The following is a 70,375-nucleotide window of genomic DNA, read 5'->3' on the forward strand; positions in this document are numbered from 1 at the left end:
TAAAAAGAGAGAAAAAGAATATTTTCATGAGCCTCTGTGCTGGCAGAAAAATGGCCCTTCAGAGATGTTCATGTCCTATACCTGTGCCTGTGTTAGATTACATGGCAGACCCGGCATAGTGGCTCACGCCTGTAATCCCAGCACTTTGGGAGGCCGAGGCAGGCAGATCATTTGAGGTCAGGAGTTTGAGACCAGCCTGACCAACATGGTGAAACCCCGTCTCTACTAAAAATACAAAAAAAAATTAGCCGGGCGTGGTGGTGTGTGTCTGCAGTCCCAGCTACTCGGGAGGCTGAGGCAGGAGAATCGCTTGAACCAGGGAGGCAGAGGTTGCAGTGAGTCGAGGTCGTGCCACTGAAGTACAGCCTGGGTGACAGGGTGAGACTCCGTGTCAAAAAAAAAAAAAAAATGACGGGGCAAAGGGGAATTAAGGTTGCTAATCAAGTGATTTAGAGAGATGATCCTGGATTATCTGGGTGGGCCCAGTGGCATCAGGAGGGTCTTTAGAAGTAGCAGAAGGAAGCAGAGGGAACCAGAGGTGGCAGTGTGAGAAAGCCTCAACTGGCCATTGCTGGCTTCGAGGCTGGAGGAAGGGACCACGAGCCAAGTTATATGGGGACCCTTAGGAGCTGGAAAAGGCAGGGGAACAGTTTCTCCCCTAGAATCCTCAGAAAGGAACGCATTCTGGCGATCCCTGGATCTTCGCCCACTGAGACTAAGTGGACTTCTGACCTCCAGAACGGAAAGATAACAAAAGCCTCAACGTTTGTGGAAACAACTCATAATGAGCCCGGGACTGTGCCTCCTTCCCCGACGGATGAGCCTGCCTGGGCAGTCTGGGTTTGCATCCCTGCTCTGTCACGTACCAGCTGTTAACGGCACAAGTTGCTTAATTTCTGGGCGCTGTGACCTAGGGATTGCTTTCCCCATCCAGCCGCCCACCCAAAGCTGCAGAAGAGAAGCAAGAGGCTGGTGACTGGGGCGGCTCCGGAGCCCAGGTGGAGCCGCAGTTCGCCTACCACTAAAGGGCTGCAGTCACGGTCCGCGTAGCCGCCAGGGGGCAGCAGAGGTCCGGCCCCGCCAGCCTGGAGGCCCGACTGCGCCTGCGCGGCGCCCGCGGCGGCCAGGGACGGGAAGTGGGCGGGGCCGACCGGCAGCAGCTTGCGGGACGCGGAGCCGCGAGGAGACAGCTGAGGCCCGCGGAGATCTGGGGTGAGGAGGCCGGGGGGGACGGGATTAGAGGGCTGACGGGGCTGGGACGAGAGTCAGGCGCGCGCCCGAGGCGCACAGGGGTGAAATGGGACCGAGGAACCGGAGGGGTGGAACCAGAGGGCTGGGGAGGCAAGGAGGCCGAGACGAGGCTCACATGGGTGCACCCAAAGGGTGCGGGGGTGCAGTGCGGGGGGCCGAGGAGCAAGAGGGGCCGCTGCAGACCTGAGGAACCCGAGGCTGGGAGTTGGGGGGCTGGGGAGCCAAGGGGGCAGAACTAGGGGGCCGGCGGGGGTGTGGCCGAGCCGAGGGCCTGGTAGGGACCGAGGGCTATGAGGCAGAATGGGGTACTGAGGGGGACGCACCCCATTTTTCGAGATTTGGCCTCTCCCCACCCCCCCAGGAGCCTCTGGGCCGGCACGTTGCCCCATATCCCCCCAGTCAGTGCACCTTCAGGGGCCCAGTCTGCCTGATGGCCCCCGGCTCAGCGGCCTCCCTAGCGTCTGTGAAGCGAGCGTCAGCTGCACAAGTGCTCGGGCTGCAGCTGCTTCAGCCACAGGTCTGTGAGCCAGAGCCTCAGGCGCTGAGGCCGGGCACACTGCCGCCGGGTTCGGTCAGGCAAGCCCCTGAACCTGTCTGTGCAACAGGAAGAACTGGCTCCGGCTGCAGGGATTTCAGCACAGGGCTTGACACACAGTGAGGCCCACTGCATGGTGGCGGCCTCCTTCGAAGCCTTCCACCCTGCGGGACCGAGTCACACATGTCGTGGTGGCATTTCCTGGGACAAGTTTCTTGGGCCCAGCTGAGCTCTCACCACGGGGGATAGAAAGTGGGGCCGGCCAGCACTCTGAGGCCATCTCCAGTCTCTTCTGTTGTCAAATTTCGCTCTTTTCCTCCTACACGCAAGGTGGAAGTACCACAGGCACGGGCATCCAGAGACCTCGATTGAGTTCGCTTTGCCCTTTCCACCTGTGTGAGACCTTAAATGGGTGCTTGCCCTCCTAGAACCTATTTCTTCATCTGCAGTGTAGCCTGACAGTATGTACTTCTCAGCGTAGTTGTGAGAGGTAAACAAAACGAATGCATTTCTGAAAGCCATGAACCTCTACACAAGTTCATTTGTGGAATTCCTTTAAGATACTGCCTGAAGGCCGGGCGCGGTGGCTCATACCTGTAATCCCAGCACTTTGGGAGGCCGAGGTAGGCATATCACCTAAGGTCAAGAGTTCCAGACCAGCATGGCAAAACCCCGTCTCTACTAAAAATACAAAAATTAGCCGCGCATGGTGGCAGGTGCCTGTAATCCTAGCTACTCAGGAGGCTGAGGCAGGAGAGTTGCTCGAACCTGGGAGGTGAAGGTTGCAGTGAGCTGAGATCCCACTATTGCACTCCAGCCTGGGCAACAAGAGCGAAACTCCCTCTCAGAAAAAAAAAAAAAAAAGGATACCACCTGAAGCCAACCGAGTCTTTTAAGACCTGGCGCTGCTGCCCACTGCACCCTTCAGAGTGGTGTAGCTTCCTCAGCCCACACCACCCGCCAGTCACTCTTCCGTCTGCCATCACACTTACCACCTGCTGTACACAAAGGGCCATTGTGGGCTCCCTGACTACAGGGAGCTTACAGTCTATCAAGAAAGTCAGGCCTGTAGAAAGAAGTGGTCGTTGCACAGCAGTGTGACTGTGCTTAATGCCATGGAACTGTACACTTAGAAATGGTTAAAAGGATACATAGTGTGTATATTTTACAACAAAAAAAAATTTATATATGTAGGAAAAAAATCTAGGATTTACATCTAACTATTATCAGTAGTTATGAATAAAGAAATAAGAATCTCCTTTGGTAGAAAAAAAAGGTTGGCCAGGCATGGTGTCTCATACCTGTAATCACAGCACTTTGGGAGGCTGAGGCGGGCAGATCACCTGAGGTCAGGAGTTCGAGACCAGCCTGGCCAACATGGTGAAACCCCATCTCTACTAAAAATACAAAAAAATTAGCCAGGCGTGGTTGTGGGTGCCTGTAATCCCAGCTACTAGGGAGGCTTAGGCAGGAGAATCACTTGAACCTGAGAGGCGGAGGTTGCAGTGAGCCGAGATTGCGCCACTGCACTCCAGCCTGGGTGACAGAGCAAGACTCTGTCTCAAAAAACAACAACAACAAAAAAAAGTTAACATGAATGATGCTTTTGTTACACTATAGTGGTGCAGTTTCCTTTTCTAAGGATTGCTGGGTTTTTTTCATTACCCTGATTCTGCAGTTAAGCAAGACTCAACAAGTATTTTTTCTATGTCCCCTAAAAAAGTGCGGTTGTTAAACCCTGCATTCATTAAGCTTAGGAGTCAAAACTAATGCACTAGAGGAAAATAAATATTTTAAATTTTTAAAAAAGAAAACTTTTTACAAGTCAGATGTGAGCAAAAGTTCCATAGAGACATGAAAGACAGCATGCTGGATCCAAAGATGGGGGGATTTCAGCAAAGCCTGGAAGGATCCGCGAGATCTCGGGAGGCAAAATGGAAGGAGGACACCACAAAACAAGGAGGAGAGGGGCTGCCCTAGGGTGGGGGGTACACAGAAATGGAAGGAGGAGCCATGAGAGAGCCAAAGCCCAGAGTTAGTGGCCAATGAGGGACATGTCAGGGATAGAAGGAGTCAGAATGACTTCCCAGGTGTCATCACAGTTAGGGCCCAGGTTCACCAGCATGAACCCCACCCTGGGACTTTGGGCAAGTTCCTTAGCTCTTCTGCTACAGCCTGCCGTGTGAAGTGGCGATAACCACAAGAGGTTGTTGGGAGGCTAAAAGCCATCCCAGGAAGAGTGCTCAGAGCAGGGGCGGATGGCAGCTGGCAGCACCGTCAGCCACACCCCTGCAGCTGCCCCCCCCCCCGATGAGTTCGCTTTGCCATTTCCCACCTATGTGGGACCTTAAATAGGTTCTAAGAGGGTGAGCACCCATTTGGTGTGCAGAGGGGCCGTGATCCAGGAGGAACCAGCTGCCAGTCACATTTGGCCAGACTGGTCCAGGCAGGCGGTGCTGGGATGCAGGAGTCCAATGTCCCTCCCATGCCCACCCCAGGTTCTTGGTGATTTGCACAGGCTCATGCACACGTCCCTCTTATTCGGGGTTTTTCACTGGTGTGCCCTGCTCAGGAAAGCCCAGCACCAGGCTGCGCCGCCTCTGGTGCTCTCCCAGCCCTGCCTCCTCCCTGCGGCTTGCCGCTGGCCTCCATGCCATTCCTGATGCTGTCTCCTCCAGTTGATCCCTCAAAGAACCACAGCACTGTCCCCTGCCCCTGCAGGTACTCCCAGGGCTGCCTCTGGTTTCCCTTGGTGAGGAATTTCTCCTTCCTGCCGGGTGTACCATGGTGTACGTCAGATTCAGGAGCTTATTGGGAAAAGGAAGGAAATGATTCCTGTCACTTTTGACTTCTGGGCTCCAGGGAGGGAAAGCTGTGTCCTGGTTTCTCTCCTCACCCCTTGCCTTAGGTTGTTGATGCAGAAACAAGGGTGCTTGGTCCCCAGCAAGTAAGATGGCCCTGGGCACCCTGCCTTTCTAACAAGGGCAGGCAGTTGGCACAGGCCCTGAGAGTAAGCCAGCCTGTCCCCTCTACAGATGCAGACAGAGCTTCGCACACAGACATCACAGCCCCCAGACCTCACTTAGTACACTTGACACAGACACCATTGAAGCCTGTGCAGGTAGTGGGCACAAGACACAGAGCAGGCAGGTGGCCACAGTGAATCAGGGTCTGCAGTGCAGACAGGAGGAGCCACCCTCCCTGAGGGAACAGGCCGATTGTAGGGAGGGGCTCCCGGCACAGGAGAAAGTACCCCAAGGTCAGGAGGCACCTGCATCCCAAAATGTCCAGCAGACGTCACCAGCAAGTGGGGTGGAAGTGAAGGGTCTTGAATTCTGCCCTTGACAGTGGGGCTTTACACTGTGGGCAGGGGTTTCTCCAGGGGGGCCCTCTGTGTGCTCTAGGGGGGAGCATGCTATCCTCTCACTTGGATCCTAATCATAAATTCACATGAGCACATTTTGTGGTGAGACGGTAGAGCCTTCAGATCACTTGGAATTGCAAGGGAGTGGGCGGAGGCCCCAGGCACTGGCAGTTGCTGGGGGCAGCTCTGCATTGTTCACATTCTCCCAGAAGCTCCAGGGGGCCAGGGCAGTCCCAGGCAGAAGAGGGGCCCTTGGCCGCTTTCACTGCTTGAGGGCAGCCAAGCTTGCTGGGAAATTCACACCATCTTCGAATGCCTTACAGCTCTGCTGGGGCATGGCTGGCAGGCCCTGCCGCCTCCTCATTGACCTACTAGGGCTCCCAGCCTCTGCTCATTTCTCCAGCTCACAGTCTTTCCTTTGTGGTTTGAATGTCAGTGTCCCTCCTGCTCTCAGAGTGATTTTTCCTTATTTGTTTTATGTTCTTTTTTTTTCTTTTTTGGTAGAGATGGGGGGTGGGGGGTGGCAGTCTCACTGCCCAGGCTGGTCTTGAACTCCCGGCCTCAAGCACTCCTCCTGTCTCACCCTCCCAAAGCCCTGAGATATAGACCTGAGCCACAGCGCCTTGCCAGTTGTTTTATGTTCTTTATCCTTTTACCTGCTTGCCTTCTGTAACCTGGGCTGCATTAAATTTACTCCTACTTGTGAGTAAATGTGAACCATAGCAATGAATTTAGTCTATCCCCAGAACCTTCAGTAGCAAGCACCCCTATTCCTACATTATTTGTACGTGTCTACTTAAAATAAATTACCTTTCGATTCTGCCTCTAAAAGAAGAGAAGGGTTTTGTGTTTTGTTAATTTACCACCCTTCACCCCTTGCATTCCAAATCCCTCATTGATCAGACATTTAACTTGGTGCTGGGACCTTTCCCTCTGCCCACCCCATTCTCTTTTGTGTTTTTTTATCTTTAGGCTTCCAGAAGGCTTGTTCCAAGTTAGCAGTTCCTAATAAGGACAGCCCTTTTGTGGGCTGTGAGCTCCCTGCATCTCTTACTTCCCACTCTCTTCATCCTGCACCTCAGGCCCCTGCCGCAGCCACCCTTTTAGCAAAGTTTGTAGGCAGAGTCTGTGGCTATTCTAAGACTGATGATTCTAGAAGATTCTCCTTGCCTTCTTCATTCAGTTTTCAGAACCTGGAAGTCCTCATGAAGGTGATGGGCTGTGAAACTGTTCCCCAAATTCTCCACCCTAGAACTTGGGGTGTTCCTCAGAGTGTCATGTCCGTTTGTCACCATAGAAGAACGCAGTTTTTCTCCCCGGCTTAGTAACTGCGTAGGATTTCTTTTTTATTTTTTTCTGGATCCAATCTCATCCACTACTGCGTAGGACTCGCTGAAGAAAGTTTCCCAGCCTGAGTGTTAGACAAAGCCCAAGGTGGAGTCCCCTCTGTGGGAGGGTTTGGAGGGGTCAGGCACCGGAGAGGAAGGGGGCAGGAGAGAGAAGGGTCCATGCTGAGCGGGTGCTGGCAGGGAAGCCCAGGTGTGGGGCCTGGAGGTGAATCCCCGGGGCGATGCAAAGAACATGGAAAGGGGGGCACTGGAGAGCTGTTTGGGAATAGGCAAGGCAGGCAGGCTGGGGAGGCGACTGTGGAGATTCTGAGTTAGGAGAGAAGAGGAGCCAGAGCCACCCTGAGAGGAGGCTGTGAGGCACCATGTGCCTCTTTCCAGTGAGAGAGAAGCAGGTGAGGGAGTGAAGGCACAGGCTTTGCGATCCCTCTTCGGCCCTGTCTTCCTTCCTGACACCTCAGGCGAGGGACTAACCCTCTCCAAACCTTGGGATTCTCATCTGTGAAATGGGGGCTTGTCCTGGCTCCTGGGGTTTTAGGGGCAACTCCCAGGGCTGGTCAGCTCTGGGCATTCCTAAGGACTTAGGGAGGAAGAGCCCACATGCCCCACAGTGGGGTCAGCACCTGGAACTGTCCACAGTGCCCCTCTTCCAGCCAGGGCTTAGCAGGCCTGAGCTGTTCTAGGCTCACAATTCCCTCCTCCTATTAGAGAGCATTGAATAGGCTCAATGATGTCCCAGGGCACCTCCTGTCTGTCCCAGATTAACCCTCCACTTCTCTCCTGGCCACCCCTTGGGTGGCCCCGGCAGCCTCTGGGGATCCCTTCCTGCTCCCACTCTGGCCTATCTCCAAAACAGCCCTGGGCCAGCCTTCTGCATCTTGGCCCTTCTCTTTCTTCCCCTGAACACCACTAGAGCCCCAACAGGTGTCCCTCCTGCCATCTGGTCACCACGTCCAGGCTCACAGACCTGGTGACTTCACTCCCTCACCTCAGAGCCCTCCTGGCTGCTCGGGACCCATGATCAGGTTGAACCCCCTCACCTGCCTCAGTGCCTGGCCTCAGCATCCCTGTCCTGCTTTTCTCTGGCCACGCTGGCCACCCTCTGCCAGGAACAGTCTTCCTCCTCTGTCACTTCTTGACGATGTCCACCCAGCTGCTGCTCCTGGCACCATCTCCTGAGACTGGGTCTCTGGATGCCCACAAGTCCCCACCTGGACTCATTTCAGGACAGTGGCCAGGGTTGTCCCTCCACTTACTAGTGGCCCTGAACCGTGAGGCCATGCATCTGCCACATGGTGCTAGGTGGGCACCTGCATTGCTGGTGCCGTGGCCCCCCTGATTCTGCTGACTCTGACATTTCTCCCCAGGGTGAAGCCTGGAGACCCTCTTGCCCTGGCCCAGCAGCAGGCCCCCGGGATGCTCTGGGCATGTCCTCTGGAGCCCCACAGAAGAGCAGCCAAATGGCCAGTGGAGCTGAGGAGACCCCAGGCTTCCTGGACATGCTCCTGCAAGACTTCCCAGCCCCGCTGAACCCAGAGGACCCTCTGCCATGGAAGGCCCCGGGGACGGTGCTCAGCCAGGAGGAGGTGGAGGGCGAGCTGGCTGAGCTGGCCATGGGCTTTCTGGGCAGCAGGTAGGCCTGTGCACCCCCAAAGGGGATGGGGAGTAAGGGCAGGGCACCAGGGCCGACCAGGGATGTGGCTGCTGCTCCCCCACACGTCCAGCCCCACACAGGGATCTGCAGCCCCAGATCCCTATGCAACACCATGTGGAACTCCCCTGGCTGCTGTGGCAAAGCACCACACGCTGCGCACTCAACACAGCCGAAGCTCATTCTTTCACAGGGCTGGAGGCCAGGGTCCAAGATCAAGGTGGTGGCTGCGCCATGCTCTCTCAAAGGCTGCAGGGAAGAGTCTGCTCCAGGCCTTTCTGTTAGTGCCTGGCCTTGACTTCCTGGAGGTCCTTGGCTTGTGGACTCATTCCTCCTAGCTGGCCTTGTTGCACGCAGCATCTCCCTGTGTGTGTCTGTGCCTTCACACCTCCCCACCCTGCCTGCTGTGTGTCTGTGGCTCCTTCTCTTGTAAGGACATGGGCATTTTGGACCAGGGGCTGCCCTCCTACAGTGTGACCTCATCTTTATTTATTTTTCTTTTCGTGGAGAATGGGGTCTCGCTATGTTGCCCAGGCTGGTCTCGAATTTCTGGGCTCCATGGATCCTCACGTTTTTGCCTCCCTAAATGCCAGGATTACAGGCATGAGCCACTCCAGCCAATGTGACCTCATATGAACATAACTAATTAGATTTGCAAAGACTTTAACTCCAAATAAGATCATATTCTGAGCCACAGGGGGCTGGGACTTCAACATACCTTTTAGGGAACACAATTTAATGCATAGCAGCTGATAAGCAGTACGTCCTGTTTCCGATCCGTGTGATGGATGAGGAGGCAGAGGTGGGTAGATGAAGAGGCTGGCCTGAGGCCTTACAGTCAAGGAGGGGCAGGGCCACATGGCACCCCGGCCACCACGATCTGAGAGGTAGCTGGCACTGTCCCCCTTCCACAGATGAGGAAGCTGAGGCACAGAGAGGTAGCACAATTAGCTTAGCAGATTTTGGGGAAATCTGGTGGGTGTCCACCAGCAGACAGTGTGTAGCTGTCTCCTAGGCTGACCTCAGAGGTCCCTTCCTTGGAAGACCCTTGCCCTCCCCTTCATTTATTCATTCATTCTGGAAGTATTTGTCCCATGAAAGATGGTGAAGGACAAGGTCTCTTCTCGAACCCTCTCTGCTCAGACAGGGTCTTGGAGTCAGGCTATCTGGCACAGGGGACACCTCATGGAGGTGAGCGGGCTGGTGGGCCACGTGCTGTTTCTGTGAACCTAGTCCCTGGCTGAGGGGATGTGCCCATGGTCCCCAGTGCCAGCATCACCCAAATCCAGCATCACCCAAATCACCTGAAATATCACCTGAAGCCATGACAGGCCCGCAGCCATAGCTCCCTCTGACAGAGCCTCCATCCTCGGTGGCTGCCTCAGTATCCCCCAAGTGTGCACTTCCTTTGCCCCTTGCAGCAAATCAACTCTGTTCTTGACACCCACCAAGGGCCTATTTTCCTTGACCCCAGGCCCCAGCAGAGTCAGTGACTTGTGCTCTCCCTGGGCGGCATGGGCACAGACGTTGCTAAGTGTCAGCCCCATGCAAGGGCCATGCCACCCAGCATCCCCCGCAGCTGCCTAGAACTCAGGAGGAAATGCCCAGTGACCACGCTCCATGAGGTCGTGGCATGCGCAAAGGGTGTTATTGGCTTGTTTTGAGGAAATATTCTAGAGATGTGGCACAAAGTGAATCAGGCCCCAGTGGTGGAGCAGAGTGGGCCCAGCAGGGGTGCCGCGCACGGGAGATGAGGGAAGGCCTCACGTTCTGCCTTCTTGAGAGGAGCAGGTGGCACTCTGCAGGGAGCAGGGGAGTCCAGACCAGGGAGTTCTGCAGCCACTGGGTCTTCGTGGAGGTGGCATGGGGCCATCGCTGCCTTGAGGCAAAAAGCCAGGCCCAGGACAGAAGGGTTGGTGCACTTTGGCCCAAGCATGAGGTGACCGGGCAAAGCCAAGCGGTGCCAGCCCCAAGCTGGGGATCAGATGGAAAAGCCATCCCGGGGAACGACAGAGCCCAGGGGTTTGCTGGGCCTGCGTGGGGCACAAGTGCCGAAGACGGACAGGCCACAGCACCGGGGTGACGACATCAGCCTTCAGTTCCTGGGCAGGGGGAGAAGGGCACAGAGCAGGGCCCCAGGGAAGGATCCAAGGTGGGAGGGCCTGGAGGGCTGAGGAGTGAGTAGGCAGTGCAGGTGACCTGCCCAGGAGGGCCCCGAACCAAAGCTGGGGTCAGTGCTGGCGGCACAGGGGAGGGCAGTGGGTTTTGGTTTTGATGCGAGAGCAGCCAGACTTGTTGAGCGGCTGCTGTGTGAGCCACCTAGTGATGGGTGCGAGCAGGAGGGGCGCAGAGCTCCTGAGCCTCCTCAGCCCCCAGGAATCCACCTTACATGGTGAACTAAAATGGAGTACTTGAAGGTGTTATATGTTCCAGCCATCTTATTGGATTTATTTTGTAAGTTAGTTTTGTTCTTTTCTAGCATCTTCTTTCACACGCAGGTGTAGATGTGCATAGGTGTAGTTAGCACTTGGGGTCTGAGCCTCACACGTTGTCTACACTAAGCCCAGCTGTCTACACACACACACTCACATGTGCCCATACACAGTCACGAGTTCCACCTCCGAGCTCTGCTTCCCATGTCCCAGCCTGAGGAGGGGCTCTTGGGCATGAAGGGCTTTGAGCATCTTGGTCCCTGAGCTCTTTCACAGACCGTAAAAGGCATCCTTCTGGAGGCCATCCAGGAGTCAGAACATCCGGTCCACAGGGGGCTATTTACGCCTTGTCTCCCCTCTTGTTTGTAGCCTCCTGTCACATATTTGAGTCCCTGAGCAGTGCATACCGTACACTAATGATTTGAGTGTGGTTTTAGTCTCTGCCACTAGACTATAAACCCCTTGTAACAGCCCGTGCCCCAAGGTCGGTGAGACGTGTTTCTCAGGCGCCTGGGCCTTGCACATACCTTGGCTTGTCCCTGGAGCATCTTCTTGCCTTGTGTAGGAGCCTGCTCTGCAGGGACCAGAATCAGGGTGGATCTGCATGGTGCAGTGACTCAGGGCTGAGGGCCTCTAGGGCGTGTCCCAGGCCAGACCCTGGGATGAGGCGTGAGCTGTGTCCAGGAAGAGGACGATGGTGGCCCTTGGCCAGGCATTGTCTGGGTCCCCACAGCCGGAAACTGCCGCCCTGCCCCAGCAGCAGTGGCGGGTGGGCAGGAAGCTGAGGCCTGGCCTCACCGGGACCAAGGGAAACAGGCGTCCTTCCTCCCTGCTGTGCAAAAGGAAAACCCAGCAGTTGGCAGGAAACCCCCAAATGGCAGAGGAACTAATTTCTCATGTCTTGGCTGGTTGTTTTTCAAAGGCAGTTCCAGAGGCTTCTCCCATGAGTCACCCTTTCATTTTAAAAATCAGGAATCCACTGAGCATGGTGGCCATGCCTGTAGTCCCAGCTACTCGGGAGGCTGAGGCAGGAGAATCACTTGAACCCGAGAGGTGGAGGTTGTGGTGAGCTGAGATCATGCCATTGCACTCCAGCCTGGGCAACTAGAGCAAAACTCCGTCTCAGGAAAAAAAAAAAAAAATCTAGAATCCATCCCAGTAGATTCCTCAGACCATCAGTAGATACCTTGGGTGCCCAGCCCCCATGGAACAAGACCTGTCAGCCTGTGCTATTGGAAGGTCCTCGCCTTCCAGTTAAAGCCGGGAGTGTTGGCCCAGTGCAGAATCACCTCGCCACCCCAGGCATGCTCCCCGACCCCCACTCTCAGGGACAGGCACACGGGTGAATGTGTGTCGCCCAGCTTCCAGGGCCCCTGCTGGGTGAGAAGGCAGATTCCAGAGGTCAAAATGCATGTTAGAGGCCGTAGGGCCACTGAGGGAGCGACCCCTTCTGCCCAGAAGAGCCAGGGATGGCTCAGAATTTTAGACACTCCTCCCCACTGCCTTCCTTCTCAGCCACAGATGGCTTCAGTGTTTCTTTCCCTAATCTGCCCCATGGCTCTCTTCTGCCCTGCCTACCTGCTAAAAGACGCTAACCCTCCTGTCGGTTTGCTTTCAGCCTGCTGCAACCTCCCTTTCTACCCACTACGCCTCCTCGACTGCTCAGCTCTGTTCTGTGACGTTCAAAGCAGTGACCCAGTCTCACTTCTTAAAACGTTTCCTTCGTGGCACCCAGAAGGCCACCCCTGGAGTCATCCCCACTTTGCTAGCCATGCTCTGGCCCTGTGGGACTCAGCCCCCTATCCTCATTCATTCCGCAGCTCCATCTCCTGCCCAGACCATGTTCTTGCAGGCCCTCAGGCCTCTTGACCTCCATGGAACACAAGTCGCTGTGGAAACAGAGCCCATTGCCCATCCCCTGCCTGACCCTGTTCTATCCCCATCAGGGTAATTAACTGTACCATGAGCCTTCTAGTTGCTCAGAAGTGGCTTCTAGAAACTTCAACACTGTCCTGGCCCCTCCATTTATACTGTCCGACTCTGTCCGCTCCTGTTTGTCACCATGGCCCTGCCCAGCCCAGGTCTTGGACTCTGTCCTCTAGACAGTTGTCCCCTCCTTGCCAGCCCACCCTCCACACCAGGGTCAGAGAGGCCTAAAAGCCCCATCTGATCATGCCATGTCTCTCTTCAGACAGACTAAAGGCGGCCAGGTGCGGTGGCTCACACCATTATCCCAGGGCTTTGGGAGGCTGAGATGGGAGGATCACTTGAGGGCAGGAGTTCAAGACCAGCCTGGACAACATAGCGAAACCCCACCTGTACAAAAAATGTACAAATTAGCTGGACATGGTGATGTCTGTAGCCCTAACTACTGCCTGTAGCCCTAACTACTCTGGAGTCTGAGGTGAGAGGATCTCTTGAGCCCAGGGGTTTGAGGCTGCAGCAAGCCATGATTGCACAGCTGCACTCCAGCCTGGGAGACAGAGCAAGACCCTGTCTCTAAAAATAAATAAATAAAACACAGACCAATGGCAGTGCTTCCCTGTTAGCATAAAGTTTGGCCTGCCCTGTTCCCACCGCCCCTCACCCTGGCAGCTCCTATGGCCCCATCCTCCCAGGGACCTCGTGGACCACGCACAGCCACTTCCTCTACTGAGTGTGCCCATGGGTCCCACACCCCAGGATCAGCTTCCTGGAGCTGCTGTACAAATGACCACAGACCCAGCAGCTTAAACAACGGAAGTGTGCCTCATGGTGCTGGAGGCTGTCATCTGAGATCAGGATGTTGACAGAACTGGCTCCTTCTGGTGGTTTGTGGGCAACCCTTGGCATTCCCTGGCTTGTAGGCTCATCCCCCAGGTCTCTGCCTCATGTTCCCATGGCATTCTCCCTGTGTGTATGTCTGTGTCCAAATTCCTCCCCTAACGTTTTTGGGTTTTTTTTGTTTTTTTTTTTTTTTGAGACAGCATCTCGCTCTGTCACCCAGGCTGGAGTGCAGTGGCACAATCTTGGCTTACTGCAACCTCCACCTCCCAGGTTCAAGCAATTCTGCCTCAGCCTCCTGAGTAGCTGGAACTACAGGCATGCACCACCACACCCGGCTAATTTTTGTATTTTTAGTAGAGATGAGGTTTTACCATGTTGGCCAGGCTGGTCTCAAACTCCTGACTTCGTGATCTACCCGCCTCAGCCTCCCAAAGTACTGGGATTACAGATGTGAGCCACCGCACCCGGCCCAAATTCCCCCTTTTTTATAGAGACATCAGTCATTGGAGTAGGGCCCCAGCCTGCTCCAGCATTACATCATCTTAACTAATTCCATCTGCAATGACTCCGTTTCCAAATGAGCTCCATTCTGAGGTACTGGGGGTTAGGGCCTCAGTGTATGAATTTGGGGGGACACAATTCAACCCAGAACACTCCCCACCCCCCACGGTCCCCAGCAGGCATGGGCGATTCCTCTGCCTTCCTGTGGCCAGGAGCCGTCATCAGCATGGATGTCAGGCAGTTTACTTGCCCATCAACAGCCCCCTCCCCACTAGCCCCAGGCCCAAGTATTATGGTCCAGCTCCCCACCAGATGGTTGTGCGTCTGCCTCTGCTGTCGTGTGACCTTCCTGTCCCAGCTCCCTGAGGACAGGGGCCGCCCTGCTGGCCGTGACCCCTCAGCATGTGGGCTGACGGTTGGGGAAGGGGTGCTAGGTGTGGTCTCCTGCTGGGGGCTGCCCCTCATTTCCCCCTCCTCATCCCTAGGAAGGCCCCGCCACCACTTGCCGCTGCTCTGGCCCACGAAGCAGTTTCACAGCTACTACAGACAGACCTTTCCGAATTCAGGAAGTTGCCCAGGGAGGAGGAAGAAGAGGAGGAGGAGGAGGATGACGAGGAGGAAAAGGCCCCTGTGACCTGTGAGTTCTGTTTCTTCTGAGGTGGCCCCAGGGCTGCTTAGCAGGCAACAAAGGGTGAGGACATTGTGGGAAGCCCATTGATTGGGGTCCCTAAGGATGCTGGGGCCCTCGCTCACAACAGCAGCAGAATCAAGGAGCAGAGAAGGCTTGGGGCCCCAGCGAGGTGGAGGGTGGCGGTCACAGCCCTCCACAGGTCACACGGTTCCCAGTCAGCCCACGAGGCAGGGGTGGGTGGTGCAGACACCCTCCTGTGTCCTGTCTGACTGAAGTTCCAGAACAGCCCAGGAAATTAAAGATGCTTATCCCGTTTCACAGAGGATCTCACAGGTGATCGATCTCTGGTCATGCAGCCAGGTTCAAGTGCCCTCAGTGTTGTAACTCAGCTAACATGCGCCCAGGCAGGCGAAGTCAGGGTCAGCCAGGTGGCATGCCAGCAGGTCTCGGGGCAGCAGCGTGGTCCCCTCAATGCTCAGGCCCCCTGCCTCAGCTGCCCCAAGTCAGGATTCTGTTGGGTGGAGACGCTCTACGGTGTCCATGAGCCCTATGGTTAGATGCTGGTGGAAGCTTGTCTGTCAGCCTGCTCCTGGGACAGCCATAAGCATGGTGTGGCCAGGGGAACCCAGAAATGGAGAGGGCTGCAGAGCTATTTCACAGAGGATATAATCATTAAAAAGCAGGGCTTTTATTTCATGTGACTTTCTTTCATTCTCCTAGTAATTTCATTTTATTATATTTCGCCAAAGTGTTGGTTGATGTTGGACCAGAAATACAGGGAGTAAGAATCGCAGGCTGCGGCAGGGGTGCCACAAGGGGGTAGCAACGTCCCACCCAGCTGAAAACTTGTCCCTGGACAGGCCAGCAGGCAGCAGAGTCGCAGTGGATTTTCCCTTCCTTGCCATTTCCTGTCTGCCATTTCCTTTCCCTTCCTTTACCATTTCCTTTCCTTTCCCTGTTGTTCTAAATTCGGCATTACTAGTGCATGTGTGCATCCGGGGAAAAGCAACAAGGTGGGAGAAGAGCGAGAAAGCGAATACCCGAGGCCTCCAGCATCAGTGGGTGCCCGCGCTCTCCTCCTCGCTCTCGTCCCCTGCCCTCCGCCCTGGCTCCCTGCCCGCATTCCCTGGGAGCGCAGCCTTGCCTTAGCCTGGGAGACAGCTGTCCACAGTGACAGGCGGCCATTGTTCTCGGCCGAGCCAGCAGGCTTCCGGCCGGTGGCAGCTGCTGCGCCTCCGCTCTGCGGCCCCACCAAGGGGGCGCCACCACCGCCCAGCCCCGCCCCGCCTGATGGGTCTCTGTCCGTCCACGCGGGAGACAGCGCCACCTGCCGGTGAGAAGGAGCGTCGCCGCGCCGGCACCAGCCCAGTCCTACGCCCGGGCTCCTGCAGGCCTGGGAAGGAAGGAGGGCGCAGCCAGAAGGAAGTCTCGCCTGCCCTTGCTTCCCTGTCTGTCACAGCGCCTCGCATGCAGGCCTGCCTAGCGGCCTTGATCATGCTCTCCCTGTCACGGACGTAGAATGTAGTCAAGTTTTTGGACTCCAAGCCATTCTTACAAAATTGCGTCAGAGTGGGGATTGTATTATAAGAATTGCCACTGAAGAGCAGCGGGTGGCTGAAACCTCTGTGTGGCTGCCAGTCAGCCCCTCCCCGGTGACTGGATCAGCGAAGAATCCAGAAGTGATTCCCGAGGTTGCGGGGCTTCAGCCCTTGGCATGGGGAGTCTGTGGGCCGGGCAGCACTGCCTCAGCCGCTGGCCTTTCCTGAGCAGAGTCTAGGCTAAGCGGCTGTTGGAAATAGCGGTAGCACCCGGGGCGAGACCGTGAGCCACAGCGGCAGCCGGAGTCTCCCCTCAGCCCAAGCTCAGGCCTGGTAAGCACCAGGAGCCCACAGTTTCCAGAGGGAGTGAGGAAGAGTCCATGGCATTTAGGGGCAGTTTTCTGGGCACAGTGGCCCTCAGACGAGAGGAAAAGGAGGCAGCACTACAAAGACTGGCAGGACGAGGGGGGTTTCCTGCTGGTTTGCAGGGGATCCACCGGCCAAACTTGTGTGGAGCTGCCTTCCCTGAGCTGGGCCTGCCCGAATGAGTTCTCAGGCCCCTCCTTCACCCCACAGCCTTGCCAGTCCCCAGTTCTTGCCAAATGCTTGAATAGGCCCCTGTGTTGGCTATGGCAGCAGCAGCTGGCTCTGGATGCCCCCAACCCTGCCTTGATGCATGGATTCCCAAGGACCTGTCTTTCTGTGACCTCCTGCGTGCATAAGCGCTCATGTTCATGGTTCTTTCTCGGTGGCCCCCTCTGGCCTCAGCCCTTCTCCTTTTCTTCCATAGCCTCCGCCTTTAGGCAGGAGCTCTTTCCTTCTCTCAGTTCCCCATGTCCTTTGGGTGTGGCCTGTGATGCTCAACTCCTGCCCTCGGCTGACTGGCCCTGATTCACCATGCTTGCCACATGCACCTGGGCTGGCAGGAGTTCCAGGAGAGTTTGTGCATTGAGGTGACATGAGTCCCTGAAGCCAGAGCCCCCATGGTTTCCTTTGGGCCTGTTACTGGTTGATCTTTTCTTGAGAAGCCACGCTTAGGTAGGATTTGGGCATTTTTTCTTTTCAAATGAGTATTGTGGCTTATATTATTTGTTGCTACATAACAAATCGCCCCAAATGTAGTGGCTTAAAACAACAGACATTTATTCTCCCAGTTTCTGTGGGTCTGGAATCTGGGAGCAGCTTAGCTGGTTCTGGTCCAGGGTCTCTCACTGGGTTGTGGTCACATGTTTGCTGGCTGGGCTGGAGGGCCTGCTTTCGAGGTGGTTTCAACACTCGACCACTGACAGGAGGCCCTGGTCCCGTCCCATGTGGGCTCTCCATGGTGCTGCTTGAGCATCCTCACAGCTCAGATTGAGCGATGAGAGGGAGGGAGGAAGAGAGTGAAAACACACAAGGCGGGAGGTGCAGGGCCTCTTTGTTTCGTAGCACCTGAAGCACACACAGTCACTGCCACTCTCTTCATCAGAAGCAGCCAAGTCCCACACTCAGCGGTGGGAAGTGAGCTCCACCTCACGAAAGGGGAAGTCAAAGAATTTGTGGACATGCTTTAAAGCCACTGTCACGCGAGACGAACACTTGTAATGAAAAATTGGGGCAGTATTAAGAAAGTGTACTTCAGGAAAAAGCTGTCCATGGAACTGCCACGTGCAGGTCCACTCTGACACCTTGGTTGTGTGCTGTTCCTGCCTTTTTTTTTTCTGGCCCTGGTGGTTTTTCATGGACTTGTAGTTAAACTGCATATGTAATTTTCCTTCATTTTTCACTTAGTATCATGACATTTTACGTGCTTATAAACTCTATAAAAATCCATTTTTTAGTTTTCTGTTTTAAGAGACCAGGTCTCCCTCTGTCACCCAGACTGGAATGCAATGGTGTAATCGGAGATCGCCGTAACCTCGACCTCCTTGGCTCAAGGGATCCTCCTGCTCCAGCCTCCCAAATAGCTGGGATTACATATACCACCACATGCAGATAATTTTTTTTGGTTTGGTGGTGTTTGTTTGCGACTGAGTTTCGCTCTGTTGTCCAGGCTGGAGTGTAGTGGCGCAATCTTGGCTCACTGCAACCTCTGCCTCCCGGATTCAAGCGATTTTCCTGCCTCAGCCTCCCAAGTAGCTGGGACTACATGTGCATCCCAACATGCCCAGCTAATTTTTGTATTTTTAGTAGAGACGGGATTTCACTTTGTTGGTCAGAGTGGTCTTGAACGCCGACCTCAAGTGATCTGCCTGCCTTTACCTCCCAAAGTGCTGGGACTACAGGCATGAGCCATGGCGCCCAGCCTGTTTTTAAGAGACAGGGTCTCTTTATGTTATCCAGGCTGGTCTTGAACTCCTGACCTCAAGCAGTCCTCCCACCTCAGCCTCTCAAAGTGCTGGGATTACAGGCATGAGCCACTATGCCTGGGCTAGTTTTTTTAATTAAACTTTTTGTTTTGAGATAATCATAGCTGCACATGCAGTTGTAATAAATAATACAAAGAGATTCCATGTACACTTTACCCAGTTTCCTCCAATGGTAACATTTTGCAAAACTATAATAAAATATCACCATCAGGATCCTAACATGGTCAAAATACAGAGCAGTTCCATCACCAGGATCCCTCCTGTCACCCTTTTAAGGCCACCCTTACACCCCCATCCCTACGGACCCCATCCCTAACCACTGGCAACTACTAATCTTCTCGGCTTCTACCATTTTATTATTTCAAGAACACATATAAATGGAAGCATATGATGTGTAACTTTAGGGGACTGGTTTAATTCTCTGGAGATTAGCCCAGGTTGTTTGATGCATCAGGAGTTCATTCTTTGCCATTCTTGAGTGGTATTCAAAGGTATGGGTCGACCATGGTTTGTTTAACCATTTCCACATTGAAGGACATCTAGGCTGACTCCAGATTTTGGCTGTTCCAGATAAAGCTGCTATGAACATTTGTGTTCATGTGTTCAAGCTTTTATGTGAACAGTCTTCATTGTTCTGGGATAAGTCCGCAGGAGTGCCACGGTGGGGTCGTATGGGAGTTGCATATTTCGTTATGAAAATCATATTTAATAGCAGCTTAATTCTTCATCAAGAGACTAGATCTTTTTTTTTTTTTTTTTTTTTTTTTTTTGAGACAGAGTCTTGCTCTGTCGCCCAGGCTGGAGCACAATGGCACGATCTCGGCTCACTGCAACCTCCGCCTCCCGGGTTCAAGCAATTCTCCTGCCTCAGCCTCCCGAGTAGCTGGGATTACAGGCACCCGCCACCATGCCCGGCTAATTTGTGTATTTTTAGTAGAGACGGGGTTTCACCATGTTGGCTAGGCTGGTCTCGAACTCCTGACCTTGGGTGATCCGCCCACCTCGGCCTCCCAAAGTGCTGGGATTACAGGTGTGAGCCACCACGCCTGGCCAAGACTAGATCATAATTTAAGTATTATTCCTTTGTCATTGGATATATAGTATTTCTAATTAATGGGCAATTATAAGTGATTCTGTACTTTGTCTTTAAAATTATTTTTGTGTTTCTGATTATTTCTTTAGGATGGGTTCCCATGAGTAGAGTTGCTCCATGGTGGGATGGGAGACTTCAAGGGGCAAGTTGCCAAACTAGACATTTCTAATTCTGGTAACAGGCTGCCATGTGTGCGTTATTGAGTTGATGTGCTCACAATGCCCTGGGCGGTGATGGGGGCTTTGCAGGCCCACGTGGGAGCTGTCAGGGAGCCAGCGAGGCCTCAGCTGGCTTGGTTGGCACTTCCCTGACAATCCTTCCATTGTGCCCATCAGTGCTGGATGCCCAAAGCCTGGCACGGAGTTTCTTTAACCGCCTTTGGGAAGTTGCCGGCCAGTGGCAGAAGCAGGTGCCATTGGCTGCCCGGGCCTCACAGCGGCAGTGGCTGGTCTCCATCCACGCTATCCGGAACACTCGCCGCAAGATGGAGGACCGGCACGTGTCCCTCCCTTCCTTCAACCAGCTCTTCGGCTTGTCTGTGAGTGCTCCCATCCAGACCCTGGGGACAGCTTCGGAGGACCAGGGCGAGGGTGGGGGCCCCCCAGGTACCGAGAAGAGCTGCCCGCCAAGGCTGAGACAGGAGAGACACCCGTCAGCCCCTGTACTTGCCCAGCGAGAGACTAAGAAGGGCAACAGTGTGAGTCTGTTATGAGGGAGGCCTGGATGCCACGTTCCCCTGACTCCTGCACCAGGAGCCACCTGGGGCAGCCCCTCATTTTATGCTTGTAGCAACTCATAACAGATGGTGAAACCAAGGCTGCCGCCAGCTGTCCTTTTCCAAACCTCCCAGCTCATACGCACATAAGCCGGGCGAAGGCCATACTGATTCTCCCAGACTCTACCCCATCAGTGCCTGGCTCCACGCCCCCTGGGAGCACCCTGGGTCCCGCGGGTCTGTGACTCTCACCTCATCCCCACCAGGACCCTGTGGACCGTGCCTACTTTGCTGTGTTTGATGGTCACGGAGGTGTGGATGCTGCGAGGTACGCCGCTGTCCACGTGCACACCAACGCTGCCCGCCAGCCAGAGCTGCTCACAGACCCTGCAGGAGCCCTCAGAGAAGCTTTCCGGCGCACCGACCAGATGTTTCTCAGGAAAGCCAAGCGAGAGGTGAGGACTGGCCGCTGGGCCTCGGGTGCAGTTTGGAGGCCAGTGAGAGTCCCGGCCTCTGCAGTGGGAAAAATGCCAAAGGGGCTGGTGGTGCTGGAAGGTCCTCACTAAACACTGCCGGTGGTCCTGCCATTTTTTCTAAAGGGGCTTGGTTTTCACTTGAACGGAAGCAGCACAAAGCCTGCCCTGACCCAGCATGGTGGGCCTCTCAGCCACACAGACCTGCCTGGCACAGAGGGTCTGCTGGCCTCGGGGAAGGCAGCTGTGGTCAAGCGTTCCTGGGATTTTGTTTTAATGAGATATGGCAAGGCGACAGACACAGACCAGGACCTTAACAAAGAGTCTACTACTCACAGTTCCTGAGAGGAGGGGCCACGCCTCACAGGGCCATGCATGGGAAGCACTGAGGTAGTCGGGGCGCAGAGAGAAGAGAGGGAAGCTGGGCCAGAGCCTTCTCTGCATCCTCCCCAGGTGTTTGCTGTCTCGAGGAATCAGCTGGCCTGGGAAGGGGCAGCCCCTCCAGGACCAGCAAGGCCCCAAGATGTCAAAGCATCATAAAAGGGGGAATATGTAAAACCTGATTAATCTACTGCCTGCCTCCCCTTCCTCCTCTAGGCAGGGTCTCAGCAGGCTACCGATGTCCTCTGGGAACACTCCTTCGGGAGTTATAGCCACGTGCAGGGATGAGGCATTTGTTTCTGAAAGAAGAAAGAATACAAATGCGTCAGGCCCCTCCTCTGTGAACTTAGCCACTCTGAACCTCACCAGCAGAATTTCACTAGGTCCTTCTTGTAGCCCTCTGAGGTGAATACGAATATTGTACCCATTGTAGACATTGCGAAACTGAGGCTCAGATTGCTTAAAAGACCTGCCCCAGTGAGAAGACACCAGGGGAAAGGTGCACTTTTGTCACATGCTCTGAGTACAGACCTTCATGGAAATTAGCAGAGCCGGGCTTTGTATCTCAATAGAAAACCGTGCAATCTCTGTAGCTGCAAGGACCCCAGTGAAAAGCAGGCAAGCCTCCACTCCTGGCCTCTCACCTCAGCCCCAGGAAGTGACAAAGGCCTCTGAGCTCAAGGCTGCCTCAGAGTAGAAAACGGATTCTCTGAAGCAGGCATAACCGCTTTATTGAGGCTGGGCACAGTGGCTCACGCCTGTAATCCCAGCACTTTGGGAGGCAGAGGCCGGCGGATCACTTCAGTTTAGGAATTCGAGACCAGCCTGGCCACCATGGTGAAACCTCGTCTCTACTAAAAATACAAAAATTGGCCAGGTGCGGTGGCTCATGCCTGTAATCCCAGCACTTTGGGAGGCTGAGGTAGGCAGATCACTTGAGGTCAGGAGTTTGAGACCAGCCTGGCCAACGTGGTGAAACCCTGCCTCTACTAAAAATTAAAAAAAAAATTAGCCAGGTATGGTGGCACGCCCCTATAGTCCCAGCTACTTGGGAGGCTGAGGCATGAGAATCACTTGAGCCCAGGAGATGGAGGTTGCAGTGAGCTGAGACTGTGCCACTGCACTCCAGCCTGGGTGACAGAGCAAGATTTTGCCTCTAAATAAATAAATAAATAGCCAGGCGCAGTGACTAACGCCTGTAATCCTAGCACTTTGGGAGGCCAAGGCAGGCAGATTGCCTGAGCTCAGGAGTTCAAGACCAGCCTGGGAAAGAAACATGGCAAAACCCCGTCTCTACTAAAAACACAAAAAATTAGCTGGGCGTGGTGCTGTACGCCTGTAATCTCAGCTACTTGGGAGGCTGAGGCAGGAGAATCGCTTGAATCCAGGAGGCGGAGGTTGCAGTGAGCCGAGATTGCGCCATTGCACTCCAGCCTGGGTGACAGAGCAAGATTCTGTCTCAAAATAAATAAATAAATAAATAAATAAATAAACATCTTTATTGAGATACAATTGACACGTAGTAAGTGGTGCATATTTGAAGTCCACAATTTGGCAAGTTTTGGCTTATAGCATATACACCTGTGGATTCCTCACCACAGTAACGGGAGTATTCATCACCCCCGGAAGCTTCATCCTGCCCCGTGTCATCCTCTGCCCTTCCCTACCTCCTCTCAACTCTCATGGGCCCTCTCTCCCTGCAGCGGCTGCAGAGTGGCACCACAGGTGTGTGTGCACTCATTGCAGGAGCGACCCTGCACGTCGCCTGGCTCGGGGACTCCCAGGTCATTTTGGTACAGCAGGGACAGGTGGTGAAGCTGATGGAGCCACACAGACCAGAACGGCAGGTAAGGGGATCCCTGCGCCCAGGCCCAGGATATTCCTGGCCTCCATCATGCTGGGCCCACAGGGGAACCCCACCCAGCCTGGGAACTTCAGGAAGTATTAATCCTGGCACCTTTCAAGAGGGAGGGCTCCCCACCTGATTTGAGTGGCCAGGGGGTCCCACATGAGCCCTTCCTGAGAGCCCAGAGCCCAGAGCTCCAGGGGAGAGCAGAGCCCTCTGCACTGACAGGCATCCCAGTGCAGTCAGCGCAGCCCAGTGCAGACCAGAGCCTATGATATACACGGACAAGGAGGCCACAGGCTGTGGGTGAGGAGGTGATGCTGCCCCGGGGCTGGAGGGAACCTGGCTTGGGGCTGTACTGAGTAGAGGCTGCCTGGGACCCTGGCACTCAGGTCATCACCTGGATATGAGGATGACAGTCCCACTCAGACCTCTTCTCACAAAACTGTCTCATCCATGTGTCTCCTGAGGTTGGATTGCGAGCATTCAGATATCATGGAATGACTGTTTATCCCTCAAACCCCACTTTTCCCACATGCTGTTCTCCACCAGCTATGTTTGATTAACCACGCACATGGTGGATAATTCTACATCAGCACATAGGAGCACCCATCCTTTCTTGGGGCTGCGGACATTGCGTTCATCATGCAGTCCCCTGTGGGTGAGCATGAAGATCTTTTCAGTCTTTTGGTGCTAAAAACAATGCATCTGTACCTACTTTGTGCAGCATTAATTGCTCAGAGTCAAGTGTACCTATATCTGTAGGACACATCCCCAGAAGTGGGATGGCTAGGTTGGAACTGATGCACGTACAGTCTGGGTAGATTTGCCAAGCTGCCCACCTCAGGCCATGCCAGCCTGGGCTGGCACTACATGCCCAAGAAGGTCCATTTCCCCACAGTCCCACCAGCCTGCAGGATTCTTCCTGTCAGGTAAGAAGGCTGTCTTGGGGCAATTGTTAAGTTTGCTTTTCTGTTACAGAGTGAGTTTGAGCATCTTTTCAAAAGCTGAAGATCATTTACACAACCTTTCCTGCAAACACTGTTTTTTTCCTTTGCCTGTTTTTCTTATCAGTTTATAGATTCCTTGTATATGTGAAGGAGGTTGGCTCCTTGTCTGTGACGATTTGCAAATATTTTTCCATGCATCTTTTCTTTTATTTTTGTTTATGGGCTTTTGCCACATGGAAGCTTTGTGTTTTTCTGTAGTTGAGTAGTCTTCCTTTTTTGTGGCTTCTGGGTTTGGAAAACACATAGAGACCACCAGGACTTGATGATTATAACAGTCAGGGGCAGCTATATTCCTTGGCCTTTCACTGTGGCTCACGGCCTGGGATGGGCCCCCGTACGTCCTCTCCCCGTTGTACAGAGGAGAAAACTGAGGCTCAGTCACTTGCCCAGAGCACACCGCCAAAGTCACAGATAGTCTCTGCCACTCCCCTGCCTCCACCACCGTGGGGGAATTTGGCACCTGCTCCCTAGTGGGCTCTCCTCCCCAGGATATGCAGTCAGATGAAATGTGGCCAAGTCAGGATTCGTGCTGGGCCCACTCCCACCTGCTGCCTGCACACCTGCAGGCTCAGCATTCAGCACCCCCTTAAAGCCCAGTGGGGACTCTGTTCAAACACTGCCTGAGCCCTGCAGTATGGTGTCATGGCAGAGGATGGACAGATGGCCTTGCCTGGTCCCGGCTCCACCGCTTCCAAGTCCATCACACAGGGGTCCCTGGAGGTTTGGGCTAAGGATTGGGTGTCCCAGTGCATGTGGAGTGCAGAGATCAGAGCTTGCACAAGAGAAGCACACACAGGTGTCTGTGTTCTTGGCTGCAGCCCGCATGGGCCAAGGAGTTCAGACCCAGTGCCCCCCACCTCCTCTTCCCTGCCGCCATGCTCTGTAGGCTTGGCCCCTCCTGCTGTGATCCTAATCACAGCCTTCCACCCTAAAGAATTAATCACAGATCCAGGCCAAGGTTCTCACACAAAAACAAGCATCATGTCGGTTACAAGAGCAAGAAACTGGCCTCAACCTGGCGAGCTTCAACGGGGGTCCAGCAGTGGCCCAGAGCAGCTTCGAGGAGTACGTGGGGAGTGCGTGGTGCTCTGCCTTGTTCTGCGGCTGTCTGAACAGTCTCCTGCCTCTGCACTCAGTTCACCCTCCAAACACTGAGTGCCCACTCTGCACAGGATACTTTGTTGAGGCAGTGAGATAACACAGGACCCACTTCCTGCCTCTAAGTCTAATGGGGGAGCAGGAGGAAGGCAAGGACCTGGGCAGGATGTGGCAGAGAGATGAAGGGAGCCGCATCTCAGGCAGGTGCAATTCCTGCAGGCCAGGAGAGAGACCAGGAGGAAAGGGCAGGTTATGCCAGAATAAGGGCCAGGGGTGGAGGTGTGCTCCAAGTGATCCTCCCACCTCTCAAGCCTCAGGAGGCAGGAGGATGGCTTGAGCCCTAGAGGTCGAGGCTGCAGTGAGCTATGTTCATGACACTGCACTCGAGCCTTGGCGACAGAGTGAGACCCGGTCTTCAAAAAACAAAAGCCCCAGAATCAGTGGGTAGAAGACTCGGGGTAGGGGAGAGGACCACCCACCTGCTGCTCCTTCAGCTGGAAAAGCTGGACTGCTCCAGGCTGGGAGGAACTCTGTAAGGACTCACTAGAAGCTTCTGAAGTGATCAGGCTACTGGAGGACAAGTTGAGGGCTGGGTCACAAAAGTGAGTCCAGGAGGGCAGTGAGAGTCACTCAAAGTCACAGGTCACGCTGGCACGCCTGGCAGGCAGCCTGGGAGAGATAGGAGTCCCGGCTCTGCAGGTGGAGACGTCGCAGAGGGCCTTGGACATCCAGGAGGATGGCGGTGCCATAGGCGACACTGCTGCGGCCTGGCCAGGTGGAGCTCTGCGCTCCTAGGAGGCAGGAAATGGCTGTTCACAGGAGCCCACAGGCCACCGGCTCCAGCTTTGACCTGGGAAGCTGTTTCAGGCAGGTGGAGAGGATGAGGTTTGAGGAGCAGAGGGAAGAGCTGCTGAGGGTGGGTGCTGGGCAGTCGGGAGGCGAAGGCAGGAGATGGCTTGAGCCCTAGAGGTCAAGGCTGCAGTGAGCTATGTTCATGACACTGCACTCCAGCCTTGGCAACAGAGCAAGACCCTGTCTCCAAAAAAAAAAAAAAAAAAAACCAGAATCAGTGAGTAGGAGACTCAGGGGGAAGGGGACAAGACCCGTTAGCCTGGGGATATGTTAGTCCCGGACCAGACTGAGCCTGGCTAGTGTGTGACGGAGGTGGGAGCCACTGGAGAGGAGGAGGACCCAGGTTCCCGGCCAGGGTTAGAGGGGCAAGCCGGCGCAGCCTGTCCAGCACAGGGGTGTGGAATGGTAGGAGAGGGGATCACAGGCTGCCGGGGAGCAGTGCGGCCCCTGTGCCCTCCTGCCCTTTGGCTCTACCCTGTCCCACAGCCATCCCTGGTGGTGGGGAGGGGCGTCAGGCAGGAAGGTTCTAAGCTCAGCCTGCATGGCCCCCTGTGGGGAAGAGCCACCTCCAGAGGGCATGGGAAGCAGATTGCCGTTCATCCTCCATCACCTGCCCACATGCCTGCCTCTAGGACATTGAGGGGCTGGAGTGGGCTGGGGTGTGTGGGATACAGAAGCAGAGACAGGCTCCTCATTCTCCCTGGAGCCTCCCACGCTCACAGCCCCTCCCCAGGGAACGCCTCTGAGGCACAGGGGAGGAGGTGCTGCTTCCTCTGCCGCTCCTCGCCGTCTGTAGGCGCCTTCACGCGTGTGTGGGGGCACATGTGTGTGTGAACATTCGTGCGTACTCTGTGTTAATCCACCTGCCTCTCCCCGTGCCCCTTCTCCTGGCCTCTTCTTGGCTGTCTCCTGCTCTTCCCTCCTTCCTGGTCCTCCTTGCCTTTTCCTTGCCCTGCTCAGACCCCAGAGGTGGCAGCTTAGACCCAGAGACAGCCTTGAGCTCCCTGTTCCTGCCCTTCATGGCTTGATTCTCCAGCTCAGCTGGGACAGGAGCACCCAGCCTACCAGGCACTGGTCCAGTTGCCACACAGGCTCATGGCTGCAGTGCCCAGGAAGGCCAGGACTCCTGCAAATCCATGTCATTCCCACCATGATGCCCTCTGCAGGGGAGCCACATAAGGAGGCCTGGTCCTTGGTACAGGCGTCTGGAGAAGGCTCCCTCCCCCAGGCCTCCCGCAGTGCATGTCCGTCTGCTCCGGGGAGGGAATTGGCTGATACCCCAATCTGTCTAGGAGACGCTATCACCTGGGGCATCAGAGTTCTCATGCCCAGCTGGTGCTGTGCCTGGGGACTAGAAGGGCTGGTGCTGTGTGGGGTCAGGAGGTTTACCTGATAAACCGGTAAGGGATGCCCTCTTTCCCCAGTAGACTTGGGAGGTGCCTCACTCCCAAGGTGCCTCCGTCACTCTGTCAGGGGTGCTGCTGTGCAGCCTTCAGGCAGCAGGCTGTCATCGGGGCAGCCTCTCCTTTGGGCAGAGGCTGTTAGGACCAAAGAGGTTTCTAGAGGACTTGTGGCTGAACCAAGCCTCTGTCCTGTCCCTGGAGGAACCCAGGCCTGGGGTGTTGTGGTCCCCAGGTGAGTGGAGACTGTGCCTGGGCTGAGCTTGGGTAGAGGAGGACAAGAGCTAGGCCAGGCACGGTGGCTCACACCTGTAATCCCAGCACTTTGGGAAGCCGAGGAGGGTGGATCATGAGGTCAGGAGATCGAGACCAGTCTGGCCAACTTGGAGAAACCCCGTCTCCACTAAAAACACAAAAAAATTAGCCGGGCATGGTGGCACGCCCCTGCAGTCCCAGCTACTCAGGAGGCTGAGGCGGGAGAATCACTTGAACCCAGGAGGCAGAGGTTGCAGTGAGCCAAGATCGTGCCACTTCACTCCAGCCAGGTGATAGAGTGAGACTCCGTCTCAAAAAAAAAAAAAAGAACTGGACAGGCACAGGCTGCTGTCAGGGCCTCGCTCAGGCTTCCCTGCTGTGTGACCACTCATGTCACGTGCTCCATCTTGGCCCAGCAGCTTTCAGGGCAGAGATGGTGTCCCGAGCTAGAGACAGGGAAGCAGAGGGATCTGCTGTCTGTGTCGGGCTCGTAAGCCTCGTGAGTGCCTCCCTGACCCAGAATGCTACCCAGGGGCGCAGGCACCGCTAGGCGGCCTCAGGTGGTCCGTTCATTTTACCATTCCTGCAACTAAAGGACTTGTGGGTTGTGTATAATTTCTCACTGTTTTTGATGAGCCTCGTTTGGGTGCATCTCTGAGCCTCCTGGCTTTGTTCCAGTGCTGCGGCTTTGAACGCTGCTGTCTTAGAAGCAGCTGTGCCTCTGCTCAGGTGGCAGCAGGGGGCTCCACGCCCCATCCCCCCGGCCCTGCCCCCAACTCTGGCTGTGTTTCTGCAGGATGAGAAGGCGCGCATTGAAGCATTGGGTGGCTTTGTGTCTCACATGGACTGCTGGAGAGTCAACGGGACCCTGGCCGTCTCCAGAGCCATCGGTGAGAGCCAAAGAGGCCGACCCAAGTGGGAGACGGTCTCTCGGAAGCCCAGGCCTCTGGAGTGTGGCCCGTGGCTCACCAGGGGTTCAGGGAGGCAGTGCGATGGGCCGAGGGGGATTTGTCGTGCACTGGGGTGATACCCTCGTAGTGTGAAGGGAACAGGGCAGATTCAGAGACTGCAGCACCAGTGTCTGAGTGTAAGTTACACTGTATGTTATTATCTCACCTAAAACAGCTCCTACAAATCTCATAGAAACCTGTGGCTCGCTACCCTGTGGGCTGGAAGTAGAGCTTCCAATATTCCGGAAATGAGGTTTATCCTCCTCCTGCATTCATGCTGACAATCCTTTTTTCTCTTTTGGGAAAAAAGTGGGTTCACTGGGTGCAGTGGCTCACGCCTTTAATCCCAGCACTTTGGGAGGCCGAGGTGGATGGATCACCTGAGGTCGGGAGTTCGAGACCAGCCTGGCCGGTATGATGAAACCCCGTCTCTACTAAAAAAAACAATACAAAAAATTAGCCAGGCATGGTAGCGAGCCCCTGTAATCCCAGCTATTCAGAAGGCTGAGGCAGGAGAATCGCTTGAACCCAGAAGGCGGAGGTTGCAGTGAGCTGAGATTGCGCCACTCCACTCCAGCCTGGATAACAAGGAAACTAAAAAATAATAATAATAATAAATAAAAATTTTAAAAAGTAATGGGTCTGGCTGGGCATGCTGGCTCACGCCTGTAATCCCAGCACTTTGGGAGGCCAAGGTGGGCGGATCACCTGAGATCGGGAGTTCGAGACCAGCCTGGCCAACATGGTGAAACCCCTTCTCTACAAAAAATACAAAGTTAGCCGGGTGTGGTGGCACGCGCCCGTAATCTCAGTTACTTGGGAGGCTGAGGGAGGAGAAGCGCTTGAACCCGGAGGCAGAGGTTACAGTGAGCAGAGATCGTGCCACTGCACTCCAGCCTGGGCAACAGAGCCAGACTATGTCTCAAAAAAAAAAAAAAAAAGTATCTGGGCGCGGTGGCTCACGCCTGTAATCCCAGCACTTTGGGAGGCCGAGGCGGGTGGATCACCTGAGGTCAGGAGTTCGAGACCAGCCTGACCAACATGGTGAGACCCCCATCTCTACTAAAAATACAAAAAAAATTAGCTGAGCTTGGTGGCGCCTGCCTGTAATCGTAGCTACTTGGGAGGCTGAGGCAGGAGAATCACTTGAACCTGGGAGGCGGAGGTTGCAGTGAGCCGAGATTGCACCATTGCACTCCAGCCTGGGTGACAAGAGTGAAACTCCATCTCAAAAAAAAAAAAAAAAAGTGGGTCCAACCTGCATCTCCTTGTCTCAGCATGCGGCCAGTGCCGGGTGTCAGGCTGTGGGCCCCGTGACCACACCTGCCCCTTCCTGGTACTTAGAAAACTCTCTCTCCCCAGCTGATTGCCAGGGATGTGGCACCTACCCCTCTGAAACATTCTGTCATTTTTGGCAGATGTGGTACCTTCTTGACAGCCCCTCCTCAGGCTGTGTCTTTCCTTCTGTCTCTGGACACTCCAGGAAGTGAGGCCAGGATGGGACGGCTAGGGCAGAGAAAGAGGGAGCTCGGCCGAGGGCGGTGGCTCACACCTGTAATCCCAGCACTTTGGGAGGCTGAGGTGGGCAGATCACAAGGTCAGGAGATCGAGACCATCCTGGCCAACATGGTAAAACCCCATCTCTACTAAAATAAAAAAAAAAAATTAGCTGGGCATGGTGGCGCAAGCCTGTAATCCCAGCTACTCGGGAGGCTGAGGCAGGAGAATCGCTTGAACCCGGGAGGCAGAGGTTGCAGTGAGCTGAGATCGTGCCACTGCACTCCAGCCTGGGCGACAGAGCAAGACTCCGTCTCAAAAAAAAAAGAAAAAAAGGGGGAGCTCACAGGCCAAGGTCAGGGGTTTCCATTCCCAGGCAAGTGGGAAGTACTGGGCAGTTTGCATGAGGGAGCAACAGACCCCAGACCCCATGAGAGCAGGTCGGTCTCTGTCCCTGCAGGATGTGAGGTCTAGGCCTGGGTAGGTGGGGAGGAAGCTGTGGACACCGTGGTCCTCTGACCCAGGCTCTTCTCCGCCTGTCCAGGGGATGTCTTCCAGAAGCCCTACGTGTCTGGGGAGGCCGATGCAGCTTCCCGGACACTGACAGGCTCCGAGGACTACCTGCTGCTTGCCTGCGATGGCTTCTTTGACGTCGTACCCCACCAGGAAGTTGTTGGCCTCGTCCAGAGCCACCTGACCAGGCAGCAGGGCAGCGGGCTCCATGTCGCCGAGGAGCTGGTGGCTGCAGCCCGGGAGCGGGGCTCCCATGACAACATCACGGTCATGGTGGTCTTCCTCAGGGACCCCTAAGAGCTGCTGGAGGGCGGGAACCAGGGAGAAGAGGACCCCCAGGCAGAAGGGAGGAGGCAGGACTTGCCCTCCAGCCTTCCAGAACCTAAGACCCAGGATCCACCAAGAAGCTAGGTGGTTTCCAGGCCCCTGCCCTCCCCTTCCTCCCGTCCTTGTCCTTCTCTCCCTCAGAAGCCTCAGGACCCAACAGGTGGCAGGCAGTGGACAGGGTGCCCGCCCCACAGTGCTTTCCCTAGCACCCCAGAGCCACTCGGGATGCCCCCCGCAGCCTGTCCTGGTGGCTGTGGAACTGCACTGGGTGGCGGGCAGATGGTGGAAGGCAGCCTAGGAGACCTCACCAAAGAGAAGATGGACTGGCTCTTGCTCCCAGCTCCCATCGGGCCCAGAGTGGGACCAGAGGTCATAGGTGCCCAACGGCAGCCAAACCAAAGACACCGGTGTGCATGGGGCAGCACGGTCATGCATGTGGGACCCTGGGGCGGACCCCGGAGCCAAACTCTTGAAGCACTCCCTGGGTCAGGCCCAGCAGCGGGGTGGCCAGCCCCAGTTTCCCATTGCTCCTCTCTGCAGCCTGGGCCGGGTGGGTTCATATTTACAGATATGCCCAGCCAGTCCTGGTCGGCCACACCGGTGTCCCAAAGAGGAGAGCGCAGCAGAGCCAGGGGTCTGTTCTGTAGCAGCCACCCCCCTGCCCCCACTCCAGGGCAGCCGTGATGTGCTTGGGCCCACCAGGGCCTTCCGGGCTGCTCTCTTCCCTGAGCCCAGAACCAGCGACGCACACGTGTCTTTTGTTGGTGTGTTTGTTTTTTTTTTTTTTTCCAGGGAGGTCTAATTCAGAAGCAGTATTCCAGGTTTTCTCTTTGTTTTATCAGTGCCAAGATGACCTGTTGTGTCATATAATTTAAGCAGAGCTTAGCATTTATTTTATTCTTTAGAAAACTTAAGTATTTACTTTTTTAAAGCTATTTTTCAAGGAACCTTTTTTTGCAGTATTATTGAATTTGTTTTCTAAATCAGGATTGAAACAGGAACTTTTCCAGGTGGTGTTAATAAGCCATTCAAGTGCCTTACACAGCTTTGAAGAAACTAGGACTGCAGTGGGCTTGGATAGGCCCATTGAGGTTTTTAGAAAAGCAGGATTTGTTTTGTTAGGGAGGCATGATTTTGGTGAGATCTTTCTGGAAGAGTTTTCCGCCTCTTTGTGATGCTGAGCACCCCCAAGGTTCCCCCCTCCCCCCGCTGCCCAGGTGACTGGCAGGAGCTGCGACTGCCATGTAGTGGTGCCTGGGCCTGACAGCGGGGCTCTGGGCATCCCGGGTGACCTTGGCCCATCTGCCCGCATTCCCACCCCCTTGGGCCTGGCTGGATCCCAGGCAGAGGGACCTTGCTGCTGTGTGATTGGAACATTCCCCAATATCTTGTGAATTTGTCATCAAATTGGTCTCACTGGGAAAGATGCTTAATTAAGAGGCTTAGGCAAGCACAGAGGTAGCCTGTGGGTCTGTGTCTCAGTCTGGAGGCAGCGGGGATGCTGCTGGGAGTCCATGGCACAGGCCACAGCCCCTCACCTTGCTGCGGTGGCTGGCAGCACGCCTGCCTTGCTCTGCCCCATGCCCTGAACAGGCATGAGAGCTCCACATCCCCTAGTGTACCCTGAGAGGGGGCTCACAAGCGACTGATTCTGGGTGCCTCAGGATGCTCACTGAGGGCGTGCAAAGTTGAAAGTGGCAAGGCTGGGGGAGGGTGTCGGGTAGAGGGAAGAGGGCAGGGGGCTAGGGGAGGACTCAGATGCCGTCTGCAGGGCCAAGCCGCAGGAAGGGCTGAGCTGGAGGTGGGCAGGGCTGCTCCAGGCAGGTCAGAGCAGGGCAGGGGGAGGAGAGGAGAAAGGGAGGAAGCTGGGCTGTGTGGTCCCCATGAAGGCATTCAGAGTCCACCTGCAGACAGCGGGACCCCTGGGAAGGTCTGCACAGCTGTGCCCCAAGCACCTTGGCCTCCTCTCAGCTCGCCAAGGAGGCACGCTAGAGCCGCCTTCCCAGTGGGAGCCCTCTGTCCCACAGGGAGCGGGGAGCCAGCTTTGCTGGGGCCTTACCTGCACGCTCAGCCTTACCCCTCATTCTCACAGCACAGATGAGGTTGAGACCATGCAGTCTATGCATTGCTTAAGGTCTCTTATTTACAAAAAAAAAAAACCTTAAACATAATCACTGTCATTCAGACATTCAGAAAATGGTTGGCCACCAACAATGACCAAGTATTGCTTGGCTTAACTTGAAGGCCTGCTGTCTCCTTCTGGGGGTCAACAACCAGAGCCCCGGTGCCCTCTCAGCATAGGCCCGGTGAGACACAGGGACGCAGCTCCACCCTCACCACTAGCCCACCCTGCCGGTGGGCATAACCTTGACGAAGGGAGAGAATGATTGGCATCTGCTTTTCTCTTTTCTTTGCTAATAACTCTGTTCCTGGCTGCTGAAAGTGGAGTTTCACCCTGTGGAGGTTTGGCTCATATCACCTGGTGGTCTGATTCATACCCTAGCCTGAGGCTCCACCGGAAGATCTCGAAGCTTCAGTGTATGGGAAACCCTTTCCCCAGGCTTGTCCCAGCACTGCCGCCCCCCACCCCTGAGCCAGGACCCCAGAGGATGGCCATGCCCCATGCCTGGCAGAGCTCTGGTGCCAGCACTGGGAGCTGCTCTGCCCTTGCCTTGGGGCCGAGGGAGCCCTCATCCACCCCTGCACAGCAGCTGGGCACAGAGGAGCACTCTTCCATCTTGACCAGGACTGCACCGAGAAGCACCAGGTGTCTTCAGCCTCCAGCCTCCGGGGCGACCTTCTCTTCCAGCCACAGTCCCATGAGGGCCCCTAGCCAGGGACACTGGTCTGTAAATTGTAATCCTTTCTCCAGCCCAGCTCTCCACTTGTTCCTTGTGTGAGCTGAGCAGGCAGTGCACCTCTGAGTGTCCCTTTTCTAAGGCCCCAGGGTTGCACTGAGTCTGCAGAGGCCGCGACCTCCTGGAACACTGTGGGTGCAGGTGAGCCAGCATGTCCTGGGGAGATGCTGCCAGCACACAGGGGCCCTCCCGCCACCAGCAGGGTGGGGTGGTTAAGTCTTATTAGTGTCTATTCTTAAAATTAAGTGGGCTGGAGAAGAATGGAGCTCCAGATGCCAGCACCGTATATGGAATACAAAAGCTGGGGAAGCAGGGCCTGCCTTACAGGTGTGGCTGACTCAGCCCAGGCCTGCCGGGGTGGAGGGTGGTCCCTCAGAATCCCAGAGGCAGCCCCAGCCTCAGAACCCAGGATAGGAAATGGGTGTGTTTAGTGGGGAAAGGGACAGGGTGCAGATGGCAGGGCCAGCATGCAGCCCCCTCCCTCTCCCCTCCTCTCCCGTGGTGAGCCCAGTGTGGGCACTGGGCCACCTCAGCCGTGTTCCCAGGGCTGGGAGGACAGCTCCGGCCCTTCTTAGGCCTAGCCTCGTCCCAAGCTAAGTGTAAGCCAGTTGGGCTGTGTTAAAGGAAGCAGTGTTTTTGGTTCGATTCTGCCTCTGTAGCTCAAAGGGGGCAGCCCCCAGAGTCCTGTGCATTCTGCCAAGGCCCCATAGCTTTGCCAAATGCACGGAGCTCTGCCATTCCAGTGCGGTGCAGGCCTTGCCAAGGGTTTATTTGCGTTCATCTCGGTGGGCTTCTCCTGCCTGGGAGTTGTGTTCCTGTGCAAGGGGGAGCCTTGCTCCAGGACAGGATGACTGTCTTCCCTGTTCTTAGGGACAAGTCCCAAGATGCCAGAAAGGCAGTCTCCCAAGGACCCACCGTGCAGAAGTGTCAATAAACCATGAGTTCTGAACTCTGTCGCCCGAGTCCTGCCTTCTTCCTGACTTCTGAGCATCTTGTCCCCTTTGATGTCCAGATGTGTTTGGAAGCTGCTTTAATATTGGGGACCATCTGCAAATCTTGCGAAGCGAGCAGACAAATTCTGGAGAGAGCCCTGGTGGCCTGCACCCCCCTGATCTAGCCAGTAACCTGATTTTCCTCCCTGAGGGGCTCTGAGCCCACCCCCACCAGCAGCAGGAAGGTGACAGGAAAGGGATTAAGCCCCTGGGACCTCACGTGACATTGGGGAGCCACAGGAGCATTGAGGACCCCTCATTTTATCCAGGAGCCTGATGTGCCCTAGGCGGTTCCGTCCTGAGGATGGAGGCCCTCTGACATGACGCTCTTGAGGCCCTTTATACCCTCCTGGCACCTCCTGAGGCGAGGTGCGGTGGCGCACACCTGTAATCCCAGCACTTTGGGAGGCTGAGGTGGGAGGATCTCTTGCGCTCAGGAGTTTGAGACCAGCCTGGGCAACATAGGGAGACCCCCATCTCTACAGATAATCAAAAAATTAGCCCCAGTGTGATGGCACAAGCCTGTAGTCCCAGCTACTTAGGAGGCTGAGGCAGGAGGATCGCTTAAGTTTGAGGAGCCTGAGGCTGCAGTGAGCTAGGATTGCGCCACTGCACTCCATCCTGGGTGACAGAGCGAGACCCTGTGTCAAAAAAAGAACAAAACACCGAGCCTTTCTTCTGCCCCCTGCTCCCGCCACCCCGCTCCACCATCCTCGAAGCCTGCATTGCACTTTTCCCACATGGGAGCCCGGCTGCCGCCCAGAAGCGAGTCCACTGCAGGTTCACTGCTGGTGCTCCCAGATGGGCAGGGTTACGGGGGTTTTTTCCTCCCCCCTTTAGGTTTTCTTCTAAATCCTAATTTTTTTTAGTACAGTGAACATGCTTTAAAAATGCTTTTATGTAATCTGTCATGGGAATTTTAAGAAAAAGATAAAAATGCCTTAACAGAAGACCTGGAGAGATCCACCAGCACAGGGGCAGGCCGTGTTAAGCCCTGGGGTCCTGGTAGAGAACTAGGAATGGCGGTGGTGGCTGCACTAGGTGGGGGAGCGAGGCTGAGGGGGTGGTGGGCAAGCCTCACTGTTGCTGGTGGAAGGGACTGGCCCCTGATGGCTGCTTGGACAGATATCAGGAACTCACCTCAGAACCACCACACCTGATGGACTTCAGGGATCCCCCCACAAGGCCCGCCCACCTACCTCCCTTTGCTCTAGACCTGTGGCCCCCAACCACAACCTCCAGTCCAGACCTCTGTAGCCTCACCCACCCAAGGACGGCCGGCAGCAAAATGCAGGGCCTTGGCCTGAGCACTGTTGCTGGTCGCTTAGCAGGCTGGAGGGCTGGTTCCCCCGAAGCCCCAGGATAGCACGCACGGGCCCAGTCCCATGTGGCTGTGGCTCCTAGCACACATGAAACTGCTCTTGGAGACTTCAGAGCCTTCTCAGTGCCCTCAGGGGGTCAGTATTGACGCAGCCAGTTGTGGGATTCTGTCGACCAGTCCTTCAGCGCATGTTGGCCAAGTGTTTTCCACGCTGCCGCAGGTGCTGGGACAAGGGATGAGCCAGCTACCAATTCACCACCTGAGACAAAGAGGATTCGGCTTATCACACAGGGGTCAAGTGCCCCTAGGCCGCAAAGCTGCTAAGGGGTCCAAGCCTTGGAAAGTCGCCCTTCTCAGAGTCCCCAATTCTTCACTGCCTTTTGATCTTTGGTTCCTTTCTCAATCAAGAGAAAGCAAGGCAGCAGGGGCCGGGAGACTCGCCCTTGTGCTCCTGGCTGAGCTAAGGCTTCAAGGGCACACAAACATCAGAAATGCCTCCCCGCAGACACTGCCCAGCCACGGCCAAAAGTGCTGCCCTGAACTTCTCTGTAGAATGTGGGGGAGGCCCTCGTGCTTGTGGGCGCATGGGAGCAGCTGGCCCAGGGCTGCCTGAACCCAATGCCTTCCCCATTCCCGCTTTGCCTGCAGGCCTCCTCTCTCCTGTCAGTAGCCTTGTCTGTGCATTTTCTCCTGGTCCTTCCCAAGCCATCTGGGAGAGCTCTCAGTCCCCTCCCCCGACTCCCGGCAGTGCCTGCTGCCCAGGGCTGCAGCCTCCAATTCCAGGACCAGCGCCAGAAAGGCAGCTTTTTTTCTTTTTTTCTTTTTTTTTTTTTTTTGAGAGAAGTCTCGTTCTGTCTCCAGGCTGTAGTGCAGTGGTGCAATCTTGGCTCACTACAACCTCCACCTCCCGGGTTCAAGCGATTACCCTGCCTTAGCCTCCCGAGTAGCTGGGACTACGGGTGCACACCACCACGCCCAGCTAATTTTTGTGTAGAGATAGGATTTCACCATGTTGGCCAGGATGGTCTTGATTTCTTGACCTTGTGATCCACCCGCCTCAGCCTCCCAAAGTACTGGGATTACAGGCGTGAGCAACCGCACCCGGCCAAAAGACAGCTTTATCTGTGTCCACTGTGTCACAGAGGGGGCATCCTTAGGGAAGCAGGGGAACTAGCTCCGGATGCAAGAGCTGGGACCAGGCCCTGGGCCGCCCACCACATGTACTCAACCATCCGTGTCCTCCTCCCCTTACCCCTGCTCCTCTGAAGCTCCCAGCAGGATTTCCTTCCTATCTGCTGTCTTGACTGTTCTCTGGTGAACTGGCTTATGTGTCTGAAACTCGTCTTCACAGCCAGATAGTGGCTCAGTGCTCTCCGTCTGCCCCTCACTTTCACAGAGCTTGGATCCCGGAGAGCACCCTCTCTCAGGACCGCTGGGTGGGGGTGGGGGAGGCCCAAGGGACTGAGGGTGCACAGGCAGGCAGACGGGCTGGAGCTGCCTGGCACCTACAGGGGGTTCACCCATGGGAGCAGGCCACAGTGTGGCAAGTGTGGGGGGAGGGGGGTGGAGGTGAAAGGGGTGTGAGCCAACCCCTCAGTCAGGAGGGGGACAAACCTGGAGCTAAGTCCAGCACAGACAGCTGAGGCCACAGAGTCTGCCTGGGGAAGGGGTGGGGAGCTGGGGGGTTAGGACTGGGCCTCACACCCACCAAGTGGGGGCTTCAGCTGGTGGAAGGGAGCCCAAAACCAAGGTCCCCCAGGCAAGAGGTGACGTGAGGCAGAGCCAGGGAAACAGAGGCAAGCATCCTGGCTGGGAGGGCTGATGACTGGCCTGCCCCAGATTTCCCTCAGAAGGTCCCCGGATCCCAGCTGCCTTCTGGTCCTGCAGATCCCTCCTGTTCTCACCTGGTCTTGAGAACAGGTGGCTGGTTTTGAGTGGAGCCAGGCTCTGAACCAGTTGAGGACAGGACCTCAGCTGGGGGGCTCCATACACAAAGCTGTCTTGGATCTGCTTCCTGGGACTTGGACATCGGCATTCTGGACATCTGGGCCTCCCACAGCCAAGAAGTGGGCACAAGCCCTCGAGAGCCAGCCCTGAGGATTTGTCCTACCCCCATAAAGGTTCCTGGCCAGGTGTGTTAGCTCCAGGAGCAGCACAGGGAGCCGTGGTGGTGCCAAAGCCCCATCACAGGCAGGCCTCTCCTTGGACCACTGTCCTAGGCAGTCACTCTGGCCATAGTCGGGGGACCTCTTCCTCACTCACTGCCCAGCCCCAGGAGGCTCAAAGCCCCGCCTCTGGGGCCCACTCCGTCCCTGTCATCTCAATGCCTGATCCCAACAATGTAGCAGACTTTTCCGAACAGCTTATCATGGTCTGTTTTCTTTCAGTAAGTGAAAGATTTTCACGCTAAGAAAAGTTTGTAGGCAGACATTTAGAAAAAAATAGTGGAAGTTTCTTACACAGTATGTGTCTATACGGACACAGATATCCAGCCCTGACAATCCTATATGAACAGTTCATCAGGTGCTGTTTTATTTCAGTAAATGGAAAACAAAAATCTTTTTTTTTTTGAGACAGAGTCTCGCTCTGTCACCCAGGCTGGAGTGCAGTGGCGCGGTTGCAGAGCTCACTGCAGCCTCTGCCTCCCAGGTTCAAGTGATTCTGTCGTCTCAGCCTCCCGAGTAGCTGGGACTACAGGCGTGGACCACCATGCCTGGCTAATTTTTTGTATTTTAGTAGAGATGGGGTTTCACCATGTTGCTTAAGCTGGTCTCAAACTCCCGAGCTCAGGCAATCCACCCACCTCGGCCTCCCAAAGTGCTGGGATTACAGGCGTGAGTCACCACGCCTGGCTTTCTTCCATTTTTAAAACACAAAGTCTTTGACATCAACACCTTGAGAACTGATGTCACAGATCAGCTCCAAAGCCTAACAGTGAAACAGACCCACCAGCCAACATCAAAACAACTTTGCCCATAATAAGAAGATCCTTCTAGACTTTGCCCTCGGCCGCCCCCACCACTCGCCCTCTAACCAGTATCCTAAATGTTAGAATCATCCTCATAGATTTACCACTATGTCTATATCCCTACACACTGCTCTATAGTTTTCCTTGTCTTTTAACTTTCTGAAAATGACATTTTACTATCTGCTTTCTTATACTTCATGTTTGTGTCACTTAGCATATGTTTCTTGAATTTATCCATGCTGTGTGGGTTTCTGGCTCTTTGCAGAAACAGAGCTGCCATAAACATTCTTGTTGGGTCTCCTGGTTTCCATGCACAGGAGTTTCTCTAGGGTATACACCAAGAAGTGAAAATGCTGGGCAGAGCAGGCTATGTAATTTGTAAATTAAAATTAAATTAATTGCATTAAAATTAAATTAATTAAATTTTACATTTTTATTCTAATTTTTCCTTTTTGTTTTGTTGGGTTTTTTGTTTGTTTGTTTTTTCGAGATGGTGTCTCACTCTGTCTCCCAGGCTGGAGTGCAATGGCACGTTCTCAGTTTACTGCAACCTCTGCCTCCTGGATTCAAGAGATCCTCTTGCCTCAGCTTCCCAAGTAGCTGGGATTACAGGCGCCTGCCACCATGCCCCACTAATTTTTGTGTTTTTAGTAGAGATGGCATTTTACCACGTTGGCCAGGCTGGTCTCAAACTCCTGACCTCAAGTGATCCATCTGCCTCAGCCTCCCAAAGTGCTGGGATTATAGGCACGAGCCACTGCACCTCTTCTTTTGTTTGTTTTTTGTTTTACAAGTGGGATCTCACTCTCTCACCCAGGTTGGAGTCCAATTGGCTCACTGGAGCCTCGACCTCCTGGGTTCAATCTGTCCTCCCACCTAAACCGCCCAAGTAACTGGGACTACAGGTGCACACCACTATGCATGGCTAATTTTTTTACTTTTTTGTAGAGATGAAGTTTCACCATGTTACCCAAGGTAGTCTTGAACTCCTGGCCTCAAGTGATCCACCTACCTCAGCCTCCCAAAGTGTTGGGATTACAGGCATGAGAGCCACTGCACCTGGCCTAAACATTTTTTAAATTTATTTATTTATTTATTTTGAGACATAGTCTCACTCTCTCACCCAGGCTAGAGTGCAATGGTGCCATCTCAGCTACGTCTCCCAGGTTCAAGCGATTCTCCTGCCTCAGCCTCCCGAGTAGCTGGGATTACAGGCGCCCGCCACCACACCCTCATAATTTTTGTATTTTTAGTAGAGACGGGGTTTCACTATGTTGGCCAGGCTGGTCTTAAACTCTTGACCTCAAGTGATTACAAGAAGATGACAGGAAGATCTTGGCCTTCCAAAGTGCTGGGATTACAGGCGTGAGCCGCCACACCTGGCCTTTTTAAAATTTTTTATATTTTTATTATTTTTAAATAGAGACGGGGTTTCGCCCTGTTGTCTAGACTGGTCTTAAATCCCCGGACTCAAGTAAACCACCTGCCTTAGCCTGACTTTTTTTCTTTTTTTGAGACGGAGTCTTGCTCTGTCACCCAGGCTGGAGTGCAGTGGCGCCATCCTGGCTCACTGCAACCCCTGCCTCCCGGGTTCACGCCATTCTCCTGCCTCAGCCTCCCGAGTAGCTAGGATTACAGGCACATGCCACCAGGCCCGGCTAATTTTTTGTATTTTTAGTAGAAACAGGGTTTCACCGTGTTAGCCAGGATGGTCTTGATCTCCTGACCTCGTGATCCGCCCGCTTCAGCCTCCCGAAGTGCTGGGATTACAGGTGTGAGCCACCGTGCCCAGCCCTGACTTTTATTTTTTAAGACCAGAGGACAGAGTTGTCTCTAGGTCTGTTCTTGCCCCTAAAAAACCACATGGGTAGGGGTGGGTCACCCTCCTCCTGGGGCCTCATTTTTCTAATGTGAACAATACAGATATGCTGTTTTCTTTCTTTCTCTGTCTCTTTCTCTCTCTCTTTCCTTCTTCGTCTTTTTTTGAGACAGAGTCTCAAACTTAATCTTAAATTATCTGTCACCCAGGCTGGAGTGCAGCGGTTCGATCATGGTTCACTGCAGCCTCGACCTTCTGGGCTTAGGTGATCCTCCCACCTCAACCTCCCAGGTAGCTAAGAGTACAGGCGCACACCACCACACCCAGCTAAATTTTTGTATTTTTTTTTAATAGATACAGGGTTTTGCCATGTTGCCCAGGCTGGTCTCGAATTCCTGGTGAAATCGCCTTTACAAAATTATGACTGAGACAGTGAGATAGATCTAACTTAACCGATTCCACCTTGCTTCTAACCTCCAAGCTGTCCTTGATCATTCCTGGGTGTAGGCTGAACTAACTTTGGGAGAAACTTAGTTTATGGTTTATAATTTAAACAAAGATGGTAAGGACAGTAATAGCCCTTTCCCAAAGCAGACCTCCTTCTTGCCTGGGGACTAGATTGCCTTTGTAGGACTCACATTAGCCACAGACTAGAAATTATGGTTTAGGAGTCATGTAGCTGGAGGTTACAAGATTCTGACTCTCCCTAAACTGCTCCTAAAATCAGTGCTTGAGATATTTTGCAGACCGTGCATTTGATGAATCAGCTAGTACCACCCAGATCAATAAACTGGCTCATTTGATCTTGGGGCCCCCACCCAGGAACTGACTCAGCGCAAGAAGACAGCTTCAACTCCCTATGATTTCATCTCTGACCAATCAGCACTCCGGGCTCACTGGCTTCCCCCCACCCACCAAGTTATCCTTAAAAACTCTGCTCCCTGAATACTCAGGGAGGCTGATTTGAGTTATAATAAAACTCCAGTCTCCTGCACAGCCAGCCCTGCATGAATTACCCTTTCTCTGTTGCAATTCCCCTGTCTTGATGAATCGGCTCTGTCTAGGCAGTGGGCAAGGTGAACCCCTTGGACGGTTACCCAAGACGATCCTCCTGCCTTAGCCTTGTTTTTTTAATTTCTTTATGTACCTGTTTACCATTGGATTATAACCTCTTCAGGTCAGGGGCAATGTTCTCATCATCTTTGGTATCTTTAGCACAGGGCCGGGTCCCAGAGATGATGTCTACACGACTCTGTTGTGTCTATTGAATGAAGGATGTAATTCACCAAGTTGATCTGTCAGTATCGACAAAGGCAGGATGGGGAGGAAGCTCCCGTGTGGAAGGCAGGGCAGGCAGAGGGGCAGAAAGGAAAGACCTGGCTCAAAGCTCAGCTCTGCCAACTTCGGCAACCTTGGGCAAGGAACCTTCCCCTCATCTGCAGGTAGGGATGCCGACATCGAATACATGCAGACGTGGTGGCTGTTCTTTCCACTTGTTGATGAGAAGAGTTGAACTCTGCAAAATATTTGAAGAGATTTATTGTGAGCCAAATATGAGTGACCTTGGCCCATGACACAGCCCTCAGGAGGTTCTGAGAACATGCGCCCAAGGTGGTCAGGGCGCAGCTTGGTTTTATACATTTTAGAAAGGCATGAGACATCAATCAAATACATTTAGGAAATACATTGGTTTGGTCCAGAAAGGTGGGACAACTCAAAGGTGGGGGGGCACTTCCAGGCAATAGGCAAATTAAAAAAATTTCTGGTTGACAATTGGTTGAGTTTGTCTAAAAACCTGGGATTCATAGAAAGGGAATGTTCAGGTTAAGATAAAGATTGTGGAGACCAAAGTTCTTTTGAAGACTTATAGTTGCTGCCCTTAGAGACAATAAATGACAAATATTTCCCATTCAGATCTTAGTTAATCTCTTTATTTTTTTTTTTATTTTTATTTTTTGAGACGAAGTCTCGCTGTTGTCCCCCAGGCTAGAGTGCAGTGGCATGATCTCGGCTCACTGCAACGTCTGCCTCCCCTGTTCAAGCGATTCTCCTGCCTCAGCCTCCCGAGTAGCTGGGATTACAGATGTGTACCACCACACCCAGCTAATTTTTTTGTATTTTAAGTAGAGACGGGGTTTCACCATGTTGGCCAGGCTGGTCTCAAACTCCTGACCTCAGGTGATCCACCCGCCTCAGCCTCCCAAAGTGCTGGGATTACAGGTGTGAGCCACCACGCCGGACGAAGATTCTTTACAGAGACAAATTTTCTACCACAAAGAACAGCTTTGCAGGGCCATTTCAAAATATGGCAAAGAAACATGTTTTGGGGTAAAATATTTTTATTTTCTTCCTTGTCTCATAATCCTATGCCAGAGTCAGGCTGGAAATAAGTCATGATACAATAGGGTTAAATAAAACCCCTCTGATGAGAATTTATGGTTTGTAGGGCTTGGCTCCCCAGACCCCTTAGATAGGAATTTGGGCAAGATAAAAAATCAGAGTTTAGTCCTCACATTTAGCCTCTGAAGTTCTCAGGTGCATTGCACAGGCCCAACCTTGGGGGGTCACACCTCTCTCTGAGCCCCAGGTCTTTTCTCTGTCAACAAGTCAGGGTGACCCCCAACAAATCCCCACCAATGGGCCGCAGAGCTGCCTGGTGGGAGGGCCACAGGAAGAAAAGGTAAATCCCACCAAGCTAGATCTCTGGCTGAGATGGTCCACATATTCTTCCCTACTTTTTTTCTTTTTTTTAACTAAGATACAATTTACATGACATCGTATTTCAAGGTTGAGCATCTGAGACCTGTGTGTGATAACCTCAGGGACACGAACATGACAAATGATTAGAAATTGCAATGTTCCTTCCCTTTTCCCTAACTCACCAATGCCCTAACACAGGCATTGCTGAGATACTTGATACTTCAACTGTGCTGCTGAGTGACCCTCATAAAGCAAGAGCCGGGGGTTGCCAGCCCCAGTGACGTTCGGTGGGCGAGGACCACATCTCCAGCTGCCTCCTGGACAATGTCCCTTGAAAATCACATGGGTAAGGCCAGGTGTGGTGGCTCACCACCCATAATCTCAGCACTTTGGGAGGCCAAGGCAGGAGGATCACGTGAGCCCAGGAGGCTGAGGCTGCAGTAAACTATGATTACAAGACCGTGACTCAAAACAAAACAAAAAGCATTATATAAGTATTTGAGGGCCGGTTGTGGAGGCTCATGCCTATAATCCCAGGTGGCGATTATATAATCGCAGGTGGATCATCTGAGGTGAGGAGTTTGAGACCAGCCTGGCCAACATGGTGAAACCCCGTCTCTACCAACAAATACAAAAATTAGCTGGACGTGGTGGCGTACGCCTGTAGTCCCAGCCGCTGGGGAGGCTGAGGTGGGAGAAATACTTGAACCTGTGAAGCGGAGGTTGCAGTGAGCCAAAATCGCACCACTGCATTTCAGCCTGGGCAACAGAGCGAGGCCCTGTCTCAATAAATAAATAAATAAAGTAAGTAAGCATTTGTGCATATTCTTTTTTTTTCTTTTTTTTTTTTTTTTGAGACAGGATCTCTCTCTGTTTCCCAGGCTGGAGTGCAGTGACCCACTCAGCTCAGTGCAGCCTCCAAATCCTAGGCACAAGCAATAGGGGCATTCTTGGGCGCATAGGGAAGAAGTCTGGTTGGCTCTTAGAGGTGGCATGGAGAGGGTGGCTGAGGGCGTTCATGCTGTGCTTTATGTGCCTTACTTTATGTGCTTTATGTGCATTACTGAATTTGTAAAAATGAGCATGAAATGTTTTTGTAGTTAAAAAAAAATTGTAAAGTAGAAAGAAAAGAAACCTTCTTGGAAACCAGATGGAGACAATGAGCTGAGGAACAGGCTGAGAGCTACTTGCCACAGAGAAGCCAGGCGAGCAGCAGTCAGGGCAGAATAAGTGGGGACAGAGTGGAGGGCTGGGTTGCTAAGTGTTTAAGACCCTCCTCGCCTAGCACAGTGACTCAAACCTGTAATCCCAGCACTTTGGAAGGCCGAGGTGGGCGGATCACCTGCGGTCAGGAGTTCAAGACCAGCCTGGCCAACATGGCAAAACCCTGTCTCTACTAAAAAATACAAAAATTAGTGGCCAGGCGCGGTGGCTCACGCCTGTAATCCTAGCACCTTGGGAGGCCGAGGCGGGCAGATCACGAGGTCAGGAGATCGAGACTATCCTGGCTAACATGGTGAAACCCCGTCTCTACTAAAAATACAAAAAATTAGCCGGGCGCTGTGGCGGGCGCCTATAGTCCCAGCTACTCGGGAGGCTGAGGCGGGAGAATGGTGTGAACCTGGGAGGTGGAGCTTGCAGTGAGCCGAGATGGCGCCACTGCACACCAGCCTGGGGGACAGAGCGAGACTCTATCTCAAAAAAAAAAAAAAAAAAAATTAACCTGGCATGGTGGCAGCCACCTGTAATCCCAGCTACTAGGGAGGTTGAGGCAGGGAGATTGCTTGAACCCAGGAGGCAGAGGTTGCAGTGAGCCGAGATTGCACCACTGCACTCCAGCCTGGGAGAGACAGCAAGACACTATCTCAAAAAAAAAAAAAGACCCTCTTCCTCCACATTTCTCTCCTCTCTTCCTCCCCCTTCCCTTTCCTTGGAGATGGCAACATGGCTGGAAGCCGAGGAGGCAGCTGGTGTGGATAAAAAATCAAGCAAATACATTGAAGATAATGGGAGCCAGGTTTCTCACTGCTGGAGATGAGAATTACACATATGGAAAGAGGAAAGGCTGAAAAGAGTCCTGAGACATTGGAGATGTCAGTGTGGGCTCTTCATACGTGTGTATATAAAGATGTGGGAGCCAGCCTGCAGGGGCTCCCATTGGCCAAGTCTGGGACAATTGGAGCATCCAAATAAAAATGACCAGATGGCCAGGTGCAGTGGCTCACACCTGTGCTCCTAGTATTTTGGGAGGCCAAGACAGGAGGATCGCTTGAGCCAGGAGTTCAAGACCAGCCTGGACAACATAGGGAGATCCTGTCTCTACAAGAAATACTTTTTAAAAAATTAGACGGGTGTGGTGGCAAGTGCTTGTAGTCCCAGTTACTCAGGAGGCTGAGGCACAAAAATCACCTGAGCCCAGGAGATAGAGGTTGCAATAGAGCAAGACTCTGTCTCAAAAAACAAAAAAAAAGAGAGAGAGAGAGACTACAAACTACTGCATAATATAGGCATCCATGAGTCTGTGCTGATTGAAGAGAAGGGAAGGCTCTTCCTTACAGGACAATGCCAACCCATGAATGGAGAGGGGTGATGAAAATAGAGAAAGCACCACTTGGTAAGTATCATTCTGATAGGCTGATTCAAGCAGGAGGATTACAGACCTAGGGAGGCTAAGGCTGGTGGGTGGAGAGTGGATGAGGTACAGAATATTGCAAAATATGGCCGGGCGCAGTGGCTCAGGCCTGTAATCTCAGCACTTTGGGAGGCCGAGGTGGGCGAATCACTTGAGGTTAGGAGTTCGAGATCAGTCTGGCCAACATGGTAAAACCCCGTCTCTACTAAAAACACAAAAATTAGCCAGGTGTGGTGGTAGTTGCCTGTAATCCCAGCTACTTGGTAGGCTGAGGCAGGAGAATCGCTTGAACCCGGAAGGCGGAGGTTGCAGTGAGCCAAGATCGCGCCACCGCACTCCAGCCTGGGTGACAAGAGCGAGACTCTGTCTCAAAAAAAAAAGGAAAAAAAAAAATCTCCCAGCCGGGCGCGGTGGCTCACGCCTGTATTCCCAGCACTTTGGGAGGCTGAGATGGGTTGATCACGAGGGCAGGAGATGGAGACCATCCTGGCCAACATGGTGAAACCCCATCTCTACTAAAAATACAAAAATTAGCTGGGCATGGTGGTGCATGCCTGTAATCCCAGCTACTTGGGAGGCTGAGGCAGGAGAATCGCTTGAACCAGGGAGTCGGAGATTGTGGTGAGCTGAGATTGCGCCACTGTACTCCAGCCTGGCAACAGAGTGAGACTCCGTCTCAAAAAAAAAAAAAAAAAAATCTCCCACCACACACAGGTCTCCTGCCACACCCCCATCAGGAGGAGAGTCTAGTTTCCCTCACTTTGAATCTGAGCAGATGGCAAGGACTTGGCCATAACCAATACAACATGGCGGGAGTGACACTGTGTGACTTCAAGGCCAGGTCAGAAGACCCTGCAGCTTTGGCCTTTGTCTCTTGGAGCTCTTCTCTCTCGACAGGTTCCCTCTCAGAACCCTGCCACCATGCTGTGCAAATCCCAAGCCACAAGGAGAGGCCACATGATGGTGGCTCCAGCAAATAATCCCTGCTGAGCCTTTCCTTCCACCACCCACCCAGGAGCCATCAGGGAAATGGACGCCCCATCCACCAGCCATGGGAGCCACTTCTGGCAGTTGAAGTCACTTCAGTGGAGGGCCAGGCATCATGGAGCAGAGAGAAGCTGGACCTGCTGTGTCCTGCCTGAAGTCCTAGCCCATAGAGCTCACAGGCACAATAAAATGGTTTTGGTAATGTTGCTAAATTTGGGAGTACTTAATTAGGCAAAAATAGGCAACTGGAGTATTGGTATAGTCTCCAATATCTCTCCACAAAATACTTATCCAATGCAAAGGAGACAAGGAGAGCTGCATGGTGGAGAGACCTGGTGGACACCAACATCGCTGTGTAACCAAGGTCACCATGATGCCCAAGTCATCGTCGTGTGCCTCCTGACACGAATCACTGGGGAAACATGGCATTGTTTCTGCAGGATTACAACCAACAACGTGGGGCCGGGGCAAGTCATGAGGATACACTGAACAGACCCAGACTGAGACAGGGCCGACTAATCCAGGAGATTTTTACAGGCACACAAAAAATGTTTTAGTTGTTTTTGGTTTTGGATTTTTTTTTTTTTTTTTTTTTTTTTTTTTTTGAGATGGAGTCTCGCTCTGTCACCCAGGCTGGAGTGCAGTGGCGCGATCTCAGCTCACTGCAATCTCCGCCTCTGGGGTTCAAGTGATTCTCCTACCTCAGCCTCCCAAGTAGCTGGGATTACAGGCACCCGCCACCGTGCCCAGCTAATTTTTGTATTTTTAGTAGAGATGGGGTTTCACCATATTGGCCAGGCTGGTTTCAAACTCCTAACCTCAAGTGATCCGCCCACCTCGGCCTCCCAAAGTGCTGGGATTACAGGCGTAAGCCACTGCGCCCGGCTGCTTTGGTTTTAATTTATTTTGAAATCAGAAAAAAAAGCATAACAATAATCAATCCAACTTGATTATATTTATCTTCATACCAATGCAATATGAAACGTATTGAAATTTTCTCTTTTTCGTGTGTGTGTGTGTGTGTGTGTGTGTGTGTGTGTGTGTGAAAGAAGGGACTGAAAAGTGCAAAAATGCTTACAGCCTACAGCCATAATGCATCCCCGGGTTGGGGACATCCTGCAGAATAAAATATGCCAGGAAAGGTGGAGTCAGCACACTTCCCTGTGTCTCTCCCATTGAATGCAGCTAGAAAACCTGGACAGCTGCAAGGGCATCCTGCTAAGAACTTGAAATGGCAAATGATATGGGCACAGTGAGGAAGAATACTGAATTCTAAGTGCTACTGACCTGGTAGTGAGTTCCCCCTGACTTTTTCCTTCAGTCCAGACTTAGTGCAGCCTGGAACCTGAAGTATGTATCGCTGTGGACCGAGAGAGCTTCAGGAGAAGCCTAGCTCTGGCTAGAGGGGTGAGGAAGGAGCCTCCTAACATGCGGAGCAAATAGGGAAATGGCCCATTTGTCTTTTTTCCTTTTTCCCCCCAGTATTTCTTGTACCATCCTGTAGGCAACTTTGTGTTGGTGGCAGCCACAGTGATAGCAGTGGCACTGCGGGAGTTCGGGAGCCTAAACTTCTGAAAGAAGGAAATCTCATCTTTGATCAGAAGAGATGTGATTCCCAATAGGACGGGGCTTTTTTCTCTGTCCTCCATTGCTTTGCTTCCAGTATGGATCTAGTCATGGGGAGTACGTGGCGAAATTGAGGAAATAAAGCCACACCTTTCTGGACAGAGGACTGGAAGAGGGAACCCCAACAAACTGGAAAGGACTAGGAGGATTGAAAGTTGTTTATGAATTCCTAGACTCACCCCAAAGATGTATATGTATGGACCTGACTCTAAACCAGGCTGGGCACAGAGGCTCACTCCTGTAATCACAGCACTTTCGGAGGCCGAAATGAGCAGATTGCTTGAGTTCAGGAGTTCAAGACCAGCCTGGGCAACATGGTGAAACCCCATCTCTACAAAAAATAAAAAACTTAGCTGAGCATGATGCACGTGCCTGTAGTTCCAGCTACTCGGGAGGTGAAGGTGGGAGGATCGCTTGAGCCCGGGAGGCGGAGGTTGCAGTGATCTGAGATTGCGCCACTGCACTCCAGCCTGGGTGACAGAGTGAGACACCGTCTCAAATAAACAGCATACCATAGGCTTTGAGAACTGAAGTATGGGACTGACCCCTGGGTGGTGCCCCAGGGGATAGAGCTGAATAGCACAACAAAGGCTTTGAAAACACAACTGATATTGAAACCATAACCCACAGAGAAGTGGTCAAATCTTGCAGCGTGAAACCAACCCAGTCAATTGCCTGCTTAAACAAAAATTTCCACATTCTCATAGGATTTAAACATAACCCAGAATCCCATGATATAATATTTTAAGTGTCCAGGATAAAATCTGCTATAGACTGTTTGTGTCCCCTCAAAATTCATATGTTAGGCTGGGCACAGTGGCTCACGCCTGTAATCCCAGCACTTCGGGAGGCCGAGGCGGGCGGATCACAAAGTCAGGAGATCGAGACCATCCTGGCAAACACGGTGAAACCTTGTCTCTATTAAAATACAAAAAATTAGCCAGGTGTGGTGGCGGGCGCCTGTAGTCCCAGCTACTTGGGAGGCTGAGGCAGGAGAATGGCGTGAACCCAGGAGGCGGAGCTTGCAGTGAGCTGAGATTGCACCACTGCACTCCAGCCTGGGTGACAGAGCAAGACTCTGTCTCAAAAAAAAAAAAAAAAAAAAATTTATAGGTTGAAACCTAATCTACAACGTGAGGGTATGGAGGTGGAGCCTTTGGGAAGTGATTAGATCATGAAGATGGATCCCTCATGAATGGGATTAGTGCCCTTATAAAAGACACCCTGGCCGGGCACAGTGGTTCATGCCTGTAATCCCTGCACTTTGGGAGGCTGAGGTGGGCAGATCACCTGAGGTCAGGAGTTTGAGACCAGCCTAGCCAACATAGTGTAACCCTGAATCTACTAAAAATACAAAAAATTAGCTGGGCATGGTGGCATGCACCTATAGTCCCAGCTACTCGGGAGGCTGAGGCAGGAGAATTGCTTGAACCCGGGAGGCGGAGGTTGCAGTGAGCCGAGATTTTACCACTGCTCTCCAGCCTGGGTGACACAGCAAGACTCTGTCTCAATAAATAAATAAATAAATATAAAAAAGACACCCCAGAGAACTACCTCACAATTCCTGCTGTGTGAGGACACAGCAAGAAGACGGCCATCTACAAACCAGGAAACAGGCATGCATCAGACACTAAAGCTTCCAGCACCTTCATCTTGGACTTACAACCTCCAAACTGTGAGAAATAACTTTCTATTGTTTATAAGCCACCCAGCCTATGATATTTTTGTTACAGCAGCCCAAACAGAACAAGACATAATCCAATACATGTGTAACAATGAGAATGTATTCCTTTTTTTTGGAGACGGCGTTTCGCTCTTGTTGCCCAGGCTGGAGTGCAGTGGTGCAATATTGGCTCACCGCAACCTCTGCCTCCCGGGTTCAAGTGAATCTCCTGCCTTAGCCTCCCGAGTAGCTGAGATTACAGGCATGCGCCACCAAGACTGGCTAATTTTGTATTTTTTAGTAGAGACGGGGTTTCACCATGTTGTCCAGGCTGGTCTCAAACTCCTGACCTCTGGTGATCCACCCACCTCGGCCTCCCAAAGTGCTGGGATTACAGGCGTGAGCCACCGTGCCCGGCGGAGAACATATTCTTTAGTTTACAAAAGGCCAGGAAAATCTCAGCTTGCCTGGGAAAAGAAAATCCACAGACATCAGTGCTGACGTGACATAGACAATGGAATTATCTGACAAAGGCTTTAAAGTGGCTGCTATTTTTTTAAATGCTCCAATAAGTAAGGGCAAACATTACTGAAACAACTGGAAAGATGTTTCAGCAAAGAAATAGAAGATATAATGAAGAACTAAGTGAAAACTAGAACTGAAAAAATACAATAACTGAAAAAAAGAACCTCACTGAATGATCTCAGTAATAGAATGGAGATGATAGGGAAAGAGCCAGTGAACTTCAAGATAGACAAAAAGAAATTGTACAATCAGAACAACAGAGAGAAAAATAAACTGAAAAAAATAAGCAGTGTCAGGGACATGGTCAAAGCTGAAAAGTCTAGTATTTGTGTTACCTAAATTACAGAAGGAGAAGAGAAAGCATGTAGTGCAGAAAAAAGAATTTAAAAAATACTGGTTGAAAACTTCCTGAATTTTGCCAGGCACGGTGGCTCACACCTGTAATTCCAGCACTTTGGGAGGCCGAGGCCAACAGATCACCTGAGGTCGGGAGTTTGCGACGAGCCTGGCCAACAAAGTGAAACCCAGTCTCTACTAACAATACAAAAATTAGCCAGGCAGGGTGGCACGCACCTGTAATCCCAGCTACTCAGAAGGCTGAGGTAGGAGAATCACTTGAATCCGGGAGGCAGAGGTTGCAGTGAGTGGAGGTTGCACCACTGCACTCCAGACAGCAAGACTTCATCTCAAAAAAAAAAAAAAAAAAAAAAAACTTCCTGAATTTGGTAAAAGATATAAGCCTAGAAATTAAAAAAGCTCAGTGAACCAAAAATAGAATAATTTCAAATAAACTTATGACCAGACACATAATAATCAAACTTGAAAACTAAAGACAAAGAAATCTTGAAAACAGCAATAAAAAAAATAATGAATTACTTAAATGACAACAGTTCAAGTGACAGCAGATTTCTTATCAGAAGTGCAACAATAGTTACTAAATGCTGAAAGAAAGAAAAAATTATTAACCCAGAATTCTATATGCAGTGAAAATACCCTTAAAGGAATGAAAGTGAAATTAAGAATTTTTGCAACCAGGCACGGTGGCTCACTCCTGTAATCCCAGCACTTTGGGAGGCCGAGGGGGGCGGATCTCCTGAGGCTGGGAGTCCAAGACCAGCCTGACCAACATGGAAAAACCCCGTCTCTACTAAAAATACAAAATTATTTGGCCGTGGTGGCACATGCCTGTAATCCCAGCTACTCGGGAGGCTGAGGCAGAAGAATCACTTGAACCCTGGAGGTGGAGGTTGCAGTGAGCCAAGATCGTGCCATTGCACTTCAGCCTGGGCAACAAGAGTGAAACTTCATCTCAAAAAAAAAAAAAAAAAGGAATATTTGAGGCTGAGCGTGGTGACTAACACCTGTAATCCCAGCACTTTGGGAGGCTGAGGCGGGTGGATCACCTGAGGATAGTTCAAGACCAGCTTGGCCAACATGTTAAAACCCTGTCTCTACTAAAAATACAAATATCAGCCAGGCGTGGTGGTGGGTGCCTGTAATCCCAGCTACTCGGGAGGCTGAGGCAGGAGAATCGCTTAAAACCTGGGAGGCGGAGGTAGCAGTGAGCTGAGACCGTGCCACTCCACTCCAGCCTGGGCAACAGAGTAAGACTTCGTAAAAAAAAAAAAAAAAAAAAGCCTTAATAAATATGAATAGAAATTATACAAAGTATGTTTCCTGATCATGATAAAATTAGTCTTGATATCAATAAGAGAAACAGAACAAAAAACCTTCCAAACTATTAGAAATTAAACAATATATCACCTAGACTGGAGTGCAGTGGTGTGATCCCGGCTCACTGCAGCCTCAACTTCCCAGGCTCAAGTGATCCTCTCACTTCAGCCTCCCAGGTAGCTGGTACTACAGGTGTGCACCACCATGCCCAGCTTATACTTATTATTAAATAATCCATGAGTAGTCAAAGAGGGAGTCTCAAACAAAATAAATATATCAAACTCAATTAAAAAGTACAGTATATCAAAATGTATGGGAGCTAAAGAGTGCTAAAAAAATTATAGCACTAAATCTTACATTAGAAAAAAAGGAAAAGTCTCAAATCAATAATCTAACTTCCTACTTCAAGAAATGACAAAAGAAGAGCAAAATAAGCCGAAAGCAAGCAGGATGTATGAAATAAAAATAAATCCAAAAATCAATGAAACTGAAAACAGAAAAACAATAAAGAAAAATAAATGAAACCAGAAACTGGTTCTTTGAGGAAATCAATGAATGGTACCTCCAATGAGATGAACCAAAAAAAAAAAAAAAAAGAAGACACAAAATTACCAATTTCCAATATGAGGAATGAAAGAGAAGATATCACAAACCTTAAAGATATTAAAAGGATAATAAGGGAATACCACAAACAACTCTACACACACAAATAATTCAACAAGTTAAATTAAATGGTTCAATTCCCCAAGGCCCACAAAGTACCAAACTCACCCAAGATGAAATAGATAATCTGAGTAGTTCTAGAGCTATTAAAGAAATTAAATTAACAGTTTAAACCTTCCTGAAAAAGAAATTTCACTGGAGAATTCTATCAAACTAGGAACTGTTTTTTCTTTAAATGTTTGATAGAGGCCGGTTGCGGTGGCTCACGTCTGTAATCCTAGCACTTTGGGAGGCCAAGGCGGGCAGATCACCTGAGGTCAGGAGTTCAAGACCAGCCTGGCCAACATGGTGAAACCCCGTCTCTACTAAAACACAAAAATTAGCCAGGCGTGGTGGCACATGCCTGTAATCCCAGCTACTCCAGAGGCTGAGGCAGGAGAATCGCTTGAATCTAAGAGACGGAGGTTGCAGTGAGCCAAGATCGCGCCACTGCACTCCAGCCTCCAGCCTGGGTGACAGAGTGAGACTCAGTCTCAAAAAAGAAAAAAAAAACAAGGAAAAAATAGCTCCAATTCTATACAATCACTTTCAGAAAACAAATAGGCAGGAACACTCCACAACTCATTTAATGAGACCAGCATTACTCTAATGCCAAATCCAGTCAAAAACAGTACAAGAAAACTACAAACCTATATCCCTCATGAATATAGATACAAAACCCCCCAGCAAAATATTACAAAATCAAATCCAGCAATATGTAAAAAGAATAATATACTACTACTAAGTGGAGTTTATCCTAGGTATGCAAGGTTTGTTTATTATTCAAAAATTAATGTAATTTACCATATTAAAAGCCTAAAGAAAAAAATACACGTGATCATATCCATTGATACAGAAAAAAAATTTGACAAAGTTCAACATCCATTCATGAGAAAAACCTCTCCACAAGCTATGGACAGAAGGGAACTTTCTCAACATTAAAATTAATAGTGAAAGACAAAATACTTTCCCCCTAAGTTTGAGAACAAGCAAGGGATATACACTCTTATGGGTCCTATTCAACATTGTAAGGCAGGGTGCGGTGGCTCACACCTATATTCAGGTGCTTTGAGAGACTGAGGCAGGAGGACTGCTTGAGCCCAGGAGTTTGAAACCAGCCTGGGCAACATAGCAAGACCCTGTCTCTACAAAAAATTTAAAAAATATTAGCTGGACGTGGTGGTGCACTCCTATAGTCCCAGCTATTCTGAGAGGCTGAGGTTGAGGATTGCTTGAGCCCAGGAGTTTGAGGCTGCAGTGAGCTATAATCAGGCCACTGCACTCCAACCTGGACAACAGAGCAAGACCCTGTCTCTAAAAACAAACAAACAAACATTGTAATGGAAGTCCTAGTTAGTGCAATAAGGCAAGAAAAAGAAATAAAGAAATACAGATTGGACAGGAAGAAATAAATTTCTCTCTATTTGCAGATGACATGATTGCTAAAAACCCCAAAACTCTGTGAGCTAGCTAGGTGCCATGGCATGTGAGGTGGAGCCAGGAGGATCACTTGAGCCCAGGAGATCAACACTGCAGTGCACTATGATTGTGCCTGTGAATTTTAGAGCTGGGATTTCCCTGTTGCACAGGCTAGAGTAACATAGGGAGACCCCATCTCTAAAAAACAAACAAAAAAACTAACCAATGAGTTTACCAAGGTTGCAGAATACAAGGCTGATGTAGGAAAATTCAGTGTTTCTATACACTGAAAATTGGAAACAAAAGATGTTTTAAATACCATTTACAATAACTCCAAAACACATGAAACATATCATATAAATCTAACAAAATATGAACAGGCCTGGCCAACATGGTGAAACCCCGTGTCTACAAAAAATACAAAAAATAGCCAGGCATGGTGGCATGTGCCTGTAGTCCCAGGTACTTGGGAAGCTGAATCAGGAGAATCCCTTGAACCTGGGAGACAGAGATTGCAGTCAGCTGAGATTGCGCCACTGCACTCCAGCCTGGGCAACAGAGCAAGACTCTGTCTCAAAAAAAAAAAAAAAAAAAAGAAAGAAACCCTGTCTCTATAAAAATTACAAAAATTAGCCCTGGATGGTGGTTCGAGGCTGTAGTCCCAGCCACTTAAAGGGCTGAGGTGGGAGGATCACTTGAGCCCGGGAGGTCGAGGCTGCAGTGAGCCGAGATCGCACCACTGCACCCCAGCCTGGGCTGTAGAGTTAGACACTGTCTCAAAAAAAAAAAAAAAAAAAAAACTACAAAATCTTGGTGAAATAAATTAATAAATTAAAGAAGACCTAAATAGATGGATAGACATATTGTTTTCATGGATTGGAATACTCAAATATGTCAATTATCCCCAGACTGACCTACAACTGTAACACAATTCCAATTAGAATCCCAGCAGAATTTTTTGAAGATAGAGACCAGCTGGTTGTCAATTTTTTAAATTAATTCATTTACTTATTTTGAGACAGAGTATCGCTCTGTCGCCCAGGCTAGAGTGCAGTGGTATGATCATGGCTCACTGCAATTCTCCCATCTCAGCCTCCCAAGGAGCTGGGGCTACAGGCACGCACCACCACTCCTGGCTAATTTTTTTGTATTTTGTATTTCGTTGCCCAGGCTGGTCTGGAATTCCTGAGCTCAAGCAATCAGCCCACCTCGGCCTCCCAAAGTGCTGGGATTACAGGCGTGAGCCACTGCTCCTGGCCTGTGACTGGCTTATTTCACTTACCATAATATTATAACAATTTGGCCGGGTGCGGTGGCTCACGCCTGTAATTCCAGCATTTTGGGAGGCCGAGGCAGGCGGATCACAAACTCAGGAGATCGAGACCATCCTGGCTAACACGGTGAAACCCCATCTCTACTAAAAATACGAAAAATTAGCTGGGTGTGGTAGCGGGCGCCTGTGGTCCCAGCTACTCGGAGGCTGAGGCAGGAGAATGGCATGAACCCAGGAGGTGGAGCTTGCAGTGAGCCAAGATCAAGCCACTGCACTCCAGCCTGGGGGACAGTGCAAGACTCCGTCTCAAAAAAAGAATTATAACAATTCATTCCTTTTCTAGATGAATAATATTCCGCTGTATCTGTACGCACATTTTGTTTATCCATTCATCTGTTGATCAGCATTTGGGTTGTTTGCATCTTTTGGCTATTATGAATACTGTGCTATGAACATTGAGTCCCGTTTATCAAATATTTGGGGTATACAAATAGGAGTGAAATTGCTGAGCCATATGGTAATTCTACGTTTAACTTTTTAAGGAACCATTAAACTGTTTTCCACAGTGGCTGCATAATTTTGTATTCCCACCCGCAATGTATCAGGGTTCCAATATATCTCCACATAATTTTGTGTGTTTATTTGCCATTCATATGTCTTCTTTGGAGAAATACCTACTCAAGTCTTTTGTCCATTTTTTTGCTTGTTTTTTGTTTTTGATACAGAATCTCACTCTGTTGCCCAGGCTGGAGTGCAGTAGCATGATCTCGGCTTACTGCAATCTCTGCCTACCCGGTTCAAGCGATTCTCATGCCTCAGCCTCCTGAGTAGCTGGGACTACAGGTGCGCACCACCATGCTGGGAAAATTTTTTGTCCATTTTTAAATTGGGTTGTTTGTTTTGTTGTCGTTCAGTTGTAGGAATTCTCTCTATATATTCTGGACATTAACCCCTTTTCAGATATATGATTCGCAAACATTTTCTCCCATTCTGTGGGTTGCCTTTTTACTATCTTAATAGTATCCTTTGATACACAAAGGATTCTAATTTTGCTCAAGTCCGATCTATTTATTTATTTTGTTGCTTATGCTTTTGTTGTGTCATGAAGCCTCTCTTCTATGCTTTCTCCTAAAAGTTTTATAGTTCTAACTCTTATATTCAGGTTTTTAATTCATTTTGAGCTAATATTTGTACATGCTATGAGGTAGGGGTCCAATCTCATTCTTTTGATTATGGCTATCCAGTTTTCCCAGTGACATTTGTTATAGAGACTGTCCTTTCCACTGAATGGTCTTGTCAAAATCATTTGATCATATATGACAGAGTTTATTTCTAGGCTCTCTATTCAATTCCATTTGTCTATGTCTGCCTTCATGCCACTACCCATGGTTTTGATTACTGTTGTTTTGCAGTAAGTTTTTGTTTGTTTGTTTGTTTTCTGAGATGGAGTTTTGCTCTGTTGCCAGGCTGGAGTGCAGTGGTGCGATCTCGGCTCACTGCAATCTCCGCCTCCCAGGTTGAAGTGATTCTCCTGCCTCAGCCTCCTGAGTAGCTGGGATTACAGGTGCAGGCCACCACACCGAGCTAATTTTTGTATTTTTAGTAGAGATGGTCTCCATCTCCTGACTTCGCGATCCACCCGCCTTGGTCTCCCAAAGTGTAGGGATTACAGGCGTGGGCCCCTACGCCTGGTCTTTTTTTTTCTTCTTTGAGATGGAGTTTCGCTCTTGTTGCCCAGGCTGGAGTGCAATGGCGCAATCTCAGCTCACTGCAACCCCCACCTCCTGGGTTCAAGTGATTCACCTGCTTCAGGATCCCAAGTAGCTGGGATTACAGGCATGCGCCACCACGCCCAGCTAATTTTTTTGTACTTTTAGTTAGAGATGGGGTTTCTCCATGTTAGTCAAGGCTGGGATTACAGGTGTTAGCCACCGTGCCCGGACTTACAGTAAATTTTAAAATCAGGGCCAGTGCAGTGGCTCAAGCCTGATTACAGGCTCAGTACTTCGGGAAGCTGAGGTGGGAGGCTCACTTGAGGCCAGGAGTTCAAGACTAGCCTGGGAAACATAGCAAAACCCCATATAGAAAAAGTTTCTAAGGCCAGGCGCGGTGGCTCATGCCTGTAATCCCAAAACTTTGGGAGGCCGAGCGGGTGGATTACCTGAGGTCAGAAGTTTGAGACTAGGCTGACCAACATGGAGAAACCTCATCTACTAAAAATACAAAATTAGTCGGGCGTGGTGGCACATGCCTGTAATCCCAGCTACTCGGGAGGCTGAGGCAGGAGAATCACGTGAACCCGAGAGGCAGAGGTTGCAGTGGGCTGAGATTGTGCCATTGCACTCCAGCCTGGGCAACAAGAGCGAAACTCCATCTCAAAGTCTTGTTCTGTCACCCAGGCTGGTATGCAGTGGTGGGATCACAGCTCCCTGCAACCTCTGCCTCCCAGGGTCAAGCAATCCTCCCACCTCAGCCCCCTGTGTAGCTGGGACTATAGGCATGGGCCACTACACCTGGCTAATTTTTTTTTTTTTTTTGGAGATGAGGTTTCACCATGTTGCCCAGACTAGTCTCAAACTCCTGGGCTCAAGCAGTCTGCCCACCTTGGCCTCCCAAAGTGCTGGCATTACACCATGCCTGGCCTGCATTTACCTTTTAAATCATATGAGAAAAAGAGAGAGGTTACAAACCAAACCAAAAGTACAGTAATATTAGCATTTATTTATTTATTTATTTATTTAGAGACGGAGTCTCGCTCTGTCACCCAGCCTGGAGTGCAGTGGTGCGATCTCAGCTCACTACAAGCTCTGCCTCCCGGGTTCACGCCATTCTCCTGCCTCAGCCTCCTGAGTAGCTGGGACTACAGGCACCTGCCACCACGCCTGGCTACTTTTTTTGTATTTTTAGTAGAGACAGGGTTTCACCACATTAGCCAGGATGGTCTCGATCTCCTGACCTCGTGATCCACCTCGGCCTCCCAAAGTGCTAGGGTTACAGACATGAGCCACCGTGCCCGGCCAATATTGGCATTTGTATTTGCATATGAAATTAACTTTACTAGTGTCCTTTTTTTCTTATGTCTTCAAGTAACTATTTAGCATCTTTTTATTTATATTTATGTATTTATTTATTTGGAGACAGAGTCTCACTCTGTCCCCCAGGTTGGAGTGCAGTGGTGTGATCTCGGCTCACTGCAACCTCCAGCCCCCAGGTTCAAGTGATTCTCCTGCCTTAGCCTCCCAAGTAGCTGGGACTACAGGCATGCACTACCACGCCTGGCTACTTTTCGTATTTTTAGTAGAGATGGGGTTTCACCATGTTGGCCAGGCTGGTCTCGAACTCCTGACCTCAGATCATCCACCCACTTCGGCCTCCCAAAGTGCTGGGATTAAAGGTGTGAGCCACTGCACCTGGCCATCTTTTTATTTATTTTTATTTCTTTTCTTTTTTTCTTTTTTTTTTTGAGACAGAGTCTCGCTGTCACCCAGGCTGGAGTGCAGTGGCACGATCTTGGCTCACTACAAGCTCCACCTCGCAGGTTCACGCCATTGTCCTGCTTCAGCCTCTCAAGTAGCTGGGACTACAGGCGCCCGCCACCATGCCCGGCTAATTTTTTGTATTTTTTTTAGTAGAGATGGGGTTTCACCGTGTTGGCCAGGATGGTCTCAATCTCTTGACCTCGTGGTCTGCCTGCCTCAGCCTCCCAAAGTGTTGGGATTACAGGCGTGAGCCACCATGCCCAGCAGTTATTTTTTATTATTTATTTTTTTTTTTTTTGAGATGGAGTCTAGCTCTGTCTCCCAAGTTGTAGTGCAGTGGTACAATCTTGGCTCACTGCAACCTCCACCTCCGGGGTTCAAGCGATTCTCTTGCCTCAGCCTCCTGAGTAGTTGGGATTATTACAGGCACATGCCACCACACCTGGCTAATTTTTGTATTTTTTTTAGTAGAGACAGGGTTTTGCCATGTTGGCCAGGCTGGTCTTGAACTTCTAACCTCAAGTGATCCACCTGCCTCAGCCTCCCAAAGTGCTGAGATTACAGGTGTGAGCCACCACGCCAGGCCTAGCATCTTTTTATTTTAGCACAAAGAACTACCATTAGCATTTCTTGTAGGGCAGGTCTACTGGTAATAAATTCCCTCAACTTCTGTTTATCTTGAAATATCTTAACTTCTCCCTCATTCCTTAAAAATAATTGTGCTGGGGCCAGGCGCAGTGGCTCACTCCTATAATTCCAGCACTTTGGGAGGCTGAGGTGGGCAGATCGCGAGGTCAGGAGATCAAGACCATCCTGGCTAACACGGTGAAACCCCATCTCTACCAAAAATACAAAAAATTAGCCGGGCCTGGTGGCGGGCGCCTATAGTCCCAGCTACTTGGGAGGCTGAGGCAGGAGAATGGAGGAAACCCAGGAGGCGGAGCTTGCAGTGAGCTGATTGTGCCACTGCACTCCACCCTGGATGACAGAGCGAGACTCCATCTCAAAAAATAATAATAATAATAATTCTGCTGGAAATCGAATTCTTGGTTGACATTTTTTTTTCAGGACTTTATGCCATTCCCTGCCTTCTGGCCTCCATGCCTTTAACAAGAAATCAGCTGTTCATTTTATTGAGGATCACTTGTACATGATGAGTTGCTTCTCTCTTGCTGCTTTCAAAATTCTCTCTTTGGCCTTCAGTTTCCACAATTTGAACATAATGTTTCAGTGTGGATTTCTCTTGAGATAGCCTGCTTGAAAATCTTTGTGCTTCTTGGGTGCGTGTATCTTCATGTCTGTCATCAGATTATGGAAGTTTTTAGCCATTATTTCCCCAAAATATTTTCTCTGCCCCTTTTTCTCTGTCTCTTCTCCTCCTGGGATGCTTATAAAGCATATGTTTACCCACTTAATGATGTCCCACAGTTCCCTAGGCCTATTTAGTCTTTTTAATTCTTTTTTCTTCTTTCTGTTCCTCTGATTAGATAATTTCAAATGTCTTCACATTCACCATTTCTTTCTTCTGCCTGCTCAAATCTGCTGTTAAATCTCTCCAGTGAGTTTTTCACTTCAGTTTTTACACTTTTCATTTCACAATTTCTTTTTGGTTACTTTTGCTGATTTCTATCTCTTTATTGATATTCTCATTTTGTTCAGACAACAGGTTTTTTTACTTTGGTTCTTTTCCATGTCTTCCTTTAGCTCACTGAACGTACTAAAGACAGTTGGTTTAATGTATTTCACTAATAATTTTGATGTCTAGGCTTTCTCAGGGATGGTTTCCATCAAATTATTTTTTTCCTTTCAATGGGCCATACTTTCATGTTTCTTTGTATATTCTGTAGTTCTTGGTTTTTTTTGTTTTTTTTTTTGAGAAGAAGTCTCGCTCTGTTGCCCAGGCTAGAGTGTAGTGGTGCGATCTCCGCTCACTGCAAGCTCCACCCCCCGGGTTCATGCCATTCTCCTGCCTCAGCCTCCCAAGTAGCTGGGACTACAGGCGCCCGCCACCACGCCTGGCTAATTTTTTTGTATTTTTAGTAGAGATGGGGTTTCACAGTGTTAGCCAGAATGGTCTCGATCTCCTGACCTCGTGATCCACCCGTCTTGGCCTCCCAAAGTGCTGGATTACAGGCATGGCCACCGCACTGGGCCTATTCTGTACTTTTTTTTACTGTGAACTGGACATTCTGAGCCTTATGTTGTGGTAGTTCTGCAGTCTTAATTCTCTCACTCCTCAGGAATTGCTGGGTTTTGCTTGTTGATGGCTGGAACCATCCTTTTGTGACTTTTCTAAGCTATTTTTGTAAAGCAAGTATTCCTTGTGTGTTTTCACTGAAATTTTTCTTCCATTGTCTCTCGGGTCAGCCAGTGACCTGATGAGAGATTTCTTTAAATGTCTGGCTCTCAAGAGGGAAAAAGTACCTAGGTCCTGTTTCTTTAAATCCCCTCATGTTTGGTAAGTTGCTTCAGCCTGTGGATATAGAAACAATGGCCAACTTCTGTGCTGGCCTCTCAGCAATCAAAAACAACAATCAATAATCAGAACCCACAACTCTGACTTTTGGAAGACAAGGTCCTTATTGCTCACCCCAGGTCCAGCAAGCTGCACCAGGAATGGGGAACTGCAGTCCCCACAGCCACCTGTCATGGGGATGGGGGATAAGAGATGGCAGCCCCTGCTATGTGAAAAAGTAAAATCAAAATTTACCCGCCTCTGCCAGGCGCGGTGGCTCAGGCCTCTAATCCCAGCACTTTGGGAGGCCAAGGCAGGTGGATCACGAGGTCAAGAGATCGAGACCATCCTGGCCAACATGGTGAAACCCGTCTCTATTAAAAATATAAAAATTAGCCGGGCGTAGTGGTGCACGCCTGTAGTCTCAGCCACTTGGGAGGCTGAGGCAGAAGAATTGCTTGAACCCAGGAGGTGGAGGTTGCAGTGAGGCAAGATTGCACCACTGCACTCCAGGCTGGCAACAGAGTGAAACTCTGTCTCAAAAAAAAAAAAAAAAAAAAAAAAAAAATTTACCCACCTCGCCGACGCAGTGGCTAACCCCTATAATCTCACCACTTTGGGAGGCTCAGGCAGGCAGATCACTTGAAGCCAAGAGTTCAAGACCAACTTGGCCAATGTGGCGAAAAACCCAGTCTCTACTAAAACTACAACAATTAGCCAGGCATGGTGACTAAGACAGGCCAGGCATGGTGGCTCACGCCTGTAATCCCAGCACTTTGGGAGGCTGAGGCGGGCAGATCACATGAGGTCAGGAGTTCGAGACCAGCCTGACCAACATGGTGAAACCTGTCTCTACTAAAAATACAAAAAATTAGCCAGGCATAGTGGCGGGTGCCTGTAATCCCAGCTACTTGGGATTGCTGAGGCAGGATAATTGCTTGAACCCCGGAGGCAGAGGTTGCAGTGAGCAGAGATCGCGCCATTGCACTCCAGCCTGGGTCACAGAGTAAGACTCTGTCTCAAAAAAAAAAAAAAAAAAAAAATTACCCGCCTGTTCATCAAACTTTCTCCTGGTTGATGCAAGTATTCTACTACATCACAGAATTCCAAAATATAGGTAGGTGGAAGAGTAATTGCAGTAATGGCAAAAACCGCAATTACTTTTGCACCAACCTAACAGTTACTTCAGGCAGTTTCTGCCCCTCCAATTATTGTTTCCATGGTCAGAAAGATTCCCATAGATCCCTACTCTACCATGTTCCCTGATGTCGTCTTCTGTCCATTGATTTCTTTTACAAAGCTGCAAAGGCAATTCAATCGACTAATCTTTTCAACATATGGTATTAGAACAATTGGACCTCCATAGGCAGAAAAATGATCCTCAATCTAAAGCCTCACATCTTATGCAAAAATTAACTCAAAATGGATCAGAGACCTATATGTAAAATGTAAAACTGTAAAACCTTCATAATAAGACATAGACTGGGCATGGTGGCACATGCCTGTAATCCTAGAACTCTGGGAGGCCAAGATTGGAGGATTGCTTGAGTCCAGGAGTTTAAGAACAATCTGGGGAACATAGTGAGACTTCATTTCCACAAAATATACAAAAATTAGCCAGGCATGGTGGTGTACACCTGTAGTCCCAGCTATTCAACAGACTGAGGGGGGAGGATTCCCTTGAACCCAAGAGGTCAAGGCTACAGTGAGCCATGATTGTGCCACTGCACTCCAGCCTGGGTGATGGAGTGAGACCTTGTCTCAAAAAAAAAAAAAAAAGAAAGAAAGAAAACATAGGAGATACCACTGCACACACCTACTAGAATAGCTAAAATAAAAAATATTGACAATGCCATAAGTGGGGAATATAAAATATACCATCACTCTGAAAAACAGTTTGGCAAGTTTTTTGTTTTGTTTTGTTGTTTTGAGACGGAGTTTCGCTCTTGTCATCCAAGCTGGAGTGCAATCGCACGATCTTGGCTAACTGCAACCTCCACCTCCCAGGTTCAAGTGATTCTCCTGCCTCAGCCTCCTGGGGTTACAAGCAACTGCCACCATGCCCAGTTAATTTTTGTATTTTTAGTAGACACGGGACTTCACCACGTTGGCCAGGCTGGTCTCCAACTCCTGACCTCATGATCCACCTGCCTCAGCCTCCCAAAGTGCTGGGATTACAGGCCTGAGCCACCGCGCCTGGCCAAGTTTTTGTTTTGTTTTGTTTTGAGACGGAGTCTCGCTTTGTCACCCAGGCTAGAGTGCAGTGGCGTGATTTTGGCTCACTGCAAGCTCCGCCTCCCAGGTTCACGCCATTCTTCTGCCTCAGCCTCCCAAGTAGCTGGGACTACAGGCGCCCACCATCACACCCAGCTAACTTTTTTGTATTTTTAGTAGAGATGGGGTTTCACTGTGTTAGCCAGGATGGTCTCGATCTCCTGACCTCGTGATCCGCCCGCCTCAGCCTCCCAAAGTGCTGGGATTAAAGGCGTGAGCCACCACGCCCGGCCTTTTTTTTTTTTTCAATAAAGTTACCATATCATCCAGCAATCCCACTCCTGAGTGTTTACTCTAGAGAAATGAAACTTATGATCATATAAAAACCTATACATAAATGTTTAGAGCAGCTCTATTCATAACCGCTCCAAACTGGAAAACAACCAATGTCCTTCCATTGCTGAATGGATACACAAATTGTGTGGCCGACCGCGGTGGTCCATGCCTGTAATCCCAGCACTTTGGGAGGCCAAGGCAGGCAGACCACGAGGTCAGGAGATCAAGACCATCCTGGCCAACATGGTGAAACCCCGTCTCTACTAAAAAATACAAAAATTAGCTGGATGTGGTGGCACACACCTGTAGTCCCAGCTACTCGGGAGGCTGAGGCAAGGGAACTGCTTGAACCTGGGAGGTGGAGGTTGCAGAGCCGAGATCGTGCCACTGCACTCCAGCCTGGGTGACAGAGTGAGACTCTGTCTCAAAAAAAGAAAAAAGAAAGAAAAAAAAGAAAAAAGAAAAGGAGTAGTGCTCTTAAAGAGGAGACACAAGAGAGATCAGCTGTCTCTTGACCATGTGAGTATATGTGAAAGGGCAGCTGTCTGCAAGCCAGGAGGTGGGCTCTTAAGAGATACCAGATCATCCAGTGCCTTGATCTTGTACTTCTCAGCCTCTAGAACCATGAAAAATCAATGCTTGCTGTCTCAGCCACCAGCGTATAGTATTTTGTGACAGCAGCCCAAACTAAGACACTTTATAATTCCATATATGTATATTACATTCTTGAAAATACAAAACTATAGTGATAGCAAACAGACCAATGGGTTGGTTGCTAGGGTTTCAGGGTAGGGGAGAATATGACTATAAAGGGACAACACAAGGGAGTTTTTTGGGTGGGGGATGGTGATGAAGTCTTCTATAGCTTTATTGTAGGGATAGTTACTAACTCTATACATGTGTTAAGACTCAGAACTTAATCCCAGCACTTTGGGAGGCCAAGGCAAGGCAGATGGATCGCTTGATCCCAGGAGTTTGAGGTCAGCCTGGGCAACATGGTGAAATCTGGTCTCTGCAAAAAAAATAGAAAAATTAGCTGGACATGGTGTTACATGCCTGTAGTCCTAGTTACTAGGGAGGCTGAGGTGGGAGAATCCTTTGAGCCTAGGAGGTCAAGGATGAAGTGAGCCGTGATCACACCACTGCACTCCAGCCTGGGCAACAGAGTGAGACTCTGCCTCAAAAAAAACACAAACCAAAAACCAAAAGACTAATAGAACTACTACTGTGTACATTTTAAAAGTCAGTTTTACTGTAAGTTAATTAATTTTTTTAAATTAAATACAGTTCTCGGCTGGGCACGGTGGCTCACGCCTGTAATCCCAATACTTGGGAGGCTGAGGCAGGCGGATCACCTGAGGTCAGGAGTTCGAGAACAGCCTGGCCAACATGGTGAAACGCTGACTCTACTAAAAGTACAAAAATTAGCCAGACATGGTGGCAGGTGCCTGTAATCCCAGCTACTCGGGAGGCTGAAGCAGGATAATTGCTTGAACCCGGGAGGCACAGGTTGCAGTGAGCCGAGATCACGCCATTGCACTCCAGCCCGGGTGACAGTGCAAGACTCCATCTCAAAAAAAAAAAAAACTAGAAAATACTGTAAGTAGAAATGGTGATTAGATAGGGTGGGCATGCAACCTAGCATGCCAGTGAAGCATGAGGGGAAGACTGCTGCTGCTGGGGGGCTTCTTACTCCTGAGAAGGCTCCCAGAGGGACAGTCCCTTTCTGCCTTTGAATAGTGTGGTACCATGTGTTGTCTGGATCCACTACAGCCACCTCCCTACTTGCTTGAGGATAATGCCAACACAGGGAGGAGGGCAGTGCCTCAAAAAGAGCAGAGAAGAGGAGTCAGAGCCCTATCTGTGTTAGACGAGAAAGCATGTGCCTTTACTGTTTGTGCCAATTGAGTTTGGCCAGAACCAAAGTTGTGTCCTAGTTGAGCACCTAGGACAGAATATTGAAGGAGGTGCTCACTCTCGGATGCTGATGCTACACTTGCCAACCCTGAGAGTGACCATCTCCTTAAATGTACACCCCAGGTGCCTCACTCAGCTCACCCTGGTCCTGTCCATGTTTGACTTAGGGCTTTTTGGACTTACAGCTGAAAGATTCTAACTGGTAAGGGGAGGACACACTAGAATTTAAGGAATGGGCAGATAAGAGGAACCCAGAAAAGGAGATAAAAGGCAGCTGCTCTTATTTGGGCCAAAGCAATGTTATATAATATCAATGCCAGGGGCCACCCCAGCCTAATATTAGAGGAATTGTCTTCCAAGTTTGTAGCAGTAGTTGTATTATTTTCTTGATTTTCCAGAGTGTTACTGCATCTCTCTTTTTTTTTTCTCTCTCTCTCTCCCTCCCTCCCTCCCTCCCTCTCTCTCTCTCTCGAGAGGGAGTCTCGCTCTGTTGCCCAGGCTGGAGTGCAGTGGCACCATCTCGGCTCACTGCACGCTCTGCCTCCTGGGTTCATGCCATTCTCCTGCCTCAGCCTCCCGAGTAGCTGGGACTACAGGCGCCCGCCACCATGCCCGGCTAATGTTTTTGTATTTTCAGTAGAGACAAGGTTTCACTGTGTTAGCCAGGATGGTCTTGATCTCCTGACCTCGTGATCCACCCACGTTGGCCTCCCAAAGTGCTGTGGTTACTGGCGTGAGCCACCATGCCCGGCCTCTCTCTTTTCTTTTCTTTTCTCTTCTCCTCTTTGCTTTTCTCTCTTTCTTCTTCTTTTTTTTAAGTCTTGCTCTGTTGCCCAGGCTGGAGTGCAGTGGCATGATCTCAGCTCACTGCAACCTCTGCCTCCCAGGTTCAGGCGATTCTCCCTGCCTCAGCCTCCCAAGTAGCTGGGATTACAGGTGCCTGCCACCACGCCCAGCTAATTTTTTGTATTTTTAGTAGGGACAGGGTTTCGCCATGTTGGTCAGGCTGGTCTCGAACTCCTGACCTCAGGTGATCTGCCTGCCTCTGCCTCCCAAAGTGCTGGGATTACAGGTGTGAACCACTGCGCCCAGCCTTTTTTTTTTTCTTTTCTTTTCTTTTTATGAGACAGGGTCTCGGCTGGGAACAGTGACTCACACCTATAATCCCAGCACTTTGGGAGACCAAGGCAGGATTGCTTGAGCCTAGGAGTTTGAGACCAGCCTGGGCAACATAGCAAGACCTTGTCTCTACAAACAATAAAAAAATGAGCTGGGCACGGTGGCACACACCTGTAGTCCCAGCTACTTGGGAGACTAAGGTAGGAGGATGGCTTGAGCCCAGGAGGTTGAGGCTGCAGTGAGCCTCAATCATAGCTCACTGTAACTTGGAACTCCCAGGCTCCAGGGATCCTCCACCCTCAGCCTCCCGAGCAGCTGGGACTATAGGCATGCACCATCACACTCAGCTAATTTTTTTTTTAATTTTTTCTTTTTTTTTCTTTTTGAGATGGTGTCTCTCTCTGTTGCCAGGCTGGAGTGCAGTGGCATGATCTCGGCTCACTGCAACCTCCGCCTCCTGGCTTCAAGCAATTCTCCTGCCTCAGCCTCCCGAATAGCGGGACTACAGGCGCACGCCACTATGCCCAGCTAATTTTTGTATTTAGAGTAGAGACGGGGTTTCGCCATGTTGGCCAGGATGGTCTCGATCTCTTGACCTCGTGATCTGCCCACCACAGCCTCCCAAAGTGCTGAGATTCCAGGCGTGAGTCACCGTGCCCGGCCTATTTTTTGAATTTTTTTAGAGACAGGGTCTCACTATGTTGTCCAGGCTGGTCTCAAACTCCTGGCCTCAGGCAATCTTCCCACCTCTGCTTCCTAAAGTGCTGAGATTGCAGGTGTTAGCCATCATGCTCCTGGCCTGTTACTGTATTATTTCCTTTCTAGTTGAAACCTTTTTTTTTTTTTTGAGACAGAGTCTTACTCGCCCAAGATGGAGTGCAACGGCCCAATTTCGGCTCACTGCAACCTTCAGCTCCTGGGCTCAAGTGATTCTCCTGCCTCAGTCTTCCAAGTAGCTGGGATTACAGGCACCTGCCACCATGCCTGGCTAATTTGGGTTTCACCATGTTGGCCAGGCTGGTCTTGAACTGCTGACCTCAAGTGATCCACCTGCCTCAGCCTCCCAAAGTGCTGGGATTATACGTGTTAGCCACTGCACCTGGCTAAAAAGGTTCCCAACTGAAACCTTTTTTTTTTTTTTTAAATGGAGTCTCATTCTTGTCGCCCAGGCTGGAGTGCAATGATGCGATTTCGGCTCACTGCAACCTCTGCCTCCCAGGTTCAAGTGATTCTCTGCGCTCAGCCTCCCCCAAGTAGCTGGGATTACAGGCATGCACCACCACGCCCAGCTAATTTTTGTATTTTTAGTAGAGACGGGGTTTCACCATGTTGGTCAGGCTGGTCTCGAACTCCTGACTTCAGTTAATCCGCCCTCCTCGGCCTCCCAAAGTGCTAGAATTACAGGTGTAAGCCACCGCGTCCCGCCATCTGACTGAAATCTTAGTCAGTAGAATGTCTGCTAATGTTCTAATAAAGCACTTAGTAGGATGTTTGTTACTTTTAAACTTCGTATGATTGTTCATTTGTTAAACCGTGCTGTGATCAGAGGATTTGACCTCAACAATTTTTGCTTATTTGGATTTATTAAAAATTTTTGTGGGCCGGGTGTGGTAGCTCATGCCTATAATCCCAGCACTTTGGGAGGCCGAGGTGGGCAGATCACCTGAGGGCTGAAGTTGAAGATCAGCCTGGCAAACATGGTGAAACCCAGTCTCTACTAAAAATACAAAACTTAGCTAGGCGTGGCAGCGGGAGCCTGTGATCACAGCTACTTGGGAGGCTGAGGCAGGAGAATTGCTTGAACCAGGGAGATGGAGGTTGCAGTGAGCTGAGACCGTGCCACTGCACTCCAGCCTGGGCAACAGAGTGAAACTACATCTCAAAAAAAAAAAAAAAAAAATCAAATTTTGTGGTCCAGTAAAGGATAAGTTGTTGCAAATGTTCCAGAGATACTGGGAGTGGTGGTGATGTATTTTTTGTAGGTGGAGGACACAGCATAAGTTTTTATACCTTACTAATTCTGCTGTTTAGCTCATCTTTATTTTTGTTTATATGTCACAGTCTGATAATGGTATATCATATTTTACTATAATTATAGTTCACTGCAGCCTCAAACTCCTGAGCTCAAGCCATCCTTCCATGTCAGTCTCCCAAGTAGATAGGACTGCAGATGCATGCCACCACACGTGGCTAATTTTTAAAACTTTTTTTTTTTAGAGAGGGGCTTCGCTATATTTCCCAGGATGATCTGTAACTCCTGGCCTCAAGAAATCCTCCTGCTTTGGCCTCCCAAAGCACTGGGATTACAGGTGTGAGCCTCTGAGCCCAGCCTATAACTGTGTTTCTATTAGTTGTGTTCCTATAGACTTTTTTTTTTTTTAAGAGACAAGATCTTGCTATGTTGCCCAGGCTGGAATGCAGTGCGTATTCACAAGCATGATCATATGGCACTACAGCTTCAAACTTCCAGTCTTAATAGTCTTAAGTGATCCTCCAGCCTCTGTCGCCTGAGTAGCTGGGACGATAGGTATGTGCCACCACACCCGGCTCTGCTTCTTGTTTTGTGTTGTTATGTTATTTGGTGCCTTTAGTTTCACAATGCCTTTTTTTTTTTTTTTTTTTGGAGACAGGATTTTGCTCTGTTGGCCAGGCTCGAGTGCAGTGATCTGATCATAGCTTACTGCAGCCTCTAACTCCTGAGCTTAAGGGATTCTCCTGCCTCAGCCTCCCGGGTAGCTGGAACTACAAGTGTGTACCACCACACTTAGTTAATTTAATTTTTTAATTTTTATTTTTGCAGAGGCAGAGTCTTGCTATGTTGACCTGGCTGGTCTTTAACTCCTGGCCTCAAGTAATCCTCCCACCTCAGCCTCTCAAAGCACTGGGATTACAGGTGTGAGCCACCACGTCCAGTAACAAAGCC

General features: G+C 51.0%; 1 protein-coding gene across 2 annotated transcripts; it reads left to right on the forward strand.

Moving 5' to 3' along the window:
• Positions 1-1,112: 1,112 nt before the first annotated feature.
• On the forward strand, positions 1,113-34,580 carry PPM1F (protein phosphatase, Mg2+/Mn2+ dependent 1F). 2 transcript variants are annotated; one of them, XM_054469060.2, is made up of 8 exons: positions 1,113-1,212; positions 7,864-8,129; positions 14,332-14,483; positions 19,792-19,994; positions 20,438-20,626; positions 22,729-22,872; positions 28,283-28,376; positions 30,478-34,580. In XM_054469060.2, exons 2-8 carry the CDS (start codon positions 7,924-7,926, stop codon positions 30,741-30,743), a joined length of 1,254 nt encoding a protein of 417 aa, XP_054325035.1. In that variant the 5' UTR covers positions 1,113-1,212; positions 7,864-7,923; the 3' UTR covers positions 30,744-34,580. The 2 variants fall into 2 exon arrangements, with proteins under 2 accessions (XP_054325035.1, XP_054325036.1); XM_054469061.2 differs by lacking the exons at positions 1,113-1,212; positions 14,332-14,483 and having other exon boundaries at positions 8,007-8,129.
• Positions 34,581-70,375: the final 35,795 nt, after the last annotated feature.

The sequence above is a fragment of the Pongo pygmaeus genome, chromosome 23 (genome assembly GCF_028885625.2).
Source record: "Pongo pygmaeus isolate AG05252 chromosome 23, NHGRI_mPonPyg2-v2.0_pri, whole genome shotgun sequence".
NCBI lineage: Eukaryota > Metazoa > Chordata > Mammalia > Primates > Hominidae > Pongo > Pongo pygmaeus.

What these genes read in the sequence shown, in the direction of transcription:
- PPM1F (XM_054469060.2), top strand. Translation starts at nt 7,924, where the DNA reads ATGTCCTCTGGAGCCCCACAGAAGAGCAGCCAAATGGCCAGTGGAGCT. An exon ending in ATGGGCTTTCTGGGCAGCAG is followed by an intron (nt 8,130 to 14,331) that starts GTAGGCCTGTGC and finishes CCTCATCCCTAG; the next exon opens with GAAGGCCCCGCCACCACTTG. An exon ending in GGAAAAGGCCCCTGTGACCT is followed by an intron (nt 14,484 to 19,791) that starts GTGAGTTCTGTT and finishes TGTGCCCATCAG; the next exon opens with TGCTGGATGCCCAAAGCCTG.